This window comes from Pristis pectinata, chromosome 10 (assembly GCF_009764475.1).
Source record: "Pristis pectinata isolate sPriPec2 chromosome 10, sPriPec2.1.pri, whole genome shotgun sequence".
NCBI classification, from domain to species: Eukaryota; Metazoa; Chordata; class Chondrichthyes; order Rhinopristiformes; family Pristidae; genus Pristis; species Pristis pectinata.
In genome coordinates, this window is record NC_067414.1 from 47,620,467 (window position 1) to 47,692,555 (window position 72,089).

The 72,089-nt window shown below is 39.4% G+C and overlaps 1 protein-coding gene and 1 long non-coding RNA gene across 2 annotated transcripts; both read right to left on the reverse strand.

Moving 5' to 3' along the window:
* Positions 1-5,597: 5,597 nt before the first annotated feature.
* Positions 5,598-52,236, reverse strand: LOC127575202 (putative uncharacterized protein DDB_G0271982). Its single transcript, XM_052024907.1, has 10 exons — positions 51,981-52,236; positions 48,078-48,116; positions 44,790-44,816; positions 43,041-43,091; positions 25,960-26,004; positions 19,867-19,917; positions 15,143-15,187; positions 11,854-11,898; positions 9,129-9,173; positions 5,598-5,710 (listed from the first exon to the last, which is right to left on the reverse strand). Exons 1-10 carry the CDS (start codon positions 52,234-52,236, stop codon positions 5,598-5,600), a joined length of 717 nt encoding a protein of 238 aa, XP_051880867.1.
* A 3,466-nt stretch (positions 52,237-55,702) lies between these two features.
* On the reverse strand, positions 55,703-67,944 carry LOC127575545 (uncharacterized). Its single transcript, XR_007957072.1, has 4 exons — positions 67,916-67,944; positions 62,895-62,921; positions 58,819-58,863; positions 55,703-55,746 (listed from the first exon to the last, which is right to left on the reverse strand). It is a non-coding gene; the product is annotated as an uncharacterized LOC127575545 (long non-coding RNA).
* Positions 67,945-72,089: the final 4,145 nt, after the last annotated feature.

The following is a 72,089-nucleotide window of genomic DNA, read 5'->3' on the forward strand; positions in this document are numbered from 1 at the left end:
CATGTGCCTCCAGGTACTCTGTAACCTCATCCTTGACCATCGACTCCAACAACTTCCCAACCACTGATGGCAGGCTAACAGGTCTATAATTTCCTTTTTGCTGCATCACACCCTTCTTAAATAGTGGAGTGACATTTGCAATTTTCTAGTCCTCCGGAACCGTGCCAGAATCTATTGACTCTTGAAAGATCATTACTAAAGCCTCCGCAATCTCTACAGCTACTTCCTTCAGAACACGAGGTGCAGTCCATCTGGTCCAGGAGATTTATCTACCCTTAGACCATTCAGCTTCCTGAGTACCTCCTCTGTTGTAAATGTGACTGTATACACTTCTCTTCCCTGACACCCTTGAGTGTCTGGTATGCTGCTGATGTCTTCCTCAGTGAAGACTGATGCAAAATTCAGTTCCTCTACCATCTCCTAGTCTCCCATTACAATTTTTCCAGCGTCATTTTCTATCACTCCTATATCTACTCTTGCCTGTCTTTTACTCTTTATATACTTGAAAAAGCTTTTAGTATCCTCTTTGATATTATTTGCTGGCTTCCTTTCATAGTTCATCGTTTCCTTCCTAATGACCTTCTTAGTTGCCTTTTGTAAGTTTTTAAAAGCTTCCCAATCTTCTATTTTCCCAATAATTTTTGCTTCCTTGTATGCCCTCTCCTTTGCTTTTACTTTGGTTTTGACTTCTCTTGTCAGCCATGGTTGTGTCCTTTTTCCATTCGAAAATTTTTTCTTTTTTGGAATATATTTGTCTTGCACTTTCCTCACTTCTTGTAGAAATTCCAGCCATTTCTGCTCTGCCGTCCTTCCCACTAGTGTCCCTTTCCAGTCAACTTTGGCCAGTTCCTCTCTCATGCCACTGTAATTTCCTTTACTCCACTGAAATACGGACACATCGGATTTCGGTTTCTCCTTCTCAAATTTTAAAGTGAACTCAATCATGTTATGATCACTGCTTCCTAAGGGTTCCTTCACCTTAAGCTCTCTGATCACCTCTGGTTCATTACACAATACCCAATCCAGTACAGCTGATCCCCTAGTGGGCTCAACAACAAGCTTTTCTAAAAAGCCATCTCATTGACCTTCTACAAATTCTCTCTCTTGAGATCCAGTACCAACCTGATTTTCCCAATCCACTTGCATGTTAAAATCCCCCACAATTATCATAACATTGCCCTTCTGAAAAGTCTTTTCTACTTCCTGTTGCAATTTGTAGTCCACATCATGGCAGCTGTTTGGAGGCCTGTATATAACTGCCATCAGGGTCCTTTTACCCTTGCGCTTTCTTAACTCAACCCATAAAGACTCTACACCTTCCGATCCTATGTCACCTCTTTCTAATGATTTAATATTATTTCTTAAAAGCCACACCATCCCCTCTGCCTACCTGCCTATCCTTCTGATACACCGTGTATCCTTGAATGTTCAACTCCCAAAGACATTCATCCTTTAACCACGTCTCAGTGATGGCCGGCCACAACATCATACCTGCCAATCTGTAGCTGTATTTCAAGATAATCTACCTTATTTCTTATGCTGCATGCATTTAAATATAATTAAGTCCAGTATTTGGTACTTTTTGCTTTGATTGCACTGCAACTCATCCCACTGGTTGCCTGTCCTTCCTGTCCTCTTTACTGCGCAATATCTTTGATTTATTACTGTTTTCCCCTTCCTCAGCCCTATCCCTCTGGTTCCCATCCACCTGCCAAATTAGTTTAAACCCTCCCTAACAGCTCTATTAAACCTGCCTACTGGGATATTGGTCCCCTTTGGATTCAGGTGTAACCCATCCTTTTTGTACAGGTCATACTTCCCCCAGAAGAGATCCCAATGATCCAAGAATCTGAAGCCCTGCCCCCTGCTCCAGTCTATGTATCAATCTTTAAGGACAGGAAGAGTACTGGAATGGAGCTCACCCAGGAAACATGCAATTGGAATCAGAACCTTTTTCATTTATTGGAGTAATAGTTATGGTAGCACAGTGAGGATATGTTACCTTTTGCTGTAGGTTTTCGTTTCATTTGTTTCATTGTTTCTGTCTCTAAACATTTTAAAAATGGTTGAATTAAGTTCAGTCTTCATCATAGTACAATTACACATAAATATTAACTAAACACTAAACCCACAGAATAATGCACATGCAATAAATAATATTGCACATAATGAGGTGGAAGTGGCCAAGTAAATGACTACTAGTCCCATTCACTCAGCACTACATTTTTGGGTAATAAATACAAAAAAGACAGGTGAAGTCACTTGGACCCCAATATAACTCATAGGTATATTACCCAATCACTGCCAACTCCTCCTCCCACCTACAATAAACACCTTGCAGACAGAGAGCAAATTAGATTTCACTGCATTTGAAAAGCTAGCCTCCACATCCTCAATTTAATATATTTTCCATGTATGAAAATTGCAAGCTCAGAGGCTGGGCAGCAGAACAGATTAAACTGAGCCAGCAGCTATTGTTTCCTCTGCAATTAAGAATAAGATTTTGCGGTAGCAAAGGTTATGCTTGCAGAAGGTGATTCAGAGCAGGTAAGTCATGTAAAACTTTCCAAATGATGGGGATACCCTAATGCACAAAGCACAATGGAAATATAGTGCACTGGGACAGAGATTTAAACTATATGGATGAAAGTAGTGAAGGAAAATATACATACCATGGCATGAGTAACAATCAATGAGAAAATGGATTTCACCCCCTTTTGGCCCACTATGTACCTGGTGCATTTTTGCTAATTATTTATCCTGTAAAAATTTATAAAGTTAGGCAAAAATGCACCATGACCTTTGCATTTGTCTTTCAGACCTTGAAAGTCCTCTCCCTATGGAAGCCACAGAACAGGTGCAGAAAAAACTGCTGTAGAGATGGAGGAAAATTCATGGGAGAGGGAGGTATGGAGATCTCCTGTGTGTATGTGTGTTGGCCATACTGATCTGACTTGATTGAGTCCCATGTTAAGAGGAGCAGAGATATTGTATCTCTTTCATGAATTGTACAAAGAGGCTGTAAATTGTGAAGGGACAGCTGGTCATGCAGCCTTATATAATCCTGATCATTGAAAATTGAGGCTGGCAAATGCTTTTTGTCTTGGTGCAGACCAGTTAATTTATATCACCATAAAAATTTCAGTGCAATATGCTCATTGTTTTTTGTGAGTGCCCTGGGCTGCAATAAAAGATTGAATTTACATTGACAGTGGAGAAAAGGTGCAGAACTTAAGCTTACTGGAGTTTAGAATAAGTGATCTTTTTGAAACATAAAGATTTTAAGGGTGCTTGACATGGTGGATTTTGGGAGAATGCTAACCCTGGTGGGGGTATCTAGAGCTATAGAATAAGAAGTTGTCCATTTAAGATGCAATTAAAGAGGAATCTCTTCTCTCAGCAGGTCATGAATCTTTGGAATTCTCTACCTTAGAGAGCTATGGAGTCAAAGCAGAAATTGACAGACACTTGAACTGCAAGGGAGCTAAGAAATATGGAAAGGGAGTGGGAATGTGGAATTGAGGCCAAGATTGGATCAGCTATGATCTTCTTGAATGGCAGAGCAGGCTCAAGGGCCAATGGATCCAATCCTGGTGCTGTTTCTTATGTTCTTATTAGGTGTGTGACTAACATCAGGGAACCATCAGATGCAGTCAGGTGACTTCATGTACATAAGTGGATGAAGCAATTTCTGGATATGCACAATTTCACCTGGAAATGAACATTACTGCAATCTAACTTGGGAAAAAAAATCAGCATTTCTGCAATAAAAAGGCAGCCAAAAGATCCATTTCCTAGATTATTGTGTTAGAGCAGGTGTGAAAAGATTGGTGAAGTGAACATCACTGTTTTTTGTTACTCCATTCCACAGTTCACATGTTCCAAAGAAGAGATGACAATTGCAGTCTGGATTCAAATATAGATAACAGAACCTGGATTGCAATCATCAGAGCAAAGAACATTGTGAGGAGATTTGATGGAGATGTAATAAATCTCGATGAGTTTAGATAAGATAAATAGAAGTAAACTTTTCCCATTCATGGAGGGGTCAAGGACCAGAGAACAAAAAATTGAAGTGGTTGGCAGAAAATCCAGAAATAATGTGAGGAAAGAAAAATTATGCTGTAAGTGGTTAAGATTTGGAGTGCACAATTTGAAAATATGGTAGATGCAGATTCAGTCATGGCTTTCAAAGGGAAATTGGATAAAGATTTGTAGTTAATGAAGTTGCAGTGCTTGGGGAAAGAGCAGGACAAGGGGTCTGATTGGATTACTCTACAAACAGCTGAACTAGACTCATTGTGCCAAAAGACCTCTTCTTGTGCTGTAATGTGTTTATGATTTCGTATATCAAATTTAACTACTATAAAGTTCAATCAGAACAAACATACTGAGCACTGACAACTCTTCCTACAGCGACTTTAACTGTAGTAATCACAAAATGCAAATTTTTATATGGGTTTTACATGGGTTTCACTGTTATATGTACAAATATCAGTAGGTCAGTTCAGTGTATTAATTATGCAGCAATTGTTTATAGGAGAATCAAAACTAGCGCTTGCCAATGAAAAAGCAAACTTGCATAAGAACCTAATTAATATAGTAACAACATTGCAATAATGCTGGTGATAGTCACAATGACTACAGTTACTCTGTCATCTCTTCGTATCTATAATAAAACTTGCCCGTGGCCAATAAGCTGGATTCAACTGACACCTGAACTGCACAAAATTAACATTCACATGAAAAAGGCACAGTGCAAAATAATTCTCATACTTGTGGCTTTCAATTTTGTTGAGGATGTTAATGATGACAAAGAAGAGGCTGCAGTTTGCTAGTTAGCGTTTTTTATTAACATGCAAACCAGTGAACTACATGACACTAAAGCACAATAATTATGCATGTAATATATGAAACAAAAATGCAAATTTGATTCATATTTAAATATCAATAATCTATAAGCATAAATATCACAAACATAGAAACATGTAAACAAGACATTCATGCCCAATTTGATTTCTACAGGATAGCAGTTCTATCTTTAATCTTCCAGTTTATGTAAGGAATGAACGCCATAATGCCAACAATGCATTTTTGCAAGCAACAAGAATAAGATCTCTAAACCATGAAAATCACTCACTTGTTACTTCAGGCTTTACCACTGTTAAGGAGACAAATGAATATAAAATATGAGTTCATAAGCAATGTTTTTTTAGTGGAAGAGATGGGTTCCAGTTACTGGTGAACCTATTTGTTTTTCATCTGTGACCAGGAATGATATCAATCAATGTTTCACTCCTTTGATTGGTAAATGTATCTATCCACATGGCACATTGTTTAAAAGCAGCTTGATGACATCACATGGCCATTTACACACATGCTTTCTATAAGTATGTCCTCGAACTCAATGTTGTGATTATTTTAATCATATTATGCTAAAGTTCTCAAATAAATTTTAAAAGTTGGTCCCTTGCAGATTTTAACTGCATATTTCTGCATTTTATATTTATTGATGTTGAGTTGCAGAAATTTGGAATCAGAAGGTGACATCTAATAACCCATCCCAAGAGAATACTTTTAGTTTTTATCATTTGGCATTAGAAGAGGGAGATCTGCAAAGTTACAACCAGATGTAAATATTCCAGTGGTCTAACGTTTGTAGTACCTTTCTCCATAGATTTTGGTTTCACTTGCTTTATCGTTTCTGTCTCTAAACATTAAAAGAACAATTAATTAGCTTCACTGATAATCACATCTTCATTAAACATGAATATTTACCAGATATTAGTCTTTTAAATGTATATTCAAAATACATTCAATATCCTTATATTGTCACAAAACATGAGAGTAATTTTGTTTTTTTTTATCTTCTGGTTTGCACACAAAAATGAGGAGATTTAACACAGCACTGCACTCACCCCCCACCCATTTAATCACCACTGATAGTCAGGGCAGAAAACGTACCAAACGGAGAGATTTAGTCTCAATTCACATGACTATATGAAAAGAAGTCATTTTGTCTGCAAAGCCAGGTCAGGTTAAGTAAGTTTACTTACCAAGTTCCAGTATCACGTTTTTTTTTCTGACTGTCAAATCATGATGAATGCCATTTCAATGCCAACAAAACATGGACAGTATAAATTATCTTATAGCACTGATATAGGTGTGCATATTGAAAGGAAGGCACACTCAGTGAATTTTGTAAAGTTATCTTCCTTGCTACTTTTCAATTTCCTATGCACAGAAAATAGGCACAGGGTTCCTGGGAAGTAGATGTTTCCTTCTAGGTCAGAAATCTAGTGAGGTAGCTGCTGCTCATGCATTGTTGTTTGCCATTTTAAAAAATGTATTCATGTTGGCAAATGCCTCCATGATCACCTCCACAGATAAAAAGTACCAAAACAGTGTGCATCCAAAACATTTTGGGATATAGGAATGTAGGAAATCTTCCCTGTATCCATATACCTTGGAGGTCCTAATACAAGAGACAGAAGAAAGGTGTCCTTCCAGCAGAACACTGTTACCAGGAAACAGAGGATAGATATTCATGGAACAAGAGAGAGTTAATAATCTTTGCCTGACTGATATCATGAGGAATTTCATTTCAGTGTTAAGATGTGGGAAGTGATTCAGTGCCTTTTGCCTATGTTGTCTTTGGGGCACAGTTGACGAAAAAACAAATTAAGTCTGTGAATTGATGGTCTTTATAAAAATATAGCACATAAAATACACATAACCATATTTACTGGTTCTCTTTTACTAGGGGGACTGAAGTGTGCACTTACTGTGAAATAAGCGGACAACTTATTAAATTCAAGTCACTGAAATAAATTAAATGTAAATTAAGTTAGCTGTATGAATCCATTCTCAGCAAGCCAAGATCGAATATTGAAGAGCAATGTGACAGTCAGCGATCGGGCTCACACAAAGGTAGATCAGGATGCAATTAATACTATAACCAAATTATTATCATGTTCATGGTCACCACAGTGAAGCTTCCTTTTTAATGTAACATGCAGGAAAATCAGCAATGTGGGCTGATAAGATTAATTTCATTTTATCAAATGCTTCCATATATACGTGGCACAAGGTAAAATATTCTTATAAAAATAAACAATTGTTTGAATTGTTGTGCTGTTGAGTCTTGTTGAGGAGGTTAATGTTGAGATGGAAAAGACTACAGATTGCTCTTACGATTTGTAACATCTCAAAATTAGAAGTGTACTGTACGAAACAACAACAATAGTTTATTTAGGGCACTACGTTAAAATGCTATGCCTTGCATGGAGAAGAGAAATGATTTTCCTTTAATTCAATTATTCATTCAGGGAACAAAAGGTATTAATAATCTGAAAATGCTGTAAATCAAAAATTCATGCCAATTTACATTGCATTTACCAGTAGCTCTAATCATTTAACGCAACAGCAAACAAGAATAAAATTTTCACAGAAGTCACTCACTTGTTACTTTTGATTTTTCTGCTGTTTAGGAACAAAATGATAAAAATCTAAGGTAAGATTCTTGCAATATCTTTGAAAGAGACAATTCCTTACTACTGGTGTACTCTTCTGTTTTTGAATAGTGATCAAAAATGAAACCAATCAATGGTTCTACCTTTGGTTCTTTTAAAAATGTATTTATTTTTCAAAATGTGGACACCACTGGCCAGGCCAGCATTTATTGCCCATCCCTAATTGCTCCGAGAATGTGGTGGTATGACCTTCTTCTTGAACTGCTGCAGTCCTTCAGGTAAAGGAACTCCCACAGTGCTGCTGGGAAAGGAGTACCAGGATTCAGATTCAAGTGAAGGACTGGCAACATATTTCCAAATCAGGAGAGTGCGAAACTTGGAAGGGAATCTTCAGGTGGTGCTGCTTACATACACCCAAAACCTTTTTCATCTTGATGTTAGAAGTTACAAGCTTGGAAAGTGCTTCAGTGTAGGTTATGTGGAGTAGAATAACTACAGTGCATTTTGTAGATGGTACATACGGCAGCAACAGTGCGTTGGTGGTGGAGCAAATACACATATAGAGTGGTGAATGGGGTGCAAATCAAGTGGGGTCCTTATTCCTGGTTGCTGTCAAGTTTCTTGAGTGCTGTTGAAGCTGCACTCATTCAGGCAAATGGGGCTTAGTCCATTATGCTCCTGATGTGCCTTGCAGATGGTGGAAAGGTTTCAGAGTGTAAGGAGGAAAATCGTTTGGCTCAGGATACTCAACATCTGAATCTATGTGGGTGGTCCAGTTGAATTTCTGATTAGGATGTCGATGGTGGGATACTTGGGAATGATAATGCCATGAGTGTCAAGGATGAGTGGTTAAACTCCCCCTTATTGGAGATGGTCATTTTCTGGCATTTTTGGTGGCCTTATGTTACTTGTTGTTTACCAGTCCATGTCTGAATGCTCTCCAGGTTTTCTTGTATGTAGGCTTGGGCTTCTTCATTTGCTGAGGAGTTGTGAATGAAATTGAGTTCGAATTCTGCATTCATCGTCAAACAACCCCACTTCTGTCTGATTGAAGGAAGGTCACCGATGAAGCAGCTGAAGATGGTTGGGCTGAGGATATTGACTGGAGGAATTCCTGCAGCGATGTTCTGGGACTGGGATGACTGACTTCTAATAACCCCAACTATGGAAATCCAGGGGATTACATAATGTGTACCTGACACAATGTCAGTATTATGCTATTAACCAATGTCAAAATTATCAAATAGTGCTTGAAGATAACGTTGCTGCACTTTATTCCTATATTCACTTCTTGCAGTTCACTAGATGCAACTGATAGGTGTGGAATTTGTTAATTTACTCACCAATGCTTGTGCTGGTGTTCAAAGTGCTTCAGGAGAGAAGTTTGATTTATTGAGTGTTTTATATTAATTATTCTTTGACATGAGATTTATTATTACAACTACTATCAAATGGAGTTTAGTGGATGGTCTCATGCAACACTGTTTTATACATTGACTTTCCTCTATTCCAAGAGAAGTGAACTGGGGTTCTATCCATGAGAACCCAGCCACCCCTGAGACATACTGTAGTTCTGCCTTACAGCATTGGGAAAAAAGGAGAGCTGTGAGGTTAGAAATACACATAAACATCTCATGGGTTTAATTTCTGTGTTACCTTTTTCTGCAGGTTTTTGTTTCACTTGCTTCACGTGTTCTGCCTCTAAACATTGGATTAGATTCAGTATTAATGATGGGTAGATGGACATCAATCAGATGTTATAAATTACATTAAAATACTCTCGATGCTAGAAATCTGAATTAAAAACAGAAATTAATGAGGATAACCAGAAGGTAACACAGCACCAATGAAGAGAAAAATAGTTAATATTTCAAAACTGATGAAATGTCCAAAAAAAGTTCTGATGGAAGGTCTTTAGTTTGAAGTCTTAACTGTTTCTCTTTCCATAGGTGCTGAAGATTACAACAATTTAGGTAATTACTAGATATGTACATGAAATTGTCAAAGTTACATCAACACATAAAATAACAAAGGTATATTCAAGTTATTTTATGTGTATATGTAATAACTGTGTGTATATGTAATTATTGCGCAAAAATGAAACAATAATAGCCCCAACAATGGCTGCAAGTCCTGCCCTTTCACTGCTAAAGGGCAACAAAATTCTTCAGTGGAGATGAACTTAGGTGAGATTCCTCTGAAGACAAAGAAAGAAGTGTCAAGTGAAGTCAACTTTACCCAACCATTGATGATCTCAGCAAGTTTCTGTCACCAGTTCCTGCAAACCACAGATGGTGCACACCACCTTGCTGCACAAGCAGGGCTTGGCAGAGAAAAATGAAAGTCATTTTGAACTTTGCAAAGTTTAATCAGCTTTCAATGCAGCAAAAATGTGCACAGGGAGCCTGGGCAACAACACAGTTTGATTGAGCTGGAATCTGGTGAGGAAACAGCTATTAAGTGCCTTTGCCAGTTAAACAAAAGATCTTTTACTGCAGCAAAAATGCTTGCAGGGAAGAACCGGGACAGACCATAGGGAGAATGGGCAAAACTGCAGAACTCAAAAATGTTTAGTAAGATAAGTGCAGAAGACTTCCTTCATAAGGATGTCCTGGTGATTTTGGTGCAAGCAGTATTATGGTCCACTAGTGAGGCTACAACTGGAGTATTACATCCAATCTGGTTACTTCACTTGAGGAAGGATATAAAACATCAAGAGAGAGTGCTGAAAATATTTACAAGGATAGCTTTAGTGTTGAAAGAATTCAGAAAGAATTTAGACGGAGAAGCTGGGATTGATGTCCTCAGAGTGAAGAAGATTGACAGGAGATATTATTGAGGTGTTTAACATCCTGTTCAGTTTACTTTGGATAACTAGAGAGAATATGTTTCTGTTAGCATTTGGTTCAAGGAAGAGGGGGCACAGAAGGCATTGAGAGGCATTGAGGAGAACGTAGACATTTGAACAAAAGCATACATAGAGAATAGTTATAATTTAAATTCACTGCCTACAGAGGGAGTGGAAACAGCATGAATCAGGGCTTTCAAAAAGACATAAGATAGGTATTAGAAAGAAAAAAATTGCAAGGCTACAGGAGTGGGGGAATGGGATTGATGGGATTGCCTTACTGGGACCAAGCACAGACTCAATGGGCTGAATAGCCTCCTTCTGTGCATTAACACTTCTATGATTATAAGATGGTCATCTCAAAGCAGAGGGAAAACCCATGAATGGAGGTTGCAGAATTGCTGAAGTTTCCTCACATCTGAAATAATGAAATTAATGAACATAATGAAAAGGGTTTTATTTATGAATAGAACGAGAAGCAAAGAGAAAATAATTGTTCTGACATACTTAATGTTTGACATATTCTGATATGTTGATTTTTGACATGTTCAGACATATTCTGACAACTAATATATTTCATCTTAATCTGAGGCATAGTTAACCAAATTAAATTTATAGATTATAATCGCTTCATAGAATTAACATGCAATTTATGGATAATGCCTAAAGAAAACCAAAAGGACAGTAGTTGGCGGGAATCTGATGAAAGGTCTTCAACATGAATCTCAACCTGTTTTGCATTCCCTACATCTCCTTAACTGGCTAAATGTTTCCATCATGTTCTGTTTTTATTTTGTGGACAACCTGATTGAAAAATTGATATATTCCATCTTTCTGGGATGCACAGACAGTTTACATCATTACAAATAAATGTGCAAACTGAAAATACAGAAACCCATTTCCAAAAAACAACCCTCAGCAAGACAGGCCAATGCATTGGTCATATACGGAAGATGTTCAGTTTTGATCAGTATCAAATTAACCTTAGAACCAAATTAAACAAACATTTAGCTATTAGTTATTTGGAGGTGCAAAACTAATTATCTCTGCATCTCTATATATTAAATAACTGGAAAATTTGATATACATCAAAATACACCGAAAAGTTATCAGAAAATTAAAACCACTATAAGTCTTATTTGATTGAGTGTATCAGCATTGGCTGCCTCTAAATAAACCAATGTTGCTATGGGAAAATTATTTTGCTAGGGGAAAGGGCCTAATGATTGCACTCATTTTGGGTTGTGTGCCAATAGCCCATTTGGCTTCTTGCCCATCATTTAGGGAACTTAAGAAGTCATTAATTATGTTTTGGGATTAACGATGTAATTAAAGTTTTTTGAAATGGTTTTTATAATGTGCAGATTAACATAGTTCTGAAATCCACTTTCCTCCTATTGCCAAAAGGAGCTGTAAACTGAAATGCATAATGCTCCATGTGATAACCCCATCCATCTCTCATGACTAAGTGAAAGTTTTCCTGTGAGGTTCGAAACACACTTAAATATCTCATTGTTTTAATTTCCATGTTACCTTTCTCTGTAGGCCTTGGTTTCACTTGCTTCACAGTATCAGCCTCTAAACATGTAGAAAACAATTGAATTAGGTGCTACAAGAATTCTACTTTTAATTGCAAATATTAACGAGATATCAGTCTCACAACTTGCACATTCAACTTGTAGTGTGTTTACATGGTTATTTACAACAACAGTGAAGATGATGTTTTTGCCTTATTATCACCATTAAAGCATAACTAATATCATGCATCTTTTAAAATCCGATAGTCCTGTGGAGATGTCACAGCAGCAACCTTATAATTACTTAATAATAAAAAGGGATCACGTGAAGGCACCAATTCACCTGTCAGCTCATTGTCCGATCAATGACAACTATGGATCATATTGGCATAGGCAATGCATTGAAGCTAAAAGGCAGGCCATTCTGACATTAATGGCATCAATTTCCATGCATGCTAAGGGCAGCAGAGAGTATGTCCTGGGAGCAAGACATTTAATGAAGCAACAGATCCTATCAGTGTTCCAGACAAATAAGGAAAAAACAGCTGAAACTATCAGGCAAAAGCTGATAGTACAAAGAACAATTATTAACTTAAGAATGTGTTGAAATTCAGACAATATCTGGAAGCTGGGATGTGGGAAATTTCCTGTTAATGGAGACCCTGGAAGTCTTAATGTCGGATATCCAACAAAGGATGTATGTCTCCTTAAAGAGAGGGAGTAGTCCCAAAGCAGAGATCAGCAGAATAAACAGAAAAAAGCGATACAGAATCGGATTGAGGAAGAATGAAAAAAATATTTTATCCTCTGCCTATTATATTTTGCACTTGAGCAGAAGTCACCTGATGCAAGTCAAATCTGTCAGGTGTAACAGTCTCACAAAGGTAGTAGACAAAGCACGGACAACCCTTTGTCATTGAGGAAGCTGAAGTGCACAACTTCTGCATGGTGGTCTGCTATAAGCCACTTGTGGAAGGCATGGACATTGCTGCAGAAACATAGCTCTGAGAACCCGTACTCAGAAACTAGGCCAGTGCCTTTGCTTATGAGAGCGATGAAATCCAGAAATGGAGTTCATCCAATTAAAATTCAACTTGGGTTAAAGCCTATTTAATATAAATATCATATTGCCATGACATTGGTGGAAGCAATAATGAAGCCTCCTTGTGACTGACATTTATCTCACGATGAAATATAATTAGGACTTGAATTGTTTTTTTTTATTTCTGGCTCATCTCAGGGTGTTTTAGTGTTTTCATTAATGTTGGATGAAATCATTTAGTTTTGATTAATAGAAAACTTCAATCAATAAGATGCAACAATATTCAATCTCTAGAAATGTAAGTGAAGTAAGATAACAGCAAAGTCATGGACTGATTTGATATGTCTGTGGACTGATTCTGCAAACTGTTCTGCAATTGACTTTTCCTCATTTTAGAGGAATACCTGATAGGAACATACCATTATTTTGAACCAGTGGCGAAGGCTAACCTTAACTCTGCTTTATGTAAGGACTTAGCGAATTTTGATATGCATACTGGTTCAATTCCTCTGCACGTTTCAGTAAAACACTAGCAATCTGCCAAGAAATGTATTGTAATGGGACCAAAAGTGATCCCATCACAATGCCTCTTTATTTTTTAACCTAGGCTATTAGCTGTTTGGTTGAATGCAAAACCTCTGTTAGGTGATTCAGCTGCTAGAGTAAAATACCTCAGGCTGAACAATTTTGATAAGATTTGCATTTTCTTTCTTACAATCGCACTCAATTTAGTTTCCCCCTGCATTTTTACCCATAGTTTTAGTATTCAAGTTTTTTCACCACTGACCAGCCATCCCAAAGAAAAATAGAATTGTTCAGTAGTATACATATGTTTTTAAAGTTATGTGCGGCATTTTGAAAGCAAAATGTGAATCTTCTCTGGTTGCCATTTATTGTTGAGACAGATCAGTGAAACAACCTTTTCCAAATAGGACTTCAGGAGTGTTTTGATATTCAAACTGAAAAAAAACAACCTTAAGCTTAATGTACTGAAAAACCAGGTATATTGGTTGACAAGCCTGATTTCATCTCACTGAGGGTCTAAAGCTCTGGTTCATGTATACACCGGGCACAGGGCCACATATCTTTATGAATAAACAATTTGGCATTGGGGTAGAAATTCATCCTCACCTGCATTATCAAATCATGATTTGAATGGAACTGAATGTTTGCAGAAGAGTTAAGCACATATCCTACCTTCTAGTATATTCAGTATGCATGATCAAGGTCAATTTCTAACCTAAGGACTCTTATGCTAAACCAAAACAACTGTACAGTTGATGGAGTGACACTGATGTTGCATATATATAAAAGGCAAAATATCACTGTGGAGAATCTCAAGTCTGATTCAAATCCAACCACTGAGAAATTGGCATCAGCAAGTTAAAAGAACTGTAAGCAACAATTTTATGCACACATTTGCCAGCACCACTAATATTAAAATCTACAGTTTTTGCAAAGAAAGAAAGCTATTATTACAAGAAAACATTACTGCAAGCAATATGAATAGAGTTTTTGATGAAAGTCACCTACTTGTTACTTTGAGCTTTTTTGCTGTTGGGAAATAGTGAGAATATAATATAAGACGGCTGGGTCACTTTTGAAAGAAAAGGTTCGCTATTATTGATGGGCCAACGATCAGTTATGGCATCAATCTATATTTCCTCCTTTGCCTGATAAAGATCTACTCTTCACTCATTAATTAACTGGCATTTCATGATCTCACAAGGTGAGAGTAATTTCAACACTGGATGATGGTGTAAAATAGGAGGTAAAGATTCAACTGCTTGTTATATATCTCCAATGGCTACACAAACAAACAACATAAACATTTTCAGCTCTTTTTTCATTGTCTGTTGCACATTATTTATATTCTCAGCTTTGGAATGTATCAGATACAATCAAAGTGCAGGTTTAGTAAGTTAATCAAACATCTGTGTTCATGTTGGGAAAATGTTCATGGAGGCAAACTTAACAGATTTTAGTTGGATTTTGTTTTATTTTGTTCAATAATTAATCATACTTTGCCATTATTATCAATCTTTCAAAATAGTTATGAGTATTTACTTGATGAATTTGTATGGATAAATATTGGTTTTAACTGGACAAATCTCCATTCTTATTCCTTTCCTAAGAATATCAGTGCCATATTCATTCTTCCTCAGGGACCCACTGTTAGATCTGGTACTTTTAGCAATGGAAAGAAAGAAAGCTGGGATGTCAGAAACACAAATTAATATTTCATTGACTTAATTGTTGTTACCTTTCTCTGCAGGTTTTGGCTTCACTTTCTTCATGGTTTCAGCCTCTAAACATTTGGTGAATAATTGAATTAGGATCAATATTGTTTGTACTTCAACTTTACATAAATATTAAGCAAATATGACTAAATATACATTGAACATTTGTAAAATAAATCACAGGGATGATTTTTGTCTTATAATATGCTATTTCAGCACAAATTAAAGAATGCAGTGCCCCTGAATAAATTGGATCCACCCACTTGTTGCTACCATTATGGTGTGGACAATATTCCTATCGTGTCAAGACTCCAATGAATATGTTAACATTAAATACATTTAACAGTGAATACATTAAAGGATCAGGTGACATAATTTAGACCTCACCATCACATTTACAACTACCAGTTCCTCGACATTGCCGTCAAATCACAGGTGGTAAAGTCAGTTCACAATGCAGGCAGGGCTTTGCAGATCAAAAGGAAGGTCAGTTTTGTTGCATTTTGCAAAGTTCAGTGCCCATCTTGTATAATGCCAGAAAAATAGGTTTAAGGATTCTGAGCAGCAGTATTGAATACTTCGTAATATTTTGCTCTTCAACAACATTCATTCAAGGCCGTGCATTCCAGAAAACTTTGCATTAAAAAACCCACATCTTCTCTCTGACTCTTTTGCCAATTATCTTAGATCTGTCTTTAACCACTGAAAATGGATTCTCTGGCAGAAAATCGAACAGTTTTTTTCAGAAAACTCAAGTCCATCATTCTGAACAACCCACTTTACAACCTCTCCAAAGCCTTGCAATTCTTCCTGAAGTTCAATGTCCATTATTCAACATAATATTGCAGCTAAAATATATATATATGCTTATATGTGCATGTGACAGTAATACACCCTGCATGTGTGCACATTAGACACAAACATTTTGCATATACATAGACATACAAACAGAACATTGTTACAAACAACTAGAATAGAATTTACATGAAAGATATTCACTTGTAACTTTGGGTTGCACTGTTACGAAACAAATAATGAAAAGCTCTGTTTTTTTATTGAAAGATGTATTGTTCTCTTGGGGATCAAATTGACTTTTCTTTCCTTTCTGTGATCAAGTTTTCTACATTTTCCATTTTGCAGCCAATGCTACTTCACAATCAGTTTTGTTCTGTCCTTGACTATTGGTTATGTACTATATCTATTGCAAGTAATGTACTATATGTAGATTTCCATGGAATCCTGTGACAAGAAACTGGCAACTATTCAAGCATTGCACATCATTGGAAGATAAGGAAAAGTTTTTTTCACCCAGGGGGTTGTTGGGCCTGGGACTCACAACCTAGCAGATTGGTGAAGACAGAAGCCCACATCACATTTAATCAGCGCAGGCAGTTCCCAGGTTACATAAGGGTTCCATTCTTGAGAACTGTCTGTAGCCAATTTTTCCGTAAGTCAAAAACGTTCATCTTCTACTGTAACCCGCATCTTATCGCTCTACATACACTTACTATAACTCTTCCATTTAATCAGATATTCACCCTAACACTACCCATAATAAAACTAATGGAGTGTACACTGTATCCAGTCATTAATGCATACCACAAAACATTTTATTATTGTTATTACTATCTTGAAAATTTCTTTAAAAATGTCTGGTAAAATTTGCGTAAGTCGGATTTCCAAAAGTCAGGTCATTTGTAACCCAGAGGCCCCTGTACTTGGATGTGTCCTTGAAGAGCCATGTCCTGCAGGTAACTCCAGGCCTTACATCAGTGATAGGGAAATTATTGGAAAAGGCTTCTAAGAGACAGAATTTATTTACACTTGGATAGGTAGGGACTGATGAGGGAAAGTCGGCATGGCTTTATGCTTAGGAAATCCTTACTCACTAATTTGATTGAGTTTTTCAAAGATGTTACTAAGGAGACATGAAGACAGGGCAATAGATATTGCCCATATGGACTTTCATAAGGCATTTGACAAGATCCCACCAGGTAGGCTGTTCCAGAAAGTTGAGGAATATGAAATCAAAGACAAACTGGCAAATTGGATCCAAAATTGGCTTGATGATAGGAGGCAGAGACTGATGTTGGAGAGCTGCTTTACTGATTGGAAGTCTGAGACCACTGGCATACTGCAAGGATTGACGCTAGAAATTTTGGTGTTTATGTGATATATAATATGATTTTGATGGGAATGTTGGAGGTTTGAGAATGATATAAGATTCGTGGTGCTGCAGATAGCAAAGATAGCCAAGATTACATCTGGTTATAGATCAGATGGAGAGTTGGGCAGTGCATTGGCAGATGGCATTTTATACTGACAAATGCAGGGTGATGCATTTTGGGAGATCAAATAGGAGTAGGGCATACACAGTAAATGATAAGGCCCTCGGGGGTGATGATGAACAGAGAGAGCTTGAGGTAAACAGGTAGATAGGGTGATGAAAAAGGTATATGGCATGATTGTTTTCAAAGGTCAAGACATAGAATGTAAGAGTTGGGACATCATGTTGCAACTTTATAAAACAATGGTTAAGCCCCACTTAGAGTACTGTGTGTAGTTCGGATCACTACTTATAGGAAGGATGTCGTTGTGCTGGAGAGGGTGCAAAGGAGATTCACCAGGATGTTGCCTGGATTGGAGCATTTCAGTTATGAAGAAAGACTAAAGAGTCTGGGTTTGAATTCCTTGGAGTGAAGGAGGTTGAAGGATGACCTGATATCATGAGAAGAATGGATCGGGTGGATACTCAGAATCTTTTTCCCATGATAAAGGTGTCTAAAACAAGGGCACAGGTTTAAGGTGAGAGGGAAGAAACTCACATGGAATCAGAGGATAAAAAATAAAAAACAAAAATGTTGGAAATACTCAGCAGGTCAGGCCGCACCTGTAGGAAGAGAAACAGAGTCAACATTTCAGGCCCAAGACCCTTCATCAGAACTGAGAAAGAGACAAAAGAAGCTCATTAAGATGTAGGAAGGGCGGGGGAGGGGGATGTCTCAGATAGGGTAAAATCCAGGGTGACCATGGGATAAACTGTAAAGAAGGTTATCTGGTCAATGAGTGAATGGGGCAACACACACAAGAAGTGCTGGAGGAACTCAGCGGGTCAGGCAACATCTATGGAGAGGAAAAAAAGTTGACGTTTTGGGTCGAGACCCTTCATCAGAACTGGTGAAGGGTCCTGATGAAGGGTCTTGACCCGAAACATCAACTGTTTACTTCTCTCCATACATGCTGCCTGACCTGCTGAGTTCCTCCAGCACTTTTTGTGTGCGTTGCTCCATAGTCCAGCATCTGCAGAATCTCTTGTGTCTCTGAATGAGTGAATGGGAGCAGTTAGAGAGTGAGAACATAGACTTCTCTTCCAGGAATGCCAATTCCTTCCCAGTTCTGATGAAGGGTCTTTGACATTGTGTCTATTTCCCCTCCACAGATGTGGCTTGACCTGCTGAATGTTCCCAGCAGTTTCTGTTTTTATTTCAGATTTCAAGGATCTGCTGTTTTATTTTTAGTAATCAGAGGGGAATGTGTTCCATGCAGAGGGTGGTTGATATTTGGAACTCACTGCCAGAAAAGATGTTGGAGGCAGATACAATCACAACAGTCAAGAAGTATCTAGGCAGGCACCTGAATTACCACCACACAGAGAGCTATGGACCTAATATGGGCGAATGGGATTAATACAGATAGATACAATGGTTGGCATGGATGTGGTGGGTTGAAGGTCCTGCTTCTGTGATGTATGACTTTATGACTACCTCTGTGTCATAACCATTCGAGGATTCAATGGCAATTGAGCATGTTTGGGCTCTTCAATGCATTATTTATATGTTCCTTCTTTTATCATGTGTTCAAGGGACGTGGACATTACTGGCAAAGCTGATATTTTCCACCCCCATTGCTGCAAACGGAATAGCTCGTAAGGCCACTTCAGAGGTCAGTTAAGAGTCAAACAGATCAGTGTGCCAGCTGTCACATATAGATAAACCATGGGACAATGGGAGATTTCATCACTGAAGGACATGAATGAACTAAGTAGACTTTTAATCTGATAGTTTCATTGTCTTCATTATTGAGCCCAGCTTTTTATTTTCAGGTTTTAGTTAATAAGCTGAATTTAAGTTTCTGTGGTGAGATTTGAACTCATGTCACTGGATCAATAATTCTGCCTCTACATACTAGTCCAGTAACCTAACCATTATGCGAGCATACTCATTCAGGTCAGGTGACACGAGACTTACAGTAACACCCCAATTTTCCATTAAACTTTATTTTTCATTGAAAATGAATCATACAGCATGCAAAACTATTTCAGCTTTCTGTATTTAGTGTTGTTCAACAATATTGATCAGAATCATTGCTGTCATTTTCTTGCATAACTTGTTTGTAATGATTCTGCCATTGCCATTTATATTTCTTCCTAACTCATCTTTTTTTTGTTTTTACCTGTACCGTCCTCTTTTAGTATGACAACATCAATGAATTTGGAGGTAACAATGAAATAGATGGGGTTCCAGAAGCAGATGGACAAAGATGACAAGAGGTGTTGAGGAAATATGCAAATAGTTGGCCTTGGTGATGGAGAGTAAACCTGTATCACATTTTACTGCAACTTTGTACAATTCATCCTGCTTTTGGAAATCAATGGCTCTTAATTCTTATATAAGTTATCAACCAAAATATTAACTAATAATGTTGAAACTATACATTATAATTTGTTATAAAATGTTTTCTTTATTACCTTTAGTTGCAGCTGCAGGAGCTGATTTTGCTTTTTTTAGCTTTTCTGGCTCTGTAGATAACAGAAGAATAAATATTAGTAACTGTGTAACAAATATATATTATTCATCTGCACCCTCAAGGAAAACCATTCTTAATTAAAATCTATCACAAGTGGAAGAACCAGGTAGTATTTCTGTCATAACATCAGCAACAATGTTTGATTAATCTTGGGCCTTGGCTACAAAGCTCGTATAAATATTTAATTAGCCAGAGTCAGTGATATGAGAAGTGAAATCAAGCTAAGATCTTGGAACAACAGTAGAAAATTAACATTAAAACTCTTCTGAAATTCTACCACTCTAGCACCAAACTAAGGTTCTGTCTGCATTATCACAAAGAGCATTCTGACAATGGAAGTTGTTATAATTCTTGCTCAGCAAGGAGATCCAATTTCGGGTGCATCAAGGAGCAGGTAATGTTCATTACACTCAGCATACATTTTTAGGCCAACCACTTTATCTCAGTTAAATTAAATATTACATCATTTCAGACATGATTCACCTTAGCTTTCTACACTTGGCTAAGCAGTGCGCTTTCCACTTTATTCATTTAGATGTGGTCTATTATTTTAAACCACCACCTGCTAATTTCTCCTCATATTACAACAGCCAACTTAATTTGTTATTAAATGAATCACATAGTAAATGTTGGACTGTTTCTTAAAGTTCAAAACTGATTGAGCATTCTTCATCAGTACAACTAATAGCATAAGCACTGACTTCTTTTGCATTATTTTTCATTGTCTAATTATGATCAGAAAAGTAATTTATTGGACATACAAAGATATTCCTCAACAAATCTCTGATGTTCACTCCAAAATCTCAAAATTTCCCAGTGCTTGAGTGTAACAAGGTATATCACATGCCATATTACATTTGGTATATTATATTTCTCAGGATGACTAACAAATGAATGAAGCATTTATTCAGTTAGAGGCTATGCTTTGGTAAGAACTGAACTAGATCACATTGCCTAAATCAAGGTCTCAATTAAAGAGGATGTTACCTAAATGTTTGGTAAAGGTGGTAACTGGCTGTGAGATACAGATCAGCTACAGTTTCCAGGGTCAAATGACCTGATCAATTTCCAATGTTTTTTTTTGCTGATTACAATAGGAGCATTTACAAAACCCAGAAAGAAACAGCCTTCATTCTTAAAAACACAAAAGAGAATGACATTCAAGCACTTTAAAACATACAGCTGCTTAATACTGAAGTGTTGGAATGGGGAAATACCAAGTGAAGTGCAAATAAAAATTGTCTCAACATCTCTCCAGAATGTTATCACTTCCTCTGCAATCGTCTTTTGGGTTTGAGCAGTTTGTGCTGTATAAGTGCATAAAATGGATTCAGGGAACAATGCTTTACAGGGGGTTTTGTGTTTTTGTTCAACAAGGGACTTGCAGCGGCCTGAAAAGCTTGAGCATGTAGATATTAGAAAAGAGGTGGTGCTGAAACTTTTGGAAAGCATCAAGTTAGATAAGTTGCCAGGACCAGATGAGATGTACCCCAGGTTGCTGTGGGAGGCGAGGGAGGAGATTGCAGAACCTCTGATGATGATCTTTGAGTCGTCCATGGAGACAGGAGAGGTTCCAGAAGATTGGAGGGTTGCAGATGTTGTTCCCTTATTCAAGAAGGGGAGTAGGGATAGCCCAGGAAATTATAGACCAGTGAGTCTTACCTCAGTGGTTGGTAAGCTGATGGAGAAGATCCTGAGAGGCAGGATTTATGAACATTTGGAGAGGTATAATATGATTAGGAATAGCCAGAATGGGGCTTTGTTAAGGGCAAGTCCTGCCTTTAGAAGCCTGATTTGATTTTTTTGAGGAAGTGACTAAGCACATCGATGAAGGGAGAGCAGTAGATGTAGTGTATATGGATTTCAGCAAGGCGTTTGATAAGGTACCCCATGTGAGGCTTATGGAGAAAGTGAGGAGACATGGGATCCGAGGGGACATTGCAGTGTGGATCCAGAACTGGCTGGCCCACAGAAGGCAAAGAGTGGTTGTTGAGGGGTCGTATTCTGAGTGGAGGTTGGTGACTAGTGGTGTACCTCAGGGATCTGTACTGGGACCCTTACTATTTGTGATTTTTATAAATGACCTGGATGAGGAAGTGGAAGGGTGGGTTATTAAGTTTGCAGATGACACGAAGGTTGGGGGTGTTGTGGATAGTTTGGAGAGCTGTAAGGTTACAGAGGGATATAGATAGGATGCAGAGTTGGGCTGAGAAGTGGCAGATGCAGTTCACCCAGATAAGTGTGAAGTGGTTCATTTTGGTAGGTCAAATATGTTGGCGGAATATAGTCTTAACGGTAGGACTCTTGGCAGTGTGGAGGATCAGAGGGATCTTGGGGTCCGAGTCCATAGGACGCTCAAAGCAGCTGCGCAGGTTGACTCTGTGGTTAAGGAGGCATATAGTGTATTGTCCTTCATCAATCGGGGAATTGAATTTAGGAGCCGTGAGGTATTGTTGCAGCTATATAGGTGCCTGGTCAGACCCTACTTGGAGTATTGTGCTCAGTTCTGGTCGCCTCACTGCAGGAAAGATGTGGAAGCCATAGAGAGGGTGCAGAGATTTACAAGGATGCTGCCTGGAATGCGGAGCATGCCTTATGAAAGCAGGTTGAGGGAACTCGGCCTTTTCTCCTTGGAGAGACGGAGGATGAGGGGGGACCTGATTGAGGTGTATAAGATGATGAGAGGTATTGATAGGGTAGATAGTCAGAGGCTTTTCCTCAGGGCTGAATTGGTGGCCACAGGAGGACATAAGTTTAAGGTGCTGGGGAGTAGATATAGAGGAGATGTCAGGGGTAAGTTTTTTACTCAGAGAGTGGTGAGTGCGTGGAATGGGCTGCCGGAAACGGTGGTGGAGGCTGATACGATAGGGTCTTTCAAGAGACTGTTAGATAGGTACATGGAGCTGGGTAAAATAGAGGGCTATGGGTAAGCCTAGCAATTTCTAGGGTAGGGACATGTTCGGCACAGCTTTGTGGGCCGAAGGGCCTGAATTGTGCTGTAATTGTTCTATGTTCTATGTTCTATAAGGAAGAATTTAATTGGATTGACCAGCTAATATTTCCATTTTTCTCTTGAAATTTTAAATTACGGACTAGTTTATGATTCAAGACAATGTTGTTCTTTTTTCTTTAGTGCCTCAGCTCGATCGAACTAAACATTCCTCCTCTGAAGGGACTAGTGATGAACTATCAGAAAAGCTCATAATTTATTTGCTGTTTCTTATGTTTAAGTAGCATTTCTAATACAATTTTAATTCTGTATACAATACTGAGCTTTGTTACAATATTTAGTTAACCACAATCACATTCTGGCAGCAGGTCTGAAGACAAAGCTGACTATGAATGTGATCTGGCATGTATCATGATTCATTTGCACAAAGTTGGACATTAAAGAAAGGCAGAGTATTTTTAAATGGTGAGAGATTGAAAGGGACTGGAATTCAGTAAAACCAGGCTGTCCTTGTTTACAGATCACTGAATGTTAACAAACAGGTAGAAAATTAAAAAGGCAAATAGTATGTTGGCATTTGAGTACAAAAGTAGAACTGACTTGTTCCATTTATATAGACCCCAGTTGAGACACAACCTCTGAAATATTGTGTACAGCTCTCATCTTCCTACTTAAGGAGGAGATACATGATAGAGGGTGTCTAAGGATCATTAAACTGATATTTAGCATGACGGGTTGGTCCTATGAGGACAGATTAATCAGACTGGAACTGTACTCTTGAGTTCAGAAGAAAATTGAGAGATGATGTTATTAAAACTTATTAAAATGTCGGACTTATACTATAAATGGTAGGGCACTTGGAAGTGTAATGGAACAATGGAACAAAGGGACCTAGGAGTACAAGTGCATAGTTCATTGGAAATGGCGTCACAGGTAGATAGGATGGTGAAAAAAGTGTTTACCGTGCTGGCCTTTATCAGTCAGGGCACTGAATATAAGAGTTAGGACATTATGTTGCAATTTTATAAGTTGTTGGTGGGGCCAAACTTGGAGGACTGTGCACAGTTTTGGTCACCTGGTTACTGTATAGGAAAGAAGTGGTTAAACTGGAAAGAGTGCAGAAAAGACTTACGAGGATGTTGCCAGGACTAGAGGGCCTGAGTTATAGGGAAATGTTGGCCAGACTAAGTCTTTATTCCTTGGAATGCAGAAGAATGAGGGGCAACCTTATAGAAGTGTTTAAAATTATGAGAAGCATAGATTAGGTGGACTGTAACAGTCTTTTCCCCAGGGTAGGGGAGTCTAAAACTAGGGACTATAAGTTTAAGGTGACAGGGAAAAGATTTAAAAGGAATCTGAGGAGCAATTTTTTCATGCAAAGGCTGGTGAGTATATGGAACGAGCTGCCAGAGGAAGTGGTTGAGGCAGATACAATAGTGTCACTTCACTTGGATAGGTACATGGAGGTGTGGGGCTTAGAGGGATATGGGCCAAGTGCAGGAAATTGGGACTAGCTGGGTGGACAATGTGGTTGGCATGGACTGGCTGGTCCGAAGGGCTGGATCCATGCTGTACTGCTCTACGATTCTAAAATGTACAAAATTCCCAAGTTCTAATGAAAGGCCCTCAACCTGAAATATTAACTCTGTTTCTCTCTCCACAGATGCTGTCTGAACTGACAAGTATTTCCAGCATGTTCTGTTTTTATTTCAGATTCCCACCATCTGCAGTTTTTTCTTATTCTCAAAATTCTTAAGGGGCTTGACAGAAAAATGTGAAGTTGCTATTTCCCCTGACTGGTGTTTCTAAAACCAGGATCACAGTCTCAAGCTATGTTGTCAGCCATTCATGACAGAAATTAGGTGAAAGTTCTTCACCCATTTGGTAGTGAATCTTTGGAATTCTCTGTCTATGAGGTGATGGAAGCTGAGTCACTGAATATATTCAAGACAGATATTAATAGTTTTTTAGTTATTAAGGGAATCAAGATATATGAGGTTAATGCAGAAAAGTGGCAGTGAGTTAAACAATCATGATCTTACAGAATGGCAGGGCAGGCACAACAGGCCAAATGTCCTGCTCCTGTTTTAATTCTTATCTGTTTGTTCATCCTCTGATGGCAGCCGAAATTATCAGAAACTGAAAAATAATTCTCACTTTGAGCAAATATTGGCTTGTAGAAATGGAAGGTTTCATACCAATGGTATTTTGTTCAAGTTTGTGCTGATAAAATGGAAAATGTGTTACTTAGTAGTGTTATAAGAGCTGTTTCATACAGAGATCTGAATAGGTTAGTATTCCAGTGTGCCATCCTTTCACACCAGCGTAAGGTCCAGACCAGTCCGAAAAGATGGAAACATTGTCTCTCTTTCAGCTGTACTGGTCCTCTAACCAGTAAATATAAAGAACCTCAATACCATTCTGAATGGAATATGCATACAGGCTGTCCCCAGTTACGAACAACCAACTTACAGACACCCATACATATGAAACAAGCTCCCATAACATTTTTAAATTCAGAAGTCCGACATACATACATACAATTGTTCCGACAAATGGCAGAACTAATTTTCCGTCTCTCTGCACTTTTAGTAATTGAATAAATATCAGTTTTATGTGTTTTGATGCTATTTATTACAATACTGTGGATTACAATATGGTTACCATATCAACTGATTTTTGTGTATTTTCTAACATGGACAAAACCAACTTAAGGACATTTGTAAAATGGAACCTATTCATTACCCAGGTACAGCCTGTACTGCACAAAACTGACTCTAACTCAGTACTGCTTGGTGCTAATTGGCAACTTCATCCAAACAGAAATCTTTTTTGTACTGGCTGGAAACTTCCAGTAACAGGTGTTCCGCTCAAATTCCTAATATTTGCTCTTGTTGTGAAAAACCTGAGAGCTGAAGGTGCTTAAGTTAGAAAGTTTCTCCAAGAATGCTTGATGGCAAAATTCTTAGCATTTTAAAAGTGAATGCATTCTATTACACCAATTCTGACGATGTTCACCTTGGTATCCACTGCATTATTTTCAAATATAGTGAATTATCTTTTTTTTACTTTAACTAATCTTACCTGGTTGTGTGAGGTGTGTCTTTTTCTCTTTTACAACTTTTTGCTCTGTTTGAAAATTATGAAAGAGTTATTGCTTGATACATTGGAGTTATTTCAAGGTTAATGAGGATGAAAATCTGTTCAGAGAAGTCAGTTTTGTTCAGCATCTATTTAAAAACCTTACATCATAATAAACCACAGAAAGCTAATGAATAATTTAACTGCATGATGTAATATCTGACCTTGCTTAAACAAATGTAGTATCACTGTGCTGTCTAAAATTGCTGAAAACTTAGATTTAAATAATGCATAAAAACCATAACAGTGAAAGCCTAAGGGGGACCAAATTTCATAACCCACAGAAACAGGGATCACTTTCTGATGCAGCAGGCACAACAACTTTGTGAGTAGATGCATGCCTCAGCAGGAGTTGAATATCATGAGCTTAAAGGTGTCCTCCACAACTTAAAGTTAGCCTGCACGTCTTAAGAGTTAAAAACAATTCTAGAGTTCCTCCTGAACTGGTAGAGAATGAAGAATAGCCCCACAAGAAAATGAATGGGTTCTCTAACATACTTCAACATTGCATTGGAGACCTTGCTGGAGAGGAAGGATGGGCTTCATGCATTGGCTCCCAGGAGGATCTTCATACATACTCTTGGAACACATTGTAGCCACATAGCCTTTATAATTATTGTCAAAAGTAAAACACTGGTTGAATGCTGTGCTACGATTGGTCCAATGATATCACACATGTGGTCAAAGTCAGGTTGTCCTCAAATGTCATATCCTACGATCTGTGCCCATACCATCAGACACTTCTCAATGCACCATATCGCTATTTCTTCATTCCCAATAAGTTCCATAAATCAGGATTCATATACAATGGTTAATCACCCCCAAACCCATTAAGGGCAGGCACAGTAGTGTAGTGGTTAGTGTACGCTATTACAGCGCCAGCGATCCAGGTTCAATTCCAGCCACCGTCTGCAAGGAGTTTGTATGTTCTCCCCGTGTCTGTATGAGTTTCCTCCTGGTGCTCCGGTTTCCTCCCACATCCCAAAAATGTACAGGTTAGGAAGTTGTGGGCATGCTATGTTGGTGCTGGAAGCTTGGCGACACTTGCGAGCTGCCCCAGAACATTGTATGCAAAAGATGCATTTCACTGTGTATTTTGATGTACATGTGACTAATAAAGATATCTTGTCTTACAGGTTCACTTTACCCCTTGCACACTTAGCATGAATACAGGCCTCAAAATCAAATTCCTCAGCTTGAGGATGCCACCATCTTGCAGGATGAAGTCACACACAGGGTCTGTTGGAAAGAAGTCTGCTGTGATGGCATAGGCTACAAAAGAAGTTTATGAGTACACACAGAGAAGTCCTTGGTACTTAGGCATGCTACCGGAAGCTTGGAGTTCACCCTGCTCAGCATGGAACTCAACTATTGTGCTTGGGGAATTAACCATGATTGTTAATATCAATTTACCAATGCTACCTCATGCCTCTACCCTGAAATTCATGACCCTTGCAGCAGATATGCTGCAGCTGTTGAAGGTGCACCACACAGAGTTATTAGGACAGGGAAAGACACACAAACACCGGTACTAGAGGAATATCACTAAGGGGTGATTAGTTAATGGCTCTGTGCTTTGATTTATGTCTGGTTTGGAATGTTCATTTTATGTTGTCTTCTTTTTGATGTAATGACCAAGGGGAAACTGCAATAATCATTAACAGTGGAAAGGTAATATGTGAATCTGTAAATGAATGGGGATTTGGAGTTGTGTTTATTGTTATTCTTGGATGATTCATAGACAGGATGGTAGCTGCTTAGATTTTTTTTCCTACATGCCTGCTAGTCTTGCTCTGCTCCTACAGCAGACTGCCACTGATTTTGGCAACTGCCTTGTTGGGTATTGAAGAGGTCCTTCAATGCAGGACAGGCAGTGGAAGATTTCTGCACACATCAGTGAGTCCCCTTGTCACTTTTCATGTCACAGCATTTCTCTTGTTGTAAGTGTTTTGCCTAAATGTCCCTAGGTTCCACAACAGAGCCACCAGCTCAGGTTTGTAGTGGTGACTCAAATGTAGGTAACACAGCAGGCAGCTGCAGAATAAAGGTGCATGGCTGCAGCCAGAATGCTGGGCATAAACTAATATGATTTCCTGACAATGATCATGCATCAACTGGCTGTGAGGGATTGAAACCCCTTTTAACAGTGGTATCACTACAAGTTGCCTTGTGGTATCCGCTATTGGTCTCCACTCTATCTCAGACATTCCTCTGTTCCCTACACCCTCCTCTTTTATCTACATCTTAAATTTAGCCTGTTTCCTGACTTTTCCCAGTTCTGATGAAAGGTCATTGACCCAAAACATTAATTCTATTTTTCTCGCACTATGGATGCTCCTTGACCTGCTGAGTATTTCTAACTTTTTCTGTTTTTATCTCAAATTTCCAGCCTCTGCATTTTTTTCACTTTTTAATTATTGTGCAATTGAATTTGGAGCTGCATGTCTTTCACCATAAATCCATGTTCTGGCTGCCATGGTAAATTTGCAATCTAACATCAGAAGAGGCAATTCTTTGTTGTTCACACATGCCCACTAGGAAAAGAATAAAATTATCAAAACTCATTTCACATTGGGCCTTTGCAGGCAACAGAGTAGGCACATTTATCTGGTTTGTTGAGTTTGATTTAAACATTGGCACATTCTTTGCTTGTTTTAATTTCTGTAAATCTACAGCCACCTGTCCTCATGTTGCACATGTAATTATGACTTATTGACTAAAGAAAACTTCATATTTTCAGTACTGTTTTCAAACTCAAACCATCACAATGTTTCAATCACTTAGGGAAAGGCATAATTGAGAAAGAATGAAAGCAAGGAAGTTGGACACTAAACTTATATTTAACAACACTGCTAATAATCTCTAAACTTCAGTAGTATAAATATATGTGTCAAATTAATCCATGAAAAGATTACTGGAAGTATGTTGCTTAAACTCAAATACAATGTAAAAACAAAACAAAACTAATTGTGCCACAGATTCAAAGCCTCGTCCTTAGATTCTAATAATCAGCATCTTATTCTATCCTTTCATGTTGGTGCCTGTGGCCCTTTCACAGATAAGTCCTTAATTTGGCAGCAGATCCCATTGAATTACAGCAGAAAGCTGCTGATTTGGTGGAATAAAAATGGACTCAATAAGACAGATAAAAATTGAACCCAGGAGACCATGAGAACACATTTCACTTTTGGAGCCCTCTTACATTTATGGCTTTATCATTTTTAGTATCAGCCTTTTCATGCTGTGGAGGAGGGGGCAAATACTTCCCAAAAAATTATCTGACTTGTAATATGATGACCAGAATTTTATGGAACTTAAAACTCACATGGAACATAATAGAGATAATCTTTACAAATAAGATCTGATGTTGCACTCAATGTAGGAAAGAAAATATCCAGTATATTTAAGCAATTTATATTTGATGCCTTGCACTGAAAGACAGATGCATTCTAGTGAAGTTCTTCCCCTGAAACCATACCTACCGTATTTCTAATAAACTAATTAGAATTTAGCAGCATTATGATGTGAGTGACTGTTCTATTTGGTTCCATGAAATTGGATTAGATTCGTCATCACCCTCTTCAATATGTGTCACTGTTTGGCCAACAAAATATATGAGTAGGTGATGGCCAGACCTTCTCTAGATGATTTTAAACCTGATAAATAATAACTGCTGAATTACAAATATAGTCTCATTTAACATAAGTCTAATGTAAATTATTCCACCAATGTTAAAATTATTTATAATCAAACAATAAATTATAAAAAGACAAAGAGATAAGGAGCACATGATGTGTGCTGTACTTTTGTTGTGGATCTGCAGCTTGATGAATTCTGAATATGTAATGTCTATTTGAACACAAGAATTATGCACAAACAATGTGCTATTTACATAAATTTGAACATGTTAGTGTATAGCTGAGAAAATTACTTATATTTATATGAAATGTGAAGAAATCCTGTATGCTTACATGTAATTGATAGCCAGTACTTTCCTATTAATAGATAATAGCTTAAAAAACAAACTGCTGGATGAACTCAGTGGGTCAAGCAATATCTGTGGAGACAAAAGGATGGACGATGTTCTGGGTCTAGACCCTGCATCAGGTCTGAGAATGCAGGGGGAAGATAGCCAGTATGAAGAGGTGAGAGGATGGGGTGAGGCAGGGGCTGGCAAGTGATAGGTGGAACTAGCTGAGGAGGGAATGGCAGATGGAGCCAGGTGGGGGTACGTTCAGGGGTGGAGTTGGGAAACAGCGGCTGACCGGTGATAAGTAGAGACAGATAAGAAGAGAAAAAAAGTGGACGGATGGAGCCAGATAAGGGGATGGGAGAGGGGAGGTAGGGACAAAGGCTGGAAGGTGATAAATGGAAATGCAAGAGGCTGCAGATGCTGGAACCCAATAAGCAAGGAAGGTGATAATGGAACCAGATAAGGGAGGGATGATGGGCAGAACCAGTTGGAAGAGGGGGTAGGAGAACCAGAAAGTGGGGTGGGTGGCTGATAGGCAGATGGAATCTTGTGGGGGAGGGTATTGAAACTGAGTGATGGGGAGGGAAGGGACAAGGAGGTGAGAGAAAGGAGCACATAGATTTCAGGTTAACTGAAAGTGGAACAATGATTGTTCATACCAATAGGTTGTAGACCATCGAGGCGGAATATGAGGTGCTGTTCTTCTTGTTTGTGTTTGGCCTCACCCTGGCAGTAAAGGCCGGGGACTGACAGGTCAGTGTGGGAATGGGAAGGAGAGCTGAAATGGCTTATATCCGGGAGATCAGGATGACCATTGCAATCAGAGCTTAGGTGTTCTACGAAACAGTTGCCTAGTCTATGCTTAGTCTCACTGTTGCAGAGGACGCCACATTGAGAGCACTGAGTGCAGTAGATGAGGTTGGAGAAGATGCATGTGGATTTTTGTCTGACCTGGAAGGACTGTTTGGGTTCTGGGAGAAGGTGTAGGGTCAAATGTTGCACCTCCTACAGTTACAGAGAAAAGTTCAGAGGACAGGGAGGGGTGGGTGGGTAGGGATGAATGAACCAGTGAGTCATGGAGAGAGTTCAGATGTCCTAAAGCAGAAAACCTCATCTTGAGAAGAGAGAAACTGAGGACAAGGGATGGTGTCCTTACAAGAGACTGGGTGGGAGGAGGTGTAGTCAAGGTAGCTGTGGGAGTTAGTGGTTTTACCATAAATGCCAGTAGATAATTTGTCCCTTAACATGGAGATAGGGAGATCCAGAATCGGGTGAAAAGTGTCAGAAGTGTTCCAAGTAAAATCGAGGAAGGGGTTCATAGTGAAGGTGATAAAATTGATGAGTTCCACATGAGTGCAGGAGGCAGCATCAATGCAGTCACTGATGCAGTGGAAAAAAAGTTGGGGAATAGTATTGGGGTAGGTTTGGGACAAACTTTCTCCAGAGCAGGACTGTTCCACTTAGCCAACCAAAAGCAGGTGTAGGTAGGGTCCATGTGAGTGCACATGGCTATGGCTTTGAGTTGTAGAAAGTAAGAGGAACCAAACACAAACAAGAAGAACAGCACCTCATATTCTGCCTCGATGGTCTACAACCTATTGGTATGAACAATCAAGTCTTTAGGCAGATGAGACTGTTGGTGGAGGAGAGATCGTTGGATCTTTGTTCCAGAAAGAAGTGGAAGGTCCTATATGATGGGGGATAGAGGTGTATAAATACTGGATGTGCACGTGGAAGATGAGGCAGTGAGGGCGAGGGAATTGGAAGTTGTCAAAATGGTGGAGGCCATGTGAGGTGTCTGGGATGTAGGGGAAAATGGATTGAACAAGGAAGACAGGGTAGAGTCGAGGTATGAGGAGATAAGTTCATTGGGCAAGAACAGGTAGAAACAATGGGCCTATCAGGATAGTCCTGTTTGTAGATCTTGGGTAAGAGATAGAAGTGGGATAGAGGTTGTTGCGGTCAGCCATGCCAATTGGATCAAGAGAGACAGTGAGAGATAGATTCCCTTTGTCACCATCATATAGGATAAAATTGATGAATTTGACAAGAGCCATTTCAGAAAGCACAACGTGAGAGTTACTGCAGAAAAGAAGCTGAGCCAGAGCAGAGATGGGCAATGTTCCAAATAAGTAAACTGGTCAAACACTCAATTAGAGAAATTCAAATCAAGAATTTCAAGAAAGATGGGCACATATTTGGGAGGTATAGACATATTGAATTCTGTTACTCTGTGTAGGGTTTACTATGATCCTGTTGGACAAAATTGCATAAGTCAAACATATTCACAAAATTTGACTTCTCCTTTGCCTGGACACAAATGAATGTCAGCAAAGATAATCAGTAGTACCTGATCATCAACAGGAGTTTAGTTAAATCTAAATCTGTTTAATCTAAAATTATCTGTTGATTGCCAGGAGCAAATCAGGATAAAATCTTCTGATCTTGGAGCAAGTGATCAAGAGATTACATGCGCACAACCTAAAGCTGAAGAGCAGCCAATGCCATTTTTGCAATGTTAATTTGTGTACCTTGGTTTGAAGGCTGATGCCAAGGGCTTACAAACAGTGAAGGAAAAAAATGGAGGCCATCATCAATCAGCCAAAGCCCAAAAATAACAATAGAAAACAAAGTGGCTTGTGATGAGCCAGGTCATGGTACAGGTATAGTGATCGATGATGAACAAGAGAAACTCTTCACTGTTACTTCTCACACTCTCACAAGGAATAAAAGCAATTATGCAAAAATCAAAGAAGACTGTTACGGACTCAGTGAAAGTCCCTTTAAGATAGAGAGTGTGTGTGTATGTGTGTGTGGGGCGTGCTTACGTCAATAGAAGATAAAGGACGTAATGACGTTGTTGAAGAAGTTAGAAGAAGAAAGAGAGAGAGAGAAGGGAGAGAGACACCAGCCTGCTTGTTTTCTCTATCGATGGATGAGAAACAATAACTGTGTTTGCTACTGAAATCCATGTATGGAAGTTGGAAGTAATCCGGTGGAGTTCACTTTGTTGCTGACCTGTAGAAGGAAACAGGTATTTGTATGTGGACGACCACGGTTCGGATGCTTTTCGGGGTGAGGAAGTCACTACCGAGTAAACACTGAAGTGTCGTTTGGGTTCCATCGTGGAACATTTGGATTTCGTATGTACTCTCTCTATGTTTTTCTACATCTACATCTTATCTTCAGACAACGGTGGTTGTTGAAGAAGCCCTTGCTCATGTTTCACCTTATGGCTTGCGGAACTGAACTTTAAGAACCATTCAGGAACTGGGAGTTTTGGACTTTGTCACACACACACACACGAAGAGTTTAGTTTTGGGGTTAACGTTCGAGGTTTAACATTTTTGAATTCTAACATACTAACATTTTTACTTTTATTTTACGTATTATCATAAGTAGTGATTAATAAAATAGTTTTTAACACTGAATCATGCTCAGTGTGTTTCTTTTGTTGCTGGTTTGTGACAAAATTGGGGGCTCGTCCGGGATAGTTCCCAAGGTTAACGAGTGTCGTCTGGGATTGTACCCCAGATTGACGAGATTTGTTCGAGATTCAATCCAAAGATTTTTGAGGGAGGTCTGATAAATTCTTTTTAATTGGCTTGTGTGTGTGGAAACCAGCAGCAATGGATATTAAGGCATTTTTGGAGTCACCAACCCAAAAGGGATTGGAGGTGGCGAAAAAGGATGATTTGATAAAGGTTGCTACAAGGCTAAACCTTACAGAAGTAAAGCAGTCTATGAGAAAGGCAGATATTCAGAGACTGATAGCTGGCCATTATGTGGAAAAGAAGGTGTTTGAGAAGGAAGTGCTAAAACAGTTTCCTGGCAGTGAAATAGCAATTTCTGAGGCACAGGTGCAGCTGGCAAAGATAGAAGCTGAACGAGAACAAACCCAGTTAAAGATAGAGGCTGAACGAGAACAAACCCAGTTAAAGATAGAGGCTGAACGAGAGCAAAATAAATTAGAGGCCGAACAAGAGGAAAAGAGATTAGAGGCTGAACGAGAGCAAAATAAATTAGAGGCCGAACAAAAGATAACTCAGATGAAGTTAGAGGCTGAACGGGAACGAGAGATAACTCGGATGAAGTTAGAGGCTGAACGGGAACGGGAACTAATTCGGTTAAAGTTTGAGGCAGAGGAGAAGGAAAAACAGAGGCAGCATGAGTTACAAATGAAGCGTAGGAGTTCGGAATCTGATTCTGATGATGGTTTTTCAGCCAGCAGGGAGGTTCGATTAGTCCCTCCGTTTGAAGAAGATCAGGTTGATCAGTATTTCCAACATTTTGAAAAGGTTGCTGTGAGTTCAAACTGGCCAAGGAAAGGATGGGCTCTTATGGTACAGAGTGTGATTAAAGGTAAAGCTCAAAAAGCTTATTCTGCTTTGTCTGTTGAGGATGCAGCTGATTATACCAAGGTAAAACAAGCTATATTGAAGGCCTATGAATTGGTCCCTGAGGCTTATAGACAAAAATTCAGAGACTTGAGGAAATCTGCAGATCAGACTTATATGGAATTTGCCAATGGAAAGAGAATATGTTTTGAACGATGGTGCCTGGCTAAAAATGTAGATGGGGATTACGATAAATTGACAGAATTGATACTGGTGGAAGACTTTAAAAGATGTGTTCCAGCTGAATTAACAACATATTTAAATGAAAAGGCAGTGGAAACTTTACAAGAAACTGCTAGGTTGGCAGATGATTATGCTTTAACCCATAAATCCAAATGGGGACAACCTAAAACCTTTCAAAAGAGTTACAAAGACAATCCAGGTAAACCGGAGATTAAATTGGGAGGTAATCAAAAAGGAAAAGATGAAAAGAAACCAGGGCTGGAGAAACCTGTTGAGCGTACTTGTTATTACTGTAGGAAACCTGGCCACGTGATATCTAATTGTGCCCTTTTGAAGAAAAAGAAGGAAGCTGGGCCCAATGCTTGCTTTCAGGCAATTAAAAATCAAAAAGGTTTAGGAGATGCTGTTAAAGATCAGTCCTTGCAAGAGGGAAAAGCGGAAAAGTTGGAGGAGGTGAGAAAAGAATTCCGTTCGTATGTATCAGAGGGTTTTGTTTCACTGAATGATGAGTCACCCCAGGTGCCAGTGAAAATTCTTAGAGATACTGGGGCTAGTCAATCTCTCTTGCTGGACAGTGTTTTAAATTTTGGTGAAGAAAGTGACACTGGTGAAGTAAATCTAGTACGAGGCGTTACAGGTGAGACCATGTCTGTCCCTTTTCACAGGGTGATTTTAAAGTCAAAGTTCGTAGAAGGACCAGTCGAGATAGGGATAAGACCTAGTTTGCCAGTGGAAGGAGTTTCTTTGTTATTGGGAAATGACCTTGCAAATGGAGAAAGTGATCCTGTGGTACGGTTAACAACCAAACCAAGGATTGATGAGTCTGAGGATGATTCAGATGTTTACCCATCATGTGCGGTGACTCGAGCTAGAGCTAAAGAATTAGCCAAGACAGACAGTCCGGTGCAGTCTGATGTAGTTCCTTGTGACAGTCCTAAACAGGAAGAAAATTATGATGCCTTATCTGAGACTTTTCTGTCTTCACTGGAGGATCAACATCCTTACAGTGAGCCTGAATTTAAAGATTTGTCTTTGTCAAGGAAGGATTTTATGGTGGAACAGACAAAGGACCCTGAGTTGACAGAATTGAAAGAAAAAGCTCTCTCATGTGAAGAGATTGAAAAAGTGCCAACTGGATACTATGTCAAAAATGGAGTGTTAATGAGGAAATGGAGACCTCCTCATGTTCCTGTTACTGAGGAATGGGAAGTTATTCATCAGGTTGTTGTTCCAAAAGTTTATAGGGATGAGATTTTAAACCTGGCCCATAGTATGCCTTTGGGTGGTCATTTTGGTGTGAATAAAACTGTAGGGAAGATCTTGAAACAATTCTATTGGCCTGGTTTGAGAAAAGATGTGGTGATGTTTTGTCGAACCTGCCACACATGTCAAATCAAAAACCCCCTGTGGCTCCTTTGAAACCAATTCCTGCTTTTGGTGAACCCTTTTCGAAGGTGATTGTGGACTGTGTTGGCCCCTTACCAAAGTCTAAGACTGGAAATCAGTATTTGTTAACCATCATGTGTGCCACTTCTAGATTTCCAGAGGCAATACCCCTTAGAAATATTAAGGCCAAGACAGTGTCAAAGGCTCTTGTAAAATTTTTTACCTTGTTTGGTTTGCCAAAAGAAATCCAATCTGATCAAGGTAGTAATTTTATGTCAAAAATTTTTCAACAAATAGTCTATGAGCTGGGAGCAAAGCAGATTATATCATCTGCATATCACCCAGAATCTCAAGGAGCTCTGGAGAGATTTCATTCTACTCTCAAAAATATGCTGAAGACTTATTGCTTTGAAAACACCAAGGATTGGGACGAAGGTATCCATTTACTTTTGTTTGCCGTTAGAGAATCGATCCAGGAGTCAATCGGATTTAGTCCGTTTGAGCTTGTGTTTGGACATAGGGTGAGAGGACCTTTGGAGTTGTTAAGAGAGCAATGGGTTAATGAGGAAGTTCACTTGAGTCTGTTGGACTATGTCCAAAAATTTAAAACTCGGTTGGAGAGAGTCTGCCAGCTAGCGAGAGAGAATCTGAAAACAAGCCAGATAAGAATGAAGACATATTTTGATAGACGTGCTCGGCCTAGGACATTCGCAGTGGGGCAAAAGGTATTGGTATTTTTCCCTAGCCAAAATAATCCCTTGCAAGCTCGTTTTTCTGGACCCTATGTTATTGAATCTCGAGTGACTGATCTAACATATATAATCAAAACACCAGATAGACGCAAGAAAACACAACTCTGTCATGTAAACATGCTAAAACCTTATTATGAGAGGGATTCAGTTGTGGCCTTGGTGGATGGTGAAAAGGTTGTTTCTAGAATGCCTGATGTTGATGTTGAGGAAGGCCAATTTAGACCAAATATTGTTCCATCGAAACTGAAAAACCAAAATATCCTGGAGAACCTTGAAACGAAGTTGGACCATTTACAAGTTTCACAAAAACAACAGATGAGAGAATTAATTTTAAAATTTAAAAATCTGTTCCCAGATGTTCCAAACAGAACATCGATAATTACCCATGATGTTGATGTTGGGGATGCAAAACCAATCAAACAACACCCATATCGAATGAATGTGGAAAAAAGTAAACTTGTTGATCAGGAAATCAAATACATGTTGGAAAATGATATTATTAGACATTCTACTTCAAATTGGAGTTCGCCCTGTGTTATTGTACCTAAACCTGATGGAACTGTTAGATTTTGCACAGATTACAGGAAAGTGAATGCTGTAACAAAGTCAGATGCTTACCCTATTCCTAGAGTGGATGATTGCATAGACAGAGTGGGAAAGGCAAAATTTCTTACAAAGATTGACCTATTAAAAGGGTACTGGTGTGTTCCATTAACAGATAGAGGAAGGGAAATTTCAGCCTTTGTAACCCCTTCTGGATTGTATGAATACAATGTTTTGCCATTTGGAATGAAAAATGCTCCGGCAACATTTCAAAGAATGATTAATTCAGTGATTCATGGGTTAAAACATACAGATGCCTACATTGACGACTTAGTGACTGGGAATGATACTTGGGAAGATCACATCTCTGCGTTAGAAAGGTTGTTTGAAAGACTTTCCAAGGCTAACCTTACAGTTAACTTGGCTAAAAGTGAATTTGGCCATGCCACTGTGACGTATCTTGGTTATGTTGTAGGTCAAGGCAAGCAAGCTCCTGTTCAGGCAAAAGTTCAAGCAATATCTGAGTTCCCTATTCCCACAGGTACGAGGACTGTTAGAAGATTTTTGGGAATGGTTGGATATTATCGAAAATTTTGTAAAAGTTTTGCTGATATTGCTCTTCCCCTAACTAATCTTCTGAAGAAGGGAGTAAAGTTTGTTTGGACAGATTCTTGTCAAGAAGCATTTGAGAAGCTGAAAGCCATTTTATGCTACCATCCTGTGCTCAGAACACCTGACTTTGAAAAGCCATTTTCATTAGCAGTAGATGCCAGTGATGAAGCTGCAGGAGCTGTGTTATTGCAGAAGGGTGACCTTGATGATATTGACCATCCTGTAGCTTACTTTTCAAAGAAATTTAATGAGCATCAAAAGAATTATTCCACCATAGAGAAAGAATTACTGTCGCTTGTTTTAGCCTTGCAACATTTCAGTGTATATGTTTGCACCGCTCAGAAACCATTGACTGTGTATACAGATCATAACCCATTGGTGTTTCTGAGCCGAGTCAAAAACAAGAACAGAAGGCTGTTAAATTGGAGTTTAATTTTGCAAGAGTTTGATCTCATGATAACTCACATTAAAGGCAAAGATAATGTGATTGCTGATTGTCTTTCTCGATGTTAAATGGGAAACATGTATCTGTACTAATCTGTACTAATCTGATAGTCTGTAGTTGTGTAGCATGATAATTATTAACATTACTAACTGTATGCGCGGTTAAAATTTTCTTGGGAAAATTTTTTCTTAGGTGGGAGGTGTTACGGACTCAGTGAAAGTCCCTTTAAGATAGAGAGTGTGTGTGTATGTGTGTGTGGGGCGTGCTTACGTCAATAGAAGATAAAGGACGTAATGACGTTGTTGAAGAAGTTAGAAGAAGAAAGAGAGAGAGAGAAGGGAGAGAGACACCAGCCTGCTTCATTGCTAGATCAGCCACTATCATAAGTAGTGATTAATAAAATAGTTTTTAACACTGAATCATGCTCAGTGTGTTTCTTTTGTTGCTGGTTTGTGACAAGACACACTTGGAATTGGGTTTAGGGATAAGAAATACCATCACTTGTCACCAAGCAGATTCCCCTCCCTACTAAGAGATCATAAGCCACTTCCAGCAATATCAGGCCATAAATCAGCAATACCAACTATGGCAGCATGATAGCTGCAAAGATGAATAAATCTATCACAGTATGACTTTACATGCTTCAGACCATTCCTTCAGTTCTTCCATGAACTAAGCAATACCTTCAGTATCTTTTGTAAATGTGAACTGTTATAGAAAAAAATGACTTCAGGCTTGGATGTCATTCAGGCCATTCACATTAACTCCTCAAACATTTTAACTTTGGGATGCACAGATGTGATTGGATTCTGAATCAATGTCTACATTGCACTCTTGCAGACATTAAGTAAGCTTACTTTCTTTCTTGTTATTACTGCAATCTCTAATGCTGCAAAATAAAATGCTAAGTTTATAGCATTCTGGCTCCCACCCACCTCCATTTGCTATTCACCAATTTTTCCAATGACATGATTAAAAATAATTCTGTGACAAGGAAGGAATTATCAAAGTGACTAAAATGTTGGGCATTTAATCTTAACAATGAGCTTTATGTTCTCCTTGTCACTACTGTTATGCATAAATAAGCACTCATATTTGGAGTGGCAATAACTACCACTTTTCAGTTGTAAGCCTTTTTGAACATTTAATGAAATAATTACAAATATAATAGAAGACTTTGTGGTGTAAGTGCTACAATGTGCTTGATCCCATTAGGGGTTTTAGTTATTATATAGGTATTATACATTCCATCCGCAACAGATCCTGACAATGAACCACAACCTCCTAAATACACTGCTGTTATCCAATAAAGCACTGCATGGAGTACTGCCTCAGTTTCATAGAAATGATACTCGGCAGAAGGGCTTGCTGACAGCAGATATAGGTTGGAAAATTAATTCATAAATTGCATGAAGTGGATTGTTCTTCAAAGATTTGTCATGAACACAATAGCATCCTTCTGTGCTCTGATATTCAATGTGATTTAAACATATTTTGTCATACTAAAACAGAATTAACATTAAATTAATGTTGCAATGATCAAAATTATTCTTAGCATTAGAACAAATAGGATAATTCCACCTACATCTGTGTACAAGTTGTTATGCAAGTTTAAGAGAGATAAATAACTCACAATAGTGATCTTTAAATCTTTAATAATGTTGCTGAATCTACTATTGGTTTCCCTTGTAATGTTTTTTAAGATCAAACAATTGAGTTTTATCAACAATGACTTTCTTTGGAAGTAATGTGAATGAATTGGAATGGATGTGCATTCATCAGACCATAAGAATAAGAGCATGCACATTGCCAAGAATGAATTGCAAGGTAATTCTTAATTTGTTCTTATAACTTACAAAAGCCTCTAACCCCTTTTTGATGTTGGAAGATTATATGGAAGGATGATTCTATGTAGACTCAGTCAATTACAGGTCCTTTTGATAAAGCCATATACTAAGACTTAATGTAATTAATAACACATCAAGAGATGGACTGAAGGACCTCATCACCCTGGTTGAAGAACAGCTCAAATATGGAAATAATTTGTGTCTAAGTTTGAGAATACTGTCATGTGGGGTATTCTGAATGGAGCCCTGTCATTCTAAGCAGTATATCATGTCAATTAGTTCTGGGTAGAGCATTAGAAACCAAATGAGGCAGAACATCAAAGGAACATACTCCAAGCTACTTAATATTTTGGGGTCAAGCACAAGTGGAATGATGTCAGTATCTTGAAAATGACTCTCAACATTATTAGATCCTCCTTCCAGCACTTATATTGTACTATTAAGAGCCTGAGGTACCTTAAGTATGATAGCAGAGGACAAGTATATTTCTGCACTGAACAATCAAATTAAATGGAGATCTTTCTCGGACATTGTATCATAAATCCTTTGTAAAGCTTCCATTTTCATATTGCTTCTCAAGTCTACAAACATGAAATGTATTGTTGAGATTTGATCAGAAAGCATAACAACTGAAAATTAATTTGTATCTGAATACACTAAAGCTTTTTTCCTTGCACACCCATCTTTATTCTAAGATAGTTATTGCTTGCTTTGTGGATTTATGGCATGACATTGCCATAATTTATTATTTACAAATGTCACTAAACATTGTCAATAATGATGACATCTCTCACCTCTACCTTGGTTAACAACTAAAGATGTTAATTCTGTCTCTGTCTACAGATGCTACCTGGCATGCTGAATATTTCCAGCATTTCCGGTTTTATTTCAGATTTTCAGATTTGCAATTTTTTGCTTTTAACACCACATCTGGATTCATCCCAATTACTTGAGAAAACAAGTGCACAATCTACTTGTTATCCTTTTTGCTAGGTTTGGTTCAACTATATCTGCCTTGGTCAGACCTCCTTCTCCATTGCCAAAACTGCCCCGTCCACTTCATTTCAGAGGGGAAAGTAACCACAAGTGCCTTCAAGGATTACACTTGCTCTCACTAATTCATTTTGTCTCCCAGTCTGGCAATGTTAGCCTTAAAATTCTTAAAATTATTAGAATTCTTTTTTCATTAAAATCACTCCGAAGCTCTCTCTCCCTAACTCTGTAACCTTCAGCTGCCAAAGCCCCTCTGCTTCTCCCTGAAGCTGGTGACACAAACATAAGGAAGGGGTTGTGATGAGAATATTGTAATTCTGCAACAGGATATGGATAGATTGAGTGAGTGGGCAAATGGAATTTCATGTGGAATAGATAATATACTTCCAAGTCAGGATGGTGTGTGACTTGGAGGGGAACATTCAGGTGGTAGTGTTAGCGTTTGCCTGCTGACCTTGTCCTTCTTGGTTGAGGTCTCGAGCTTGAGGGTTGTTATTGGAGTTTGCCAGGAAGGTATGTGTGGTACATTTTGTAGATGGTAGACTTTGCAACCAACATGGATCTGTGGTGGAGAGAATGAATGTTTAGGGAGGTTGATCAGGTGCCAGTCAGACAGGCTGCTTTGTCCTGGAATGTGCCGAGCTTCTTGACTGTTGTTGGAGCTGTAATCATCATGGCAAGTGGAGATTATTCTATCACACTCCTGACTTATACCTTGTGGATTGTGGAAAGACCTTGGGATGTCAGGAGGTGAGTCACTCGCTGCAGGATACCCAGCCTCTCCAGTGGTAAGCTTTTGATGCCACTCCTCTTTGGTTTAGAGTTATTGCCTTCAATAAAGCATATTCTGTTGATTGTCCTATCCTTTATATTTGCTTATTCAAATAGCAACACAAGCAAATCTGCATGAACAATTCTGAAAGGATTCAGAACAAAAAGATTTGGGTGCATTTGTAGATAACTCTTTAAAGGTGACAGAGCAGGGAGAAGAAGTGGTTTTTAAAACACACAGGATCCCGAGATTCACAAACCTGAGCATAGTGTACAAAAGTGAGGAAGTTATGATCAACTTCATAAAACAGCAGACCAGCCACAGCTTACAGTTCTGGCCATCTGACCTTAGAAAGGATGGAAAGGCCTAGGAGGGGCTTGCAAAAAAATTACTAGAATGTTTCTAGGGATAAGGATCTTTTGGAAAAGGCTGGATGAGCTGGGATTGTTCTCCTCAAAGAAAAGCAGATTGAGAAGAGATTTGACAGAGATGTTCAGAATAAAGGAAAGTCTCAACAGAGTGGATAGAGAGAAGTTGTTCTCATAGTGGAAGGTGAAGAATCAAAGAGCACAGATTTAAAGTGATTGGGAAAAGGTGATAGGAGCAAATTTTTTTTACACAGTGAGTGGTTAGATTTGGGAATGCATTGCCTGACAAGGTAATAAGAGACAGATCTAATCAAGGCTTTCAAAAAGGAAATTGGGATCAAGATTTGAGAGAAATAAATTACAGCACCATGGGGAAATGACAGAGGAATAGGACTAGTTGCATTACTCCTGCAGATTGCCAGCATAGACTCGAATGTCCATAATAACAGTCCCATTGATAGATTATTCTAGTTAATGTATAGAGGAACTATAAGCAGAAACCTAAACTACATAAGCAGAGGAATAAATGGAATGCTAGACAAATCTTCTTTTCCCAGTTAAATGCAGGGCTACTGGACACCCTAGGTGGTTGGTTGGGCAGGAAAGATGAAGCATTTAGTTACGATGTTCTGGTCTCATGGTATAGGACCGGCTTCATGTAGCTGCTGGTCTTTTCCTGCCCATCAACTCCACATGTTCATAAGCTTGAAATTTAGGTATCTGTTTCCACAGTTACATAACAAACCTTATTACCTTTCTCCTTTGGCTTGGTTGAAGGTTTTCTCTGCTTTTCTTTTTCAATTTCTACAAAAAACATGATTGGCAGAGTTACATAAATTATGCATATAATATTTATTTGTCTGACAATATTGATGACCATCTAAATTTGATATTAATGACATTTTCAGGGTACTTAGGCCTGAAGGAAATGCTGATACATCTTTAAGAAAATAGAAAAATATTAAATTCTGCAATTAGAATTCTCAGAAGCTCCATTCTTTTGCAGAATGTTCTGGACCATATCAAGCAAGTTGCACTTGAAGGTTACACTATTAACAGTAAACTATCCCGTAGATCATTATATGACAGAATCTGATATCAAGGTATACACTTAAGTACTAGGCCAGCAGCAAAAAGCTTGTTCCAAGACTTGGTTTTAAGGAATATTTTAAAGGAAAGAGAGATCAAGTAGCATGGAGGCTTAGGTAAAGAATTTCACAACTTTGAGCATGAATTTCCCAGGCATTCATCATGGGGCATGGCAACTGTACACTGAAAATACACTGCCTGCCATATCAGTAAAAGCCAGATAGCACTGTGTCTGGGGCCTGTGTCTGAAACAGACTTCAGGCCATAGGCGTATGATCGTGCAGAAGTTCGCATAAGATAATAGCTGCCAGAGTCCAGAGCCGTTGATTCAGAGATACAAGTTTAAATCTGGAACTAAAAGAGTAATCTCAGTGACCATGAAATTACTAGTTTATTGTAAAACCCATCTGGAGGGCACAACTTCAGGATTGAAGGGTGCCCATTCAGAACAGAGATGCGCAGAAATTTCTTTAGCCAGAGAGTGGTGAATCTGTGGAATTTGTTGCCACGGGCGGCTGTGGAGCCAAAGTCATTGGGTGTATTTAAGACAGAGATTGATAGGTATCTGAGTAGCCAGGGTATCAAAGGTTATGGTGAGAATGCAGGGGAGTGGGGCTAAATGGGAGAATGGATCAGCTCATGATAGAATGCCGAAGCAGACTTGATGGGCCGAATGGCCGAATTCTGCTCCTTTGTCTTATGGTCTTATGGTTCACTGATCTCCTTCAGGAATGGCACCGTCATCCTTACGTAATCTGGCCTATGAATAACTCCAGACTCTTTAAATCCTGCTGAGTTCTGGGGCAATTGGGGAGTGACACTAAATGTAGGTATTATCCTGATTCTGTGAATGATTCTTTGTGTATGTTAAAAGGAGGATCCAATGCCTTTGGAAGCTCCTTTGTAACAAGGGTTTCCTCTAAATGCAGCTGGACTGTGCTTAAAAATTATCAGGTAGGATGGAAGGTCATCAAAAGTTGAAGGGTAGATAGAATCAGATGGGCTTAGGGACAGGAATCAGTTAAGGGCTAAGGCATAGGGAGTATATGTTGGTGATCAGATAAGCAACTGGGGATGAGGGGAAATTAACAGGATGGGGGCTGGATTGGAGATCTATTGGGGGAGGAGGGAGGCCAAGAGATCAAAGATCTGAGGTCCTGATGGGAATGCTGGACTGGATGACTGTTGGGTAACAGAAATTCAGCCAGTCCAGCTCTCTGCGTGAACTGACTGCAGGGAAATTTGAGCTGTCCTTCTTTTCCAGAAATTTTGCCTCTTTATGCCACCTGTGACCAATATGTTCCAAAAGGCATCCTTGGCCGAATGGATGCAGTTATAACAACATAAAACAGAAGGCATTTCATTCATATGTAATTTCCTGATCATTACAATAGCCAACAAAGAACTACTTACTTTTTTCTTTGTCTTTAGATGGTTGAACTGAAAAATAAAACACAGTGTTGAACCTTTACAGTGAACAATATTTTTCTCTTTATTCACGGCAAACATTTCAATAAAATAGGATCTATTATTATGTACACTGTTTATAGTGATTGAACACTATTTTCTCTTTAATGTAGCAGAAGTATGATGTTGTTGGGATAACGGAGACATGGCTTCAGGGAGATCAGGCCTGGGAAATGAATTTTCAAGGGTATACATGCTATCGTAAGGACAGGAAGGTGGGCAGAGGGGGTGGGGTGGCCCTGTTGGTGAGGAATGAGATTCAGTCCCTTGCAAGGGGGGACATTGAATCGGGAGAAGTAGAGTCAGTGTGGATAGAACTGAGGAACTGTAAGGGCAAAAAGACCCTAATGGGTGTTATCTACGGGCCTCCGAACGGTGGCATAGATATTGGGTGCAAGCTGAATAGTGAGTTAATGTTGGCATGTGGCAAGGGTAATGTCACAGTAGTTTTGGGGGATTTCAATATGCAAGTGGACTGGGAAAATCAGGCTGGTACTGGACCCCAGGAAAGGGAGTTTATAGAGTGCCTCCGGGATGCATTCTTGGAGCAGCTGGTACAAGAGCCGACCAGGGAGAGGGCTATTCTGGATTTAGTGCTGTGTAATGAGCAGGATTTGATAAGAGAACTCAAAGTAAAGGAGCCATTGGGAGGTAGTGACCATAACATGATTAGTTTTTATCTGCAATTGGAGAGGGAAAAGGGCAAATCAGAAGGGTCAATTTTGCAGTTGAACAAAGGAGACTATGGAGCCATGAGGGAGGAGCTGGCTAAAGTTGACTGGGAGGGCATCCTAGCAGAATTGTCAGTGGAACAGCAATGGCAGGTATTCTTGGGAATAATGCACAAGGTGCAGGATCAGTTTATTCCCCAGAGAAGGAAAGACTCAAAGAGGGGAAAGGGGCCACCGTGGCTGACAAAGGAAGTCAGAGATAGCATTGTGTTAAAAAGGAAGAAGTATGGCAGAGCCAAGCTGAGTGGGAAGATAGAAGATTGGGAAATTTTTAAAGTGCAGCAGAATTTAACTAAAAAGGTAATTCGGGAAGAAAAAATGAGGTACGAAACCAAGCTAGCCAGGAATATTAAGGAGGATAGCAAAAACTTTTTTAGTATGTGAAGGGAAAGAAGTTAGTTAGGAACAATGTTGGGCCCTTGAAGACCGAATCGGTGAAATTATTACGGGAAACAGGGAGATGGCAGTCGAATTTAATAAGTACTTTGGATCTGTCTTCACGGGGAAGACGTAAGAAATCTCCCAGAGGTAAGGATGGACAAAAGGCAACGGGTGACAGAGGAACTGAAGTGGATTGACATTAGGAAAGAAATGGTGATGGGTAGACTAATGGGCTGAAGACTGACAAATCCCCAGGTCCAGATGGTCCTGCATCCCAGGGTACTAAAGGAGGTGGCTCTAGAAATTGTGGATGCATTGGTGATCATTTCCGATGTTCTTAGATTCGGGGTCAGTTCCTGAGGATTGGAGAATGGCTAATGTTATCCCACTTTTAAGAAAGGAGGGAGGGAGAAACGGGGAACTATCATCCAGTTAGCCTAACATCTGTGGTGGGGAAGATACTAGAGTCCATTATTAGGATGAAATAGCAGCATATTGGATAGCAATGATATATTGGTGGGGAAGATACTAGAGTCCATTATTAAGGATGAAATAGCAGCATATTTGGATAGCAATGATAGGATTGGGTCGAGTCAACATGGATTTACCAAGGGCAAATCATGCTTGACTAATCTACTGGAGTTTTTTGAGGATGTAACCAGGAAAATAGACGAGGGAGATTCAGTGGATGTTGTATACCTCAACTTTCAGAAGGCATTTGATAAAGTGCCGCACAGGAGATTGGTGGGTAAATTAGGGCTCATGGAATTGGGGGGCGGGTATTAACATGGATAGAAAACTGGTTGGCGGATAGGAAACAAAGGGTAGGGGTGAATGGATGTTTCTCAGAATGGCAGGCCGTGACTAGTGGGGTGCCACAGGGCTCGGTGCTGGGACCACAGCTGTTTACCATCTATGTTGGTGATTTAGATGAAGGCATTGTGAATAACATTAGCAAGTTTGCTGATGATACAAAGTTGGGTGGCAGTGCGACATGTGTAGAGGAAGTTAGGAGAATTCAAGGTGATTTGGATAGGTTGGGTAAGTGGGCAGATACTTGGCAGATGAAGTTTAATGTGGATAAGTGTGAGGTTATCCACTTTGGGAGCAGGAACAGGAAGGTGGATTATTATCTGAATGGTGTGGAGTTAGGTAAGGGGGAAATACAAAGGGATCTAGGAGTCCTTGTTCATCAGTCACTGAAAGTGAATGAGCAAGTGCAGCAGGCAGTGATGAAGGCTAATGGAATGTTGGCCTGTATTACAAGGGGAATTGAGTACAAAAGCAAAGAGATTCTTTTGCATTTGTACAGGGCCCTGGTGAGACCACTCCTGGAGTATTGTGTACAGTTTTGGTCTCCAGGGTTAAGGAAGGCTATCCTGGCTATAGAGGGCATGCAGCATAGGTTTACGGGGTTAATTCCAGGGATGTCGGGACTGTCTTATGCTGAGAGGTTGGAGAGACTGGGATTGTACACGCTGGAATTGAGAAGATTGAGAGGGGATCTGATTGAAACATACAGGATTATTAAGGGATTGGACAAGATAGAGACAGGAAATATGTTCCAGATGTTGGGGAAGTCCAGGACCAGGGGGCATGATTTAAGAATAAGGGCTAGGCCATTTAGGACAGAGGTGAGGAAAACTTCTTCTCCAGAGGGTTGTGAATTTGTGGAATGCACTGCCTCAGAGGGCAGTGGAGGCCAATTCTCTGGTGCACTTTCAAGAAGGAGCTAGATAGGTTTCTTATAGATAGGGGAATCAAGGATATGGGGACAAGGCAGGAACAGGATATTGATTGTTGAGGATCAGCCATGATCTCAAAATGGTGGTGCAGACTCGAAGGGCCGAATGGTCTACTTCTGCTCCTATTGTCTATTGTCTATTGTCTATAATTGAAAGAATAAATTGATTAAATCCTCACATATTCTCAATGGGCTTTAGTGGAGTGGGTTAATTTAGAATCTACCCCCTCTTCAAGAAAGAGGGTTTAGCGAAGTCCAATTTCTAAACATTTATTTTTATTTTCAGAATCCATGTACTTTTCATAATGTTGTTCCTGCTAGTTTCTGAAATTTTATCATTCTTGTAGATGTGTGTAGGTTTAACATTTCTTCACCCACCTTCCTCTTTTGAAGTCTTTGTTTTTTCTTTCTTTGACTCTATTAACAACAAGAAATGTTTGGCATTTTTCATTTATAAATATCCTTACAACAGGAAGCATACAAATTTCACTGTGGTTTGGGTACATGAGTTGTACATTGTAGAGCGCAGAGGTATGAAACTTTCTGTTCTCCCAAATAACATTGTGGAAAGAAATTTGTATGATAGGAATATGTGGAAACACTCTGCAAGGCTTTTAACGCTCACAATGTTAAATAATTGTCCTGTTGGAGCACCAAAGTGTTGCACGTGCCCACTAATGGGATTATATCTGAGTATTTAATTTAAGTCCCATCAGGTTAATATCTAAGGTCAGACCTTTGCTCTCTGTGTGCATGTGGTGATCAACAAGCAGCAGCTCTGGTGGTCCTTCACAATGGAGAAACATTCTCCTACATAAGTTGTAGAGTCACAGAATCATACGGCATGGAAACATGCCTTTTGACCCACCACTTCTGTGCAAGCCATCAAGCACTAAACCTGCACTGATCCCATTTTTTCCTCTTGGATTCCCAGCAACTTCCCTGCTCACCACCCTGCCTCTCCCTCGCCCACCTATGTCACTTCTGCCATCCATATGCACTAGTGGAATGTACAGTAGCCAATTAACCTACCAACTAGCACCTCTTTGAGGTGTGGGGGGAAATCAGAGCACACAGAGGAAACCCCTGTGTGCACAATGAGAATGTGCAAATTCCACGCAGCCAGCAGAAGAGGTCAGGATTGAACCCAATTCACTGGAGCTATGTGGCAGCAGTGCTCAGCTAGTTGAAACTCTGATCACATATGCCTCCATCTCAACTCATCAATGCCTACTACAATGTTTTCACTTCAGATGCAGAATTATCATTTTAGGATTACAGGAAGAATTAATTTTCCAGAAAATATTGGTGTGGTAATTTCAGGCTGTGAGTTTCAGATATAAATTAGGCTGTTTTAACCTCAGATCCTGACTAGAAGGCCAGAATTTTAGTATTACGGCGATACTTCCTCGTCTACTGCCAGTCTATTATTATATCTATGTGGAATGACATCTATTTAACTAACTATATGTTAGCCTCCTCTCAATAAATAAGATGTATCTGTGTACAGGACACATATAATGCTTGTATGTAAAGTAGAAACAAAAACAGTTGCACCAATGAGTTGGAACTGCTGAAGCTATTACATAACTTGTACAGGTAGCCCCGGGTTACATAAGAGTTCAGTTCCTGTTTGTAAGGTGATTTCTCAGTAAGTCAGAAACATACGTTTTCTATAGTGACCCATGTCATATTGCTCTACATACACTTGCTATAATTGTTTCATTTCATTGGATAATCTCCCTAACACTACCGATAATTAAACTAATGGAATATATACTTTATCTAGTCATTAAAAATACCATGGAACACTTTATTATTAGTAGTAGTAGTTAGAAAAATGTACAGGAGAACTTGTATAACGTCAGATTTCCATAAGTCAGATCATTCATATATATGCCCCTGTATATGAAGGGATCCTACAGACTATTTGATCTCATGCAGGGGGTTAGTTCTGTACTTAGAAATAAGCATGCTGAATCAATATTAAACAACCAAAATCCAACACCCCTTTAAAATACTACTTTAGTGGCAGTATTATTGATGGAACGAAAGGAGTATTGTCCAGTACATCAATGGCAGCAAAGAAACTGCTACTATTGGAAGGTTCAACCCTTACTTAATAGAATTCTTTGCTGGTTGCCTCTTAACCACTGAGGACAAGTGAATACAGGTTTAGATAAGTGCTGCCAGCACCACTTGAGTTTGGATTTGGTCATGCTGAACTCTCAGATTGTCTACGTGAACCATCAATGTATCAGTACAGAAACAGAAATGCTGAAAGAACTCAGCCAGTCAAGCAGCACCTGTGGAAAGACAAACCAGTCAATGTCTCAGGTAAGTGACCCTTCATCAGAACTGCTACTGATGGAAATCCCATCAGAGAGAGGAGGATAACTTCTTCAAGGTGGGCGTACCTGGAAGAATAGTCACAGTGAATTCAACAGTAAAGGAAAACAAATAGAACTGCAGTTCTGAGAAGGATCATTGACCTGAAACATTAACTGATTTCTCTTTCCATAGATGCTACCTGACTGGCTGAGTTCTTCCAGCATTTCTGTTTTTGTTCCAGATTCCAGCACCTGCAGTTTTATTTGTTTTCCATGTATCTGTACACACTGTAAGAAAATAATTAACTATTAACATTTAACTTTGGCTGCTAAGTATTTTTTATTTGAAGGCAGGAAGAATAATTCCCTTAAGTAAGAGCTTTAGCTGATAAGCATTCTGCTACAAGATTTCTTTGTCTTCCCTGGTATTCACTCCCCTCGGGATACATCTTCACAAGCCAAATGATAATGCATCAGCTGTATGATTTGATTGACAACTCTGTCAAAATAAAGCCTTAATGAGGTGTAAGGGAAGCCTTCTTGTTACAACTGAAATGTGTTCAATGATTGAGGATGATGTAATATGTTGAAACATGCAGATATTTCACAACATGAGAATGAAAGCAAAATTTAATAATCAGTGTATGAGAATAGACATGTCAGAATATAAGAAGGCCTTGCCAAATGATCCCCTCAAAATCTTAACCTGTGACACAGTGAATTCTCCAATAATTTACTCAAGCAATTTTACATTACCTGCATATCATTTTATATGTGTAATTGAATGCCATCTAGGTTTAATTTCTATGAACGTCAAGAAATGCCTTGGGACTCTAACATCATTGAATAATTTATAAACATACAAGAATGAACATCCAATCCCTTATATAGACCTTGCCCTAACATGAAAGGAAGGCTTAGCAAAATTGGTAAAACGACATGCACCAGATTTGTCAGAATGCAGCTGTTTTAATGCCCCATTAGCAGAATTCAGTTGCAAGGAATTTCAGCTACATTATAGAGGTGCTTCCTGTGACAAGAGATATAGAGATCAATTAGACTGTCAAGATGAGTGCAGCCTTAATTATAAGAATCTTTGTTAATATTAATATGAATCTTTTGATCAGACCGTAAATCACTCCACTATGTTCAACTACTATGCCTGTGTTTGTTGATCTAAAATACCTGACTCTCTGGCAATGTTACTATGAAGACCTGGATATACCAGTGAGCCAGCTGAGCTTGCTGGTTGCAGATCCACAATCCTTTGGGAGAAAAGATTTCTTCTCAACTTATTGGTGAATGACCCCTTATTTTGAGTGTGACCGCAGACAAGGGAAAACATCATCCCTGCAGCCACTCTGTGAAACTTCATTATGAACTTTGTCTATTTCAATGAGATCATCTTTCATTTTTTCTAAATTTGAGAAAGTATAAGCCCAGTCTGCTTACACTGTCCTCAATCCAATCCAAAGAGTCAACCTGGTCAACAGTCCCTCTATCACAATCAATTCCTTCCTTAAATAAGGAAATGAGACCTGTACATGATGTTCAAGGTGTTCTCACCAGATGTTCAAGATGTTCTCACCAGCACCCTATATAATTGCAGTAAGAAACTTTATACTTGGTCTGAAATCTATTTGCAGTAAAAGTCAACATACCATTTGCCTCAACAAACAATCTGCTGCAGTAACTCAGTGGGTTCAGCAGCATCTGTGAGGGGAAAAGGAACAGTCAACATATTGGGTTAAAACATTGCATCAGAGCTCTCCACCAATCCTGATGCAGAGTTTCGACCCAAAATATCGACCATTCCCCCCCACAGATGTTGCTGCAGTCTCTTGTGATGCCATTTGTCTTCCTATTTGTAGTACCTGCACACTTCCCTTTAATGATTCATGTACAAGTACACCAGGTCCTTTGGAACACCAACATTTTTCAATTCTCTCACCATTTAAAACAAAATCCTCTACTTTAATTTTTCTACCCCAGCAGATGATCTCACGTTTTTCCATTCTACGTTCATTATGTGTGTACCCATCCATTAGTCTGTTCACATCCCCCTGAAGCTTCTCTGCATCTTCTTCACAACTCACTCTGCCACCCTGATTTGTATCATCTGCAAACTTAGATAAAATATGTTTGGTCCTCTCATCATTGACAGAGAATGTGAACGTCTGGGGACACAATACTGATCTGCACGGCATCCAACCAGTCACAGGCTTCCAACCCGAGAATGACCCACTTATTCAACTGTTTCCTGTCCATTAACCAATTCTCACTTCATGTCAGCATATCAACCCAATTCCATGTTCTCTAATTTTATTTAATAACTGGGTGTAAGGGATTCTGAAAGTTCATTTACATCAACTGGTTCATCCTTATCTATTTCTTTCATCAGAACCTCATTAAGAGATATGTCAAACATGATGCTCCTTTCATAAATCTGTATTGACTCTATTCAATTATTTTCCAAGTGTCCTATTCCCTCTTCCTTAAAAATAGATCCTAGCATTTCCCTCCTATTGATGTTAGGTTAAGTGTTTTGTAGTTCACTGTTTAGGTAGCAGGAGAATCCACGTTATCCTGAAACCCCTTACAGAAATGCCTTGCCTGCACTCTAAAAGCTGATTTTACGCATGATTATATACTCTGCTACCATGGAAATTAACTTTGAAGACTCAATCCAAAGTTATGGTAAAGAATTTAACCCAATACAGTGGTGCAGCAGGTGGTGCTGCTGTCTCTCAGCTCCATTGACCCAAGTTTGTTTCTGATCCCTCGTGCTGCCTATGTAATGTTTGCATGTGTTCTTTGTGATGGTGTGGGGTAAACACTGGATGGTTGGTTTATCCCACATACCAAAGACACAAAGGTTGGTGGGTTAATATGCCTACTTGAAATTACACCTTGTGTAACTGGGTGATAAGAGAATGAGGGTACATGAGAGAGAATGGATTAGCGGGAAATAAATACAGGAAAGGAATAGGTGTGATTGTCCAGGCAGTCATAAAGATGCCATAGTCTTATTTGTATGAAAACAAAATATGAGAAATCCGATCTCCCATCCCGAATATAAATGTTTGTTTTACTAGTAACTTCAGAAATGCCACTTTAAAGTGTGATCCATGACAGGTAAGGGCCAAATCGGAGCAGACCACAATAGCAATAATAGCTACAGGAATGGGAAATGAGAATATCAGGAAGCTGTAAGAAACAAACCCCACCGGTAGCAACATCCACAGGACAGGTGGAGGTACTGTGGAACATTAACAAACCAAGAATCCAGCAGCTGTCATAAAGCATTTAAGAGGGAACTTAGAAATAGCTGCCAATCATTCACCAGTAGTATCCTGGGAATGGTCTTCAATATCATCCAGTCAACTCTGATTGGATAAAAGCCACAATATCTTTTAGAAATAGCTCAATAAATTGCCAGATCTTGCAAAATCTGCCCATAGATGCCAAGTATTTTCAGCAGTTTCTGTTTTTATTTAAGATTACCAACGTGTGATTTTTTTTGCTTTTCAGCCATTTAGGCTAATTTCACAGCCCAGCTCACCGCCTGTAAACTTTATAGATTATGACACTTCAATTGCTCATTTTGGTCTTTGTTAAATCTGTTGAAGATTACTGTCTCAACACCCTTCCTGGCAATGTGGTCCAGATCCCAAGATTTTTCGCTTCAAAAATATTCTACACTGCACTAATCATTCCACCTTAAATCTCTCTCCCATTGTTTAGACACCAGTCCTTTAAAATATGCCATACAAAAGGTTCAGGTAATACTTTATAAAATAAAGCATGCGAGTTCAGAGAAGAAGCATTAAGAAACAGAAATCTCACTGACATTATAAACCAATACTGGAATTGTAATCCATTACTGCAGTGTAAATATTTACAACAAACAAATCAACCTGGGTTCAATCTCTTAGAATTAATATTGAATTTTGAAATAAACATTTTGCCTAACATTGTTTTAATGGCTGTAAGTCTTAGAAAGGATTGATTTCCAAAGTGTAAAGTTGCAATTCCAATTGAATATCAAATTGCGAACTAGACATTATTTAATCTATCTCAAATTATGTTACATTATGTTCTATTACTAACTAAACTTTTCTGTTTTGTGTCTATAAGTAGACGACATCAAAATTTTCAAATTACATTCCTTCTTGTACACTCACTCAGTTTGTCTTTATCCCCTTGAAGCCACCTTCCCGCTTAGTACTCTACCATCAGCAAACTAGCAAGTATGACTAGAGAAACAAAGGACTGCAGATGTTAGAATTTAGATGAAAGAACAACAAAATGCTGGAGGAACTCAGCAGGCTAGGCAGCAACCGTAGAGAAAAACAGATGGTCAACGTTTCAGGTCAGGACACTTCTTCAGGACTGAAGATAGGAAAAGGAGAAGTCCAATATATTGGGGGGGAAGGAAAGCAGAGCAGTGAAAGGTGGACAAAAGAGGGGAGGTGGGGTGGGCACCGGTGGTAATAAGTGGATGCAGGTTAGAGATAGTGATAGGCAGGTGCGGGGGAGGAGGGGAGAGCAGATCCACTAGGGGATGGGTCAAAGGTATGGAGGCAGGTGCCCCATGGGGGGAGGGGAGGAGAGGAGCAAAAAATAGGCAAGGAGAAAAAAGAAAGATAGGCCAGGAAACGGAAGAAAAGAAGAGGCATGGTGGTGGTGGGGTTGGTTTACTTAAAGTGGGAGAATTCGATGTTCATGCCGTTAGGCTGCAAGGTCCCAAAGTATGACATTTAGAAGTCATGACATTTGTTCCCCTCAGCCAAATCGTCAATATAGATTATGAATAGTTGGGACCCAAAGCACCGATCTCTATGGCACCCCATGAGAATCACCCTACCAACCGGAGAAATATCCACTTAATCCCACTTTTTGCTTTCTGTCTGATAATCAGTTCTCAAATCATGTCAGTATATTATCTCTATCTCCACATCCTCTAACTTATTGACCAACCTCCTTTGTTGGGACCTTATTGCAAGCTTTCTGAAAATCCAAATGCACCACATCCAATGACTCCCACTTACTGTATCTATGATATTCTTGACATTTCTCTTACTTTAGTGACAAAGAGCAGATCCAAAGTAAAGGCCTCAACTGATTCTGCCTCCCTTCTACAATATAAATGTCATTTATGAGTAAATTCAGAAATGAGATTTTAAGGAATGACCTGTGATAGGCAGGGATCAAAATGGAGCATGCCTCAGCAGCAGCGATAGCTACAGGAATGGGGAAATGCAACAAGCTGCAACAAGCTCCAGAAATAGCAACATCCACAGGACTATTAGAGACACTGAAAGGCATTATTCCGCCAAGAGCAAAGAAGCTGTCATTAAGCAGGCAAGAGGGAACTGAGGAATCAGAGGGAAACTGGAAAACAGTTGAGAAGCAAAGAGCCACCTGTGGTGGGAATTCTACAGCACTATCATGAATATACAAGTATATACACTGGAAATTCCCATTGCAGAAATTTACAACAATTTCAATGACAAGTATTCACATAAAAATGAGTATTCAAGATCATTACATGGGCTTTCAACAGTGGAATAAAAATATTGCTGATAAACAAAGTGAAGGTTATTGTCTCTAGTCAGCATCCAACAGATTAGAAGTGTGACAAAATCATATTCTTTCAAGACAAAAAATACCTTTCTTTGCTGTATCAGGAGCTGTAGCTTTCTGTTTCATTGGTTCTGCAAAAATGACATAGGAAGAATAAAACTATGATTTCATTGGCACCAATATCAGATTCTCTCCACAGATGGTGAATATCTCCAGAACATTTGGATTTTATTTAAGATTCCCATCATCTGCAACCTTTTACCTTTCAACTTTTTAGGCTAATTTCGCATCCCATATTTCTGCCTGAAGCCTTGATAGTTCCAACACTTCAAGTGTTCAATCTCCTGATGATTATTGTCTCACCATCCTTCCTGGCAGTGTTCAAGGTTCCAACTCTCAATACTCTTAAAAAGTGTTCTACACTGTGCTAATTATTCCACCTTAAATCTCTCTCCAATTGTTTCCACACCCATCCTATAATATTCGCCATATAAAAGGCTTGTGTAATGCTTTACAAAGTAAATTAAGGCATGTGATTTCAGAGAGGTAGCAACAAGAAACAGAAATCTTACTGACATTATGTGGCAACACTTGAATTGTAGCCTATTAATGCAAGGTAAGTATGTGCAACAAACAATCAACTTGCATTCAATGTCCAGGTGTTGATATTGAATTTTGAAATGAACATTTTGCATAACACTGTTTTATCTGCTGTATGACTCAGAAAGGGTTGATCTCCAAAGTGTAAAGTTGAAATTCCAATTGGGTATCAAACTGTTAGCTGGACTTTTAAAAAACAATACGAGGAAATCAGATAATCCATCTCACATTATGTTCCATTCACTAAACTGTTCAAGTCCTGCAATGCAGGCAAGTATGAAATGCCAGATTACAAACTTTACCTCACCAAAACTAAATATCATCCAAACAAACATTTACTTTAATAAAAAAGGCAGCTCATTGCTAGAGATTGAAAGAAAGGCAGACAATTAAAAGGTTCTACTTTTACTTGGAGATGGCCAAGTATAAGATCCATATAACACAAACTCGCTTTTTCAGCATTTTTTATGTTTGGCTGACAAATTAAACAATTTCATATTAAGGGAAAGTTGCTGGAGAAATCAAGGGTTTTGTTACTGAAGCCATCTAATACAATAAACATAACAGAATGTCTGATGATTGGGAAATCTATCTCCACCAGGAGAAAAATATCAGAAATGGGTGCAGGAGGAGGCCTTTTGGCTACTTGGGCCTGCCCCACCATCCATCTAAAACATAGCTGATTGTCTATTTCAATACAATTTTTCTGCACCATCCACACATCCCTTGATTCCCCTTGTGGGGGCCCAAACCACTGATCCCTATTGCACCCCATGATTAGCACCCTGCCAACAGGAGAAATTGATAAATTGCCTTATCAAGAAACTGCAGAGAGTTGTGGACACAGCCCAGCACATCACGGAGACCAGCCTCCCCTCCATGGACTCTGTCTATACCTCGTGCTGCCTTGGTGAAGCAGCCAGCATAATTAAAGACCCCACCCACCCAGGTCATTCTCTCTTCTCTCCTGTCTTATCAGGCATAAGGTACAGGAGCCTGAGGGCACACACCACCAGGCTCAAAGACAACTTCTATCCCACTGTGATAAGACTATTGAACGGTTCCCTTATACGATGAGATGGACTCTTGACCACACCATCTACCTTGTTATGACCTTGCACCTTATTGTCTACCTGCAATGCACTTCTCTGTAGCTGTGACATTTTACTCTGTATTCTGTTATTGTTTTTACCCTGTACTACCTCAATGCACTGTGTAATGAATTGATCTGTATGAACAGTATGCAAGACAGGTTTTTCACTGTACCTCGGTACAAGTGACAATAATAAACCAATATCAATACCAATATTATTGTCACATGTACCAAGGTACAGTGAAAAATCACACTGTTCATGCAGATCAATTCATTACACAGTGCATTGAGGTAGTACAAGTTAAAACAATAACAGAATGCAGAATAAAGTGTTACATTTACAGAGAAAGTGCAGTGCAGGTAGGCAGTAAGGTGCAAAGTCATAACAAGGTAGATTGTGAAGTCAAGTGTCCATCTTATCGTACTAGGTAACAGTCCCATAGTCTTATAACAGTGGGATAGAAGCTGTCCTTGCACCTGATGGTACGTGCTTTCAGGCTTTTGTATCTTCTGCCCAATGGGCGAGGGGAGAAGAGAGAATGTCCAGGGTGGGTGGGGTCTTTGATTATGCTGGCTCATCAAAATATCCATTTTGAAATATCCATTTAATTCCGTTCTTTGCTCTGTCAGGTAATCAGTTTTCAATTCACGTCAGTATGTTATCTCCATCTCCACATTCTCTAACTTGTTAACCAACTTCCTTTGTTGGGACTTAATTGAAAGCTTTCTAAAATCCAGATGCACCACATCCACCAGCTCCCCCATATCTATGACATTCTTGACATTTCTCTCACTTTAGTCACTTCAGTTACTTTGCATCTTACTTTGCAGATGCAAAGTAAAGGCATGGTCTTGAGTAATTCTTGCTCCCATCCACAGTATACATGTCCTTTTTGAGTAAATTCAGAAATGAGATTTTAAAGAATGACCTGTAATAGGAAGAGGTCAAAACGGAGTATGCCTCAGTAGCAGTAAGTGCAACAGGACTGAGGAAACTGGGAACTCAAGAAGCTGCAACAAGCCCCAGCAGTAGCAATGTCCACAGGACAACAAGTGGAGACAGTGTGAGACATTATTTGGACAAGAACCCAGAAGTCAAGCAAGTAAGAGAGATCTTTAAAATAGCTGACAATCACACAAGTCTGATTAGAATAAAAGCCAAAATATCTAATAGAAATAGTTCAGTTAATTGATAGACATGACCAAGATAAGGAAGCCAAATCAGCTGAAAGCAGTTGAAATACAAATGGCCACCAGTTGTGGGAGTTCTACAACAATATCATGAATGGGCCAGTATATACACTGGAAATTCCCTTTGTATGTATTCATAACAACAGTTTCAATGACAATTATTCACGTATAAATTAGTATTCAAAAGCATTACATGGGCTTTCAACAGTGGAATGAAAATATTGATGGTAAACTAAGTGAAGTTTATTGTCTCTAGTTGGCATCCAACTGATCAGAAATGTGACCAAATCATATTCTTACAAGATACAAAAAAAAATACCTTTCTTTGCTATAGCAGAAGCTGCAGATTTCTGTTTCATTGGTTCTGCAAAAGTGACATAGGAAATGTTAAACTGAGTTCATAGGCATAAATAGCAAAATCTCTCCATGCATACTGAGTATTTCCCACACTTCCAGGTTTTATTTCAGATTCCCATCATCTGCAATATTTTGCTTTTCAACCACTTAGACTAACTTCACATCTCATATCTCTACCTGAAACCTTAGGTTACAACACTTGAAGTGTTCATTTACGTTCCTGTTAAGTCTGCTGAAGGTAACTGTCTCAACACCCTTCCTGGCAGTGTGTTCCAGATGTTAACATTCTTCAGTTAAAAAATCTTCTTCATCATGTTAATCTTTCCACCTTAATATCTCACACCAAATTTATAAGATGCCCCATATAAAAGGCTCATGTAATGCTTACAAAGTAAATTGAGACATATGAATTCAGAGAGGAAGCATTAAGACATGGAAATCTCACTGAAATTATATGCCAGTACTTGAATTGTAACCGTGTACACTACAAACTAATCAACTTGAGTTCACTGTCTTGGTGTTAATATTGTACTTTGAAATAAACATATTGCGTAACACTGTTTCATCTGCTGCACGTCTCAGAAAGGGTTGATCTCCAAAGTGTAAAGTTGTAATTCCAATTGGGTATCAAAATATTAGCTGGAATTGTTTTCTTAAAATTCCAGGCAATCAAATAATCCATCTCAGATTATGTTCTGTTCACTAAACTGCACACGTCTTGTAATGCAGGCAAGTAATAAATGCCAGATTGCATTCTCCACCTCACCAAAACCAAACACAGGCCAAACAAACATTTACTTTTTTAAGAAAACAGTTCATTGCAGGAGCTTGAAAAGAAAAAACAGATAGTTACAAGGCTCTGCTTTTATCTAGCAATAGAGATGGCCAAGCAAAAGATTCATGTAACACAGACTTGTTTTTTTTTCAGCTTTTTTCATGCTTGACTGAGAAAGGAAACAATTTCAGATTAAGGGGATTGCTGGAGAAAACAAGGACCATTACTGAAGCCACCTAATACAAAAACCATGACAGGACATTGAATCACTGGGAATCCATCTCCATCAATTTGTTAACATTGCTTTCACTTAAAAAATTATCTTGTAGAACTGGCTCAATGGCTGTTTTTGTTAATCATGCCTGGAGTTTTTATATTTCACAATTAAATGGAGAATCCATTAGTGAACCATGAATTAAATGCATTACTACACTGAGGCAGAGGAAGAGAGGTTCATAATTGCACAGCAGCACAATCTAGCGATCCTCTGATTTCTCTTCCATTATTGCCCCAGTACTCCCTCTTTGTCCAAAATCCTTGAATGCATCATCATCGTCATTATTCTGCACACTCACTGTACCTGAAAATCTATGTTCAAAAAACCTCAGTCAGTTATTTTCCCCCTGTCCGTCGTCAATGGAATCTACTGCAATTCTGACAATTAAACTTTATCCCTTCTTGTCATATACAACATGATTCATTATTATAATATCTTCCTCTACCTACCACTCACCTGTCCACACCTTCACACCTTCAGCCACTGGTACAATTTCCTCATGTTGTTTCACTCCTACCCATTCCAAAGCAGTTGTTACAACTCCAGCAAAGACCTCTGCTACATCCAATGCATTGCCTGGGATTCCCATATCTTTATTTTTGAATTCTTCATTTTCTTCATTTATTTGCTGACCCTTAGTATTGTCATCTGTAAGTATTGAATCAGTTTCCATATATTTGTTGATAATAATCAGCTTTTCTTGTCTATGACTTCCATTGAACCCCCAAGGATATTAGTGTACGACTAAATCTTTCGTATCATTTTATGTTGTGGATGAATCACAATTTCCTTCAATTCAAAAAGTTTGAAGCCAGCCAGGCTGCATACAGTTTCTACAATTTTCAACCAAGGACTGACATTCAGAGCTCCTGTTCTAACCATTATCAAGACTATTTAGTTACAGATATGTAACATAACTTGCTTCCACCACTAACATATCCTTGTCTCATAGTACTGATTTCCTGGGGCTTTTTTTTTGCTGGTGTCCTAACCACCTATAAACTTATGAAACAACTTCCTGATGGAACTCCCATCCTTAATGACTTACATTGATAACAAAAGAGCATTAGACCATAAGACCATAAGATCAGGAGCAGAATTAGGCTATCGGGCCTATCGAATCTGCTCTGCCATTCAATCATGGATGATTTTTTTTTCGACCTCATTCTCCTGCCTTTTGCCCATAACCCTTAACCCCATTACCAATCAAGAACCTATCAATCTCTGCCTTAACTACACTCAATAACTTGGCCTCCACAGCCCTCTGTGGCAACGAACTCCACAGATTCCCCACCCACTGGCTGAAGAAGTTCCTTCTCATCTCAGCATTAAAGGGACATTCCTTTATTCTGAGGCTATGCCCTTGGATCCTAGACTCTCCTACTAATGAAAACATCCACTTTATGTCCACTCTATCCAGGCCTTTCGGTATCCCGTAGGTTTCAATGAGATCCCCCCTCATCCTTCTGAACTCCAGAGTACAGGACCAGAGACATCAAATGCTCCTCACACATCAAGCCTTTCATTCCTGGGATTATTCTTGTGAATCTCCTCTGGACCCTCTCCAGGACTAGCATATTTTTCCTTAGATCAGGGGGCCAAAATTGCACACAATATTCCAAATGTGGTCTGAACAATACCTTATAAAGCCTCAGCAGTACATCCTTGCTTCTAGTTCTCTCGAAATGAATGCTAACATTGAATTTGCCTTCTTCACTACTGACTCATCCTGCAAGTTAACCTTAAGGGAATCCTGAACTGGGACTCCCAAGTACCTTTGCACCTCCGATTTCTGAATTCTCTCCCCGTTTAGAAAAAAGTCTATACCGTTATTCTTCCAACCAAAGTGCATAACCCCACACTTCCCTACACTGTATTCCATCTGACACATCTTTGCCCACTAGGAATAGAAGTAGGAATAGTTTTGGCATTCAATAAAATCATGTCTTACTCTTTATCTCAGTCTCTCATACTAACTCCATTTCCCTCAATTCCTTTATTATTCAAGAAACTATCAATCTCTCTCTTGAATATACTCAACAACTGAGCCTCCACATCCCTCTTGGGTAGAGATTTCCGAAGATTCACTACTCTTCAGTGAAGAATGGCCGACGCCTGCTTTCTGAGATTGTGACCCTAGCTTTAGAGCTCACCCTTCCTATATTGAGCAGAAATATCATCCCTGCATCTATCCCGTAAAGTCCCATAGTTTTTTTGTACATATCAATGAGATTACCTCCCATTCTTCTAAACTCTAAAGTGTTAAGGCCCAGTCATCTTTAACCATCCTGACAGTGTAATCCTGCCCATCCCACAAACCAGTCTGATGAATCTTTATTGCACTCCCTCTCTAGCAAGTATACCTTTGGGTAGAGTGACCAAACCTGCACACAGTATTCCAGGTGTATTCTTACCAGGGACCTTCATGATTGCAATAAGACTTCATTACTTCTGTATGTAAATCCTCTTATAATAAAAACAGCATAGAATTTGCCCATTCAATTGCTTGCTGAATCTGCATGTGAACATGCACAAGGCCATCTAATGTCCCTATGAACACCAAACCTTCCAATTTCTTTCCATTTCATTCTCAATTCCTCAATAAATTAAACATGAAATCACAAAACCTACATTGCCTCTACCCACTACGCCTCTAGAATTTTCTCTGCTATTCTGTCATTTCCTGTTCCCTCAGCCCCTCTGAACAGTTTCCTAACTCTACTGCTCCCTCATTGGCACAACGTTTAGTCACTTAACCACTATCTTCTGGAACTCACCTCCAATTATCCCCATCTCCATACCTCCCTCCTGCCCTTCAATATTCTTCCAAAACACACCTCCAAGCAAGTTTTCAGTCAAATAGTTTACACCAAAGGCTTAGAATCTGCACATATTTTTCTGCAAATCATCTTGGTATATTTTACAACATTTAAAGTAGTTACATAAACATAATTGAAGAACTGAGAAATTTGTGTGAAGAACTAACCTGTTACTTTCTTTTTTGCAGATTTATCTGAAAATACAGACATAAAAGTTGAAAATGCAAAGGATAAAGGAATAAAAATGTACCAGTAGATTATAAAGTGCAACACCAGTTAACTATGGATGAAAAAGACCACTCAACGCATCTTGATTTGTGTTCTCATGGAGCTCCAAATGGTTTTCTGTACTAGTATTTAATTACTTCTTCAATTATATCAAGATTTTCACTTGCATGACTCCATTTGGAGTTTATCATCTGTGTTAAGAAGAATTTGTTGTTAACCAGACTGAGTTCTACAGGTCTGGTTCTGTGCCACTCTATCCTTTTACTGCAGTTTAACTTTGAGTAATATTCTCCATTAGTTCCTTCCATTTCTTTAACTATCAGATCACCTCTCAAACAGTTCCTGACCAGGTTTTCTTCACAACTTATACCAGGCAAGGTAAATGGCTTTATGGCATTTCTTTGCACAAAAGTCCCCTGTGTGTTCAGTTATCAATCCAATAAATGGAGATAATCTCAGGCTGCAATCTGATTACAGCTTGATACAGTTTGATCCAAAATTCAAAGGTACATTTCATTGTTGCCTATTTTATTCAGTATTGTTTTGACTTTGTTCATTACTGTTCTGCTTTGATTCAACTTATTGAGACAGAGCTTCCATTTTCCCAAATGATTATCGACTTGCCCCTATGCCACACTGCTTTTTCCAGCACAGCCCCTGGTGCAGCCTTCCACTGGGAACCCAGCTGCCTCAAGCAATCAGCCATTGGACTTACAGAACTCACAGCCGTCCTCAAACTCATCGGCCACTGAAGTCTTCAAAATGACTGGTGCAATGGCCTTTGACATTCAAATTCAGTAACATTTCGGATGAGTTAAAAAAAATATAATGATAAAGAAATTTAAAATAATATATTATATTTAAAACATTAAAAACACATTCATACATTTAAGGTTAATTTAAAACTTTGAAACTAACTTAAATAAATAATTGATAAACGACTTACCTTTTCCCAGAAGTCAATATCTCCAACTAATTTATATGGACTACTATACTTGCATCAGGTTTAATTTGATACAGAGTGAACAGGTAGGGATCCCCAGTTTGGGAGCTGGGAAGCCTGTGAAAAACATGCTGCCTCTTTGCATGCCATGAGGAATTCAGAAGTGCAGCATGGGGCAGCTTCAGATAATGGGGCAGCTTCAGATAATGGAGCAGGGCAAAGATTCCACCAACACTAGTGGTGGAAAGAAATTCTTCTTAATTCTTTGTTCTGCAATCAAGGAATTTCTGGCAATGCCAACATTTATTGACCATCCCCAACTATGCATCAGAAGGTGGTGGTGAGCCACATCCTTGAACTGCTACAGTCTTTCTGGTACTTCCACAGTGTTGTAGGTTACAGAGTTCCAGGAGTTAAATCCAGCGATAATGAAGGAATGGCAAGATATTTCCAAATCAGGGTCTGTGCAATTTTGAAGGGAACCTGCAGATGGCAGTGATCCCATGCACATACTGCCCATGACCTTCTTGGTGGTGGTGGTAGAGGTTGCAGGTTTGGGAAGTACTACCAGAGTAGCCTGGGCAATTAACTGCAGAGTACACACTGCAACCACTATGCACTGGAGGTAGAGGGAATGAATGTTTAGGGTGGTGGATCAAACTGCCTGCTTTATCTTTCTTGGGGTTGGGCGAGTTGAGTGCTGTTAGGGATGCACTCATACGGGCAAGTGAAGAGTATTCGATCGTGCTTCAGACTTGTGCCTTGGAGATACTGGGAAGGCTTTGGGTTGTAGGGAGATGAGTCACTTATTGAAGAATACCCAGCATTTGATGTTCTTGTAGCCATTGGTTTTATGCAGCTGGTCCAGTTGAGTTTCTGGTCAATGGTGACCTCCAAGATGTTGACAGTGGAGGAGTCAGTATTGGTAAAGCCATTAGATCCTTGTTGGAGGTGGTCATTGCCTGGTGCATGTTTAGTGTGAGTGTTACCTGCCACTTATCAGCCCATGCCTGAATGCTGCCAGGTCTTGCTACATGTTGTCATGGGTTGTTCCATTTGCTAAGAATTTGCAAATAGAATTGAAAAATGGGCAATCATCAGCAAATATCCCCACTTCTTACCTAGTGATGGAAACAAGGTCATCGATGAAACAGCTGAAGATAGTTGCGTCCAGGACATTGCTCTGAAGAACCCCTGCAGTGATGTCCTGCGGCTGTGATGATTGACCTCTGACAACCACAACCATCTTCCCTTCTGCGTGCCCATTGACTTACTTGGATAAATCTCAACATTAATACTAGCATGGGCAGAGGAGATCTGCCCTGTTGACTCATAAGACTTTGAGGCATAGAAAGCAATTGGCCAAGTGCTAGAAGATGGGATTACTACAGATGGGTGCCCATTGGTTAGCATGGATGGTTCCATGCTGTATGACTCTATGAGGCTCCTAGGTCTACTTCAGATTCAACCTTAACTATCTCAGTATTATTCCTCAATGACATTTTTCACATAATTTGTTTCTTTTATCTACAGTGTTACGGACTCAGTGAAAGTCCCTTTAAGATAGAGAGTGTGTGTGTATTTGTGTGTGTGGCGTGCTTACGTCAATAGAAGATAAAGGACGTAATGACGTTGTTGAAGAAGTCAGAAGAAGAAGAGAAGAGAGAGAGAAGGGAGAGAGACACCAGCCTGCTAGTTTTCTCTATCGATGGATGAGAAACAATAACTGTGTCTGCCACTGAAATCCATGTATGGAAGTTGGAAGTAATCTGGTGGAGTTCACTTTGTTGCTGACCTGTAGAAGGAAACAGGTATTTGTGTGTGGACGACCACGATTCGGATGCTTTTCAGGGTGAGGAAGTCACTACCGAGTAAACACTGGAGTGTCGTTTGGGTTCCATTGTGGAACATTTGGATTTCGTATTTACTCTCTCTATGTTTCTCTACGTCTACGTCTTATCTTCTGACAACGGTGGTTGTTGAAGAAGCCCTTGCTCATGCTTCACCTTATGGCTTGCGGAACTGAACTTTAAGAACCATTCCGGAACTTGGAGTTTGGGACTTTGTCACACACACACGAAGAGTTTAGTTTTGGGGTTAACGTTCAAGGTTTAACATTTTTGAATTCTAACATACTAACATTTTTACTTTTATTTTACGTATTATCATAAGTAGTGATTAATAAAATAGTTTTTAACACTGAATCATGCTCAGTGTGTTTCTTTTGTTGCTGGTTCGTGACAAAATCTAGACATTTTATTACCAAATACATTTATTAATATTCTTTATTGGGAGAGATCTTCTGCCTGATGCCAGTAGCAATTCTGGGACCCAGATATTCTCAAAGGTTTTCAGAGCCAGCATTAGTCTACATCAGCAGTGGCACCTTTCATTTAGCCACCTGTGCTGCCAGCTGCCTTTGTGCTGCTTCGTTGGACTTGTTGTGGAGTCCAGAAGGGTAGCAAATTCTTTCCAAGATTTCCAAGCTCTCAAGCTATTGAATCTGTTCCTGAGCCTGATCCACATTTAACCTGGTGCAAGCACAGTGCCTATTCAAATCGATGGGATACATTGACTACTGGGAGAGCAGAGAATGGTAATGTTTTTAATACTGATTTAAGTTACTTTTAATAATTTTAATTGATTGTAGTATGGGATGTGTCTTCAGCATTATAAATGTAAAGAAAAACTAATATTTTTGAACAAATATTTTTACTTATCCTGGGTATTACTGAAACCTGACTGCTTGTGCTGTCAGCATGGAGCCTGCATATTCTCCCTATAACCGTATGGGTTTCCTTGGGTGCTTCAGTGTCCTTTCAGATCCTGAAAAAATGTGAGGATGCAAGACACTGCAGATGCTGGAATCTGGAGCCACAAACAATCTGCTGGAGGAACTCAGCAGGTCGAGCAGCATCTGTCAGGAGGAAAGGAATTGTCGATGTTTCGGGTCGACTCCCTGCATCAGGTTGTTTGTTGGCCCAGTAAAAGATGTGTGGGTTGGTCAGTCAATTGGGCGCTGTCAATTATCCCTAGTGTGTAAGTGACAGGCAGAATCTGGGGGAGTTGATGTGAATGTGGAAAGAATAAAAATGAGATTTGAGTGTGAGGGGTGGGGATTCACTGGTGCCAAAGCCATTTTGTGAATGCAGTGCGATATCCCCTGTGCTGTGTACGGCCATGCCAAAGTGATGGGAGCCAGGCCCCCACGGGCCATGCTAAAGCAAACAGTATGGCACAGCAACAGGCAGGAAGCCATTCTGGAGGTAGATCTGCCACGTTCAATAATTTGTGAGTTGCCACTGCCTCGCCATCTGCAAATCTGAATATCCTGTGTCAGTTTTCCGAATTCACCTTATTTACATATGTTGGAATCAATAAAAGTTGCAGTATCATTTTTGAGCACAACAACCAGTCCTTCCTCTCAGGTTATCTCTCTTATGAGTAATCATTCTTGTTTATTCCTCGGCCAACTTTTTACCTATGCTTCAAGTTTAAGCTGAACAGGTGGCAATTTAATTGGCAACATCAAACAAAAATAAGATTGAGTAATAAACTTTAAATGGACCATGAAAGGCCATCTCCCAGTTCTTTCTGTCTTCTTGGTGGTGAGTATCCACCCAGAACGGCCATTTTGATTTGGCGTGAAAATAAATGACTGCAAATAGGTCAGAAATGAAAACAAATTGAATGTATGACATTATTGCTTCACGGCTGTGCATCTACATGCTCCTGCTCACTCTGGTCTCTGTTAATGATGATGAAAAGGGAACTGGCAGCAGCTGGTGGAGATCGGCTGTTATGAATTTCCAATCCATTATGCACCACCACCTGTTCAAGTAGTGCCACAAAACTGGGCTGAAGCCAACTAGAAAAATAGGCATCTGAAACTGTTGTATGAAAAGAAGCTGAGCCTTTTTCTCAAAAGGAAATTTCCTTCTTAATCTCAGAGAGTTAGAAATAAATAATATGATCCTTCGTGGATAGGCATGCTGCCTTTTAGTCATAAGTGCTTACCTGAGGCTTCTTCTTCAGTAGCTTTAGCTGTAACACAAGGGAAGAGGTGTGAGTAGCAGGATACTGCATAAAAAAAATGCAGAAGCATTTTTTCCATTGGCAATTGAGACAATACTGTTGAAAGAGGATCAATAGCTGCAGTGGTAAAATCAACAGAGTTGTAACGGAAAGTAGAAGAATGGGGGGGGGAGGGGGATAAAGAGTAATAGATAAACTGAGTAAAATTATAATTAATTACAGCACTCTGTTTTCCCCACGAGGATAATTAACCCATAAGATGTCAAGCTCATTGAAACATTATTTGAGATATCCCATGGTTGCCTCAGAGCTCCAGCAACCCAGCTTCAATCCTGACCTCCTGCGCTGCCTAAGTGGAGTTTGCCTGCTTTCCTTCTAACTGTGTGAGTTTCCTCCGGGTGCTTCAGTTTCCTCCCACATCCCAAAGTTGTGTAAGTTGATAGGTTATTTGGCCACTGTAAATCGTCCCTAATGTGTAGGTGAATGGTGGGATCTAGGGGGGAGGATAGAGTTGAAGGGAATGTGGAGAGAATTAAAAATATGTTTAGGTTTGAATCAATGTAGATGTTTGGTATGGACTAAATGAGCTGAAGGACCTGCTTTATGATTTGCCCAGACCTTTTTTCATTCAAGGCCAGATTTTGCAATGTGATTAGTGAAGAGCAAATATGTAGGTAACTGAGAGCTGGAAACTTTTTACCCTAGATTTTATAGTATTCCCAAGGATGAAACACAACTCCAACTGTTTTTGATGTTTATCCCAGTATTGAATACATCCTGGTATATGGAATGTCATTTGGAACCAACAGGTGTTCTAATAGGGGAGTAATTCATAACATTTCTGTGCTTGGCACAGAGTTCCGCCCACTGAGGAGTCACATCTAAAACTAAGCTCCTGAATTCTTGGTACATGATCTCAGCAATTTCCACACAGACCTGGGATTCAACACCTCCCTTTGCAATTGGATCCTTGACTTCCTGACTAACTGACCGCAATTAGTGAGGATAGGCAGCAACACCTCCGCCATGATTATCCTCAACACTGGTACCCCACAAGACTGCGTCCTCAGCCCCCTACTCTACTCCCTATACACTCACAACTGCAATGCCAGATTCTGCTCTAACTCCATCTACAAATTTGCAGATGATACCCCTGTAGTGGGCCATATCTCAAATAATGATGAGTCGGAGTACAGAAAGGAGATAGAGAGCCTAGTGACATGCTGTCATGACAACAACCTTTCCCTCAATGTCAGTAAAACAAAATAGCTGGTCATTGACTTCAGGAAGGGAGGCAGTGGGGGGGGGGGGGGGGGAGGGAGTGGTTCATGCTCCTGTTTCAGGAAGGAGGCCATGCTCCTGTTTACACCAACAGTGCTGAGGTCGAGAGGGTTGAGAGCTTCAAGTTCCTCGGAGTGAACGTCACCAGTTAGCCTGTCCTGGTCCAATCACATGGCCAAGAAAGCTCACCAGCGCCTCTACTTCCTCAGGAGGCTAAAGAAATTCAGCATATCCCCTTTGACCCTCAACAATTTTTATCGATGCACCATAGAAAGCATCCTATCCGGATACATCACAGCTTGGTATGGCAACTGCTCAGCCTGTGACCACAAGAAACTGCAGAGAGTTTTGGGCACAGCACATCATGGAAACCAGCCTCCTCTTCATGGACTCTGGCTGTACTTCTCCCTGCGTCGGTAAAGCAGCCAGCATAATCAAAGACCCCACCCATCCCGGACATTCACTCTTCTCCCCCCCTCCCACAGGCAGAAGATACAAAAGCCTGAAAGCATGTCCACCAGGCTCAAGGACAGCTTCTACCCCTCTGTTATAAGACTGCTGAACAGTTCCCTAGTACATTAAGATCGAATCTTGACCTCAAAATCCTTGTTATGACCTTGCGCCTTATTGTCTACCTGAACTGCACTTTCTCTGTAACTGTAACACTTCATTCTGCATTTTGCTATTGTTTTACCTTGTACTACCTTAATGCACTGTTGTAATGAATTGATCTGTATGAACGGTATGCAAGACAAGTTTTTCATGTACCTCGGTACATATGACAATAAAAAACCAATTTACCAATTTAAATTTACCAGTTTACTACAGGGATTAAAAATCATAACCAGTGAGGAGAGCAGCGGCATCCTAGTGCCACTGTAGTCCAACAGCACAAACTCAGTTGTCTTTACCTTTCGCTGCAGTTGTAGGTTTCTTCTTGACTTTTTCTGTAAAATAGTAATGGTTATGATTTATTTCCTTCACTGTGCCATTTTCCTTTCTATATTGAGTTTCAGTTACCTTCTCCACCTTTCTACAAGCCCCATATTAATAAGATAAGATATTTATTAGTCACATGTACATCGAAACACACAGTGAAATTCATTTTTTGCGTAGTGTTCAGGGGGGCAGCCTGCAAGTGTCGCCTCGCTTCCAGCGCCAACATAGCATGCCCACAACTTCCTAACCTGTACGTCTTTGGAATGTGGGAGGAAACCGGAACACCTGGAGGAAACCCACGCAGACACGGGGAGAAAGTACAAACTCCTTACAGACAGCGGCGGGAATTGAATCCGGGTCGCTGGTGCTGTAAAGCGTTATGCTAACCGCTACACTACTGTGCCTGTCCCTACCATATCTAATGTTTACCTCATAACCTTTTCTATCCTCTCCACTGAAACAAATCAAAGACTCTTCTTTGTCCTATGAAGTAATTTTACCTCCTCTTTGTCTGACTTCCATGTGGGTTATGGAATAATCACAGCAGAGTAGGAAAGTAGCAACATATTCAAGGGTTTTTTGTCTGCACTTCCCTTAGCCAGACACAAGGAACGACTCAACAGATATCCATTAATAGCACCTTGGAAGAAAAATGTTATCAATAATCACAATATTTTTGTGAGCTAGCCGATAGAAGTTTAATTAGCCTCAACACAATTCACATCCAGACTTCTGTTCCACCTCCTCTGCTTGTACAGTTTCAACAGCGTGGAAGACAGCGAGCAAGCAGAGGTTTTATTTTTATTTATTCATCTATGAGATGTGGTCATTGCTGGCAATGCCATCATTTATTTTCCATCCCTAAATGGTCCTGAACAGAAGAGGCAGTTAAGAGCCAACCTCATGGGTTGGTTTTGCATCACAAATAAGCCACAATAGATGGGGATGGCTGATTTCCTTCCCTGAAGGTTAACAGTGAACCCAATGGGCTTTACAAAATCCAGTAATTTCCTGGTTACCATTACAAAGTCTAATTTTTTATTGTATGTAATTTCAGATTTACTTAATTACTTGAATTAAAATTCCACAGTTCTTGGGATCAATTGCTTTGCAATCTGGCTGGTAGGTCAGTAACCTAACTACTACACTTCTTTTTCTGAAGTATGTAGCATTAAGCAGCAAGCAACACTTGCTTTTACATTATTCGCACAAAATCATACCATGCACGTGGTTCCTGTGATGCTGTAGGCTTCAAACATGAAAGCAGGCCTTCAATAGAACAGTGAGCCTTTAACAAGGTTGCTTGACGTGGCACAACCTGGTGGCTACTGCTGGGGATTCAAAAGCTACTGTCTTCTTGCAGATAGGTTTTACTTTAAGTGTTGTTTCTTAATAACTTCTCCCACCACACTCTAGCACCACCACACCATTTTCCTCACTCACTCCCCTCCCTCACTGCTGGCAATGTCATCAGCCCCTTGAAATACTCTCTTCAATCTGTCCTTGTCTCTTTGATCACCATTCCTTGCCAATGCAACATCCCATTGATCAAGTCCATTACATCATCTCTTCTATCTTCAGCTCTAAGGCCTATAGCTTTAACTAATAATCCCCCCACATCATTGTTTCTCTCCCTCCTTCAGGATCACCTCTCTTACCCTGCAATCTCTCCACACTTTCAATTCTTTCCCAGCTACCCTTCTTTTCTCTTCCCACCCAAGCCTGCACAACATATTTTCACCTCCCGTGTCCAATCCTCTCCAATCTCCATCACCTGTTCTCCCAAGTATCTGCCCCATGGACGACCCCCTCCTCTGAACAAATCCCCACCTCAGATGTGTTGTATATAATGCAGTCTCACTGAGAAGGAAGGAATATGAATGCCCAGGATACTGAACAATAATGCTCTTTAAAAGTCCATGAAAAGAGTTACGTT

Coding starts and splice junctions, on each gene's coding strand:
- LOC127575202 (XM_052024907.1), bottom strand. CDS start 52,236: ATGCCGTGCAGATCAGTATTGTGTCCCCAGACGTTCACATTCTCTGTC. Junction 43,092..44,789: donor ATCTAAAGACAAAGAAAAAA/GTAAGTAGTTCT, acceptor TGTTTTTTGTAG/AAATTGAAAAAGAAAAGCAG. Junction 26,005..43,040: donor AACCAAGCCAAAGGAGAAAG/GTAATAAGGTTT, acceptor ATTTTCAAACAG/AGCAAAAAGTTGTAAAAGAG.